This window comes from Polypterus senegalus, chromosome 16, assembly GCF_016835505.1.
Source record: "Polypterus senegalus isolate Bchr_013 chromosome 16, ASM1683550v1, whole genome shotgun sequence".
NCBI classification, from domain to species: Eukaryota; Metazoa; Chordata; class Cladistia; order Polypteriformes; family Polypteridae; genus Polypterus; species Polypterus senegalus.
Genome location: NC_053169.1, coordinates 87,952,504 through 88,024,592, shown reverse-complemented (window position 1 = coordinate 88,024,592; position 72,089 = coordinate 87,952,504). Strand labels below are relative to the sequence as shown.

At 40.9% G+C, this 72,089-nt stretch overlaps 1 protein-coding gene and 1 long non-coding RNA gene across 4 annotated transcripts; one reads left to right on the top strand and one right to left on the bottom strand.

The window, feature by feature from the left end:
- Positions 1-14,193: 14,193 nt before the first annotated feature.
- six2a (SIX homeobox 2a) lies at positions 14,194-18,162 on the bottom strand. 2 transcript variants are annotated; one of them, XM_039738524.1, is made up of 2 exons: positions 17,144-18,162; positions 14,194-14,832 (listed from the first exon to the last, which is right to left on the bottom strand). In XM_039738524.1, the coding sequence occupies exons 1-2, from the start codon at positions 17,707-17,709 to the stop codon at positions 14,529-14,531; spliced, it is 870 nt and encodes a 289-aa protein (XP_039594458.1). In that variant the 5' UTR covers positions 17,710-18,162; the 3' UTR covers positions 14,194-14,528. The 2 variants fall into 2 exon arrangements, with proteins under 2 accessions (XP_039594458.1, XP_039594459.1); XM_039738525.1 differs by having other exon boundaries at positions 17,150-18,162.
- Positions 15,064-41,843, top strand: LOC120516673. Of its 2 annotated transcripts, none has more exons than XR_005630885.1 (3): positions 15,064-15,393; positions 20,019-20,121; positions 41,074-41,843. It is a non-coding gene; the product is annotated as an uncharacterized LOC120516673 (long non-coding RNA). The 2 variants fall into 2 exon arrangements; XR_005630884.1 differs by lacking the exon at positions 15,064-15,393 and adding an exon at positions 18,260-18,974.
- The last annotated feature ends 30,246 nt before the right edge of the window (positions 41,844-72,089 follow it).

Sequence of the window (72,089 nt, the reverse complement as noted above, 5' to 3'; positions counted from 1 at the left end):
TGGGCATTAAAGGGAAGCCCATTCCTCAACTTTGGAGAAAGATCTGAAAAACAGCAAGCATTCTGAGCTCACCTGGAGAGAGGAAAAGATTTGAGAAGGCAGGCCACACACACCCACACACACACATTAGGGACAATTTAGAATCGCCAACCCACCTAACCTGCATGTCTTTGGGCTGAGAGAGGAAACCCACGCAGACACGGGGAGAACATGCAGACTCCACGCAGGGAGGATCCGGGAAGTGAACCTTACTGTGAGGCAGCAGCGCTACCCACTGCGCCACCGTGCCGCCCCCATTAACAAACTTTTGTTCTGCACTTGTAAAGTATCACCGAACAGTTCTTAATATTTTAGAATGTGCTATAAGAAGTAAAATGATGGTAACAGATTGGTGAAATACCAATAAATCAGGAGTTTAAAAGGGTTCTTCCTGCAGGCACAAAGTCCAAGTTTTCTTAATCTGCTAGGATGCCATACATTAAAAACTTCAGGTTTTTCTTTTTTCTACATATTGGGAAGTTTTACAAAGCTCTTCATATGCAATAAATGAAAATGGTGCTTGGTCAGGCTAATGGTTCAGCGAGGAACCACACGACCCAATAAAGAACCATGAAGTGCCGTTAAAGAGCCAGCACTTTTAAGACTGTGCAGGGTCATTCACGGATAGTGATGGGCGCTCAAACCTAATAAATTAAAATTGACTTTATTACATTCTTTACCAGAGTAAAACGTTCCTTCCTTAGAATCAGAATGTTTTAGCGGTTTTATAATCCTGACAAAAATCTTCTTTAAATGCTGACATAGCACTGCATGCTGTGAAAATGATAAAAAGTGCTATGGCATATGAAGCAGGGCATCACACTAATAAATACATTAATAGCTGAAATTCATTCATTAGTTAATCGGTTGGTTAAGCAATTCAATAATAGCCTGTCAACTATCATAAAAGTTCTAGTTGTTTTCAGGTTGCAGGTGGTCGAAAAGGCAGCAGGCATCGTGATGAACAAGCAAAGAAAATACACTGAAAAATGCTACTGTGCTACTTCAGCATGGCCCTCAACGCAAATGCAAGCGTTAATTAGAAAAGTCCACTGGCAAAGGCTCCTTTTCTTAGAGCTTTGTCCCTGCTGTGTACTTAGTGATTGTCTAATGTGATCCTCCAGGATGGGCCTTTTTATCTTTCTCAGTGATTTGCTAAAGAGCAGTATAACTATTACAAAAAAACATCAATTAGACGTGGGTGAAAGTCGTCAAGTCATCTGCCGCGTAAGTGATACAGGTTTTACAAGCAACCTTTCCTTCCTGATATCATATTCCTCCCAAATGTTAACAATAGTATCGGTACATTATGTACACAAAGATAAAATGCTCATTACGGCTACGAGTATCAACTGCTATGGCCTCTGGTGCCGCAGATTGAATTCCCAGCTCAGCTCGGTGTGCCCACACCTTTAATGGAACAAACGCAGAAGCAAGTAGAGCATTGTGTGGAAGCGGAATAGCAAAAAAGCGAAAGGTTTGCCCCAGACAAGTAAAAGCATTTCGGAGTCACTGCAGCCTGAATTCATGTTTAAATCTAAATGCTTAAAAATAGGCGAGTGAAATGAAAATAAAGAAAAGGAAAAGCAACAGCGGGGTGAACTTGACAGACAACAGGCCCTGTGTGTCCTCCATGAGGCCGTGAGATCATGTCACTGAGCTGGGGGCTTTGTCGACTTCACTGAAAAAAGTATAACATTGGTGTTGTTCATTCAACGTAAATTTTCTCTTTCGAGCAACTTAAGATTAGTCATTTAGTGTTGTAACTTGAAATATTTAATTTCAGATCTCAATCAAAGTAAAAAAAAAATGTTTGTGCCAAAGTAAGTTATGGCGGAGGGAATAAACGTAAAAATCCTATTTCAGTTAACTTAATATTTGAGGTTGCTCGTGTGCTGTGTTTGAGGGGCCGTTTGTATATCCTTCCGGTCGAACTTTCCAGCGTGATGGCTTTCCAACTGCCAAAAAAGAAGAACAACTTAAAAAATATCAGCATAAATCAAGTGAATTGCACCCAATCACTCTAAATATTTGTAAAAAGTGTGGGATCAATAAGCTAAAAAGAATTATATTGGTTCAGATTGAAAATATTAAGTGTGAGTCATTACCAAACTTTTTTCAGTGAATCCCAGGCCCCGTTATTATCACTGTGGAGTTTGAATGTCCTCCCAAGTCCCCACATGTCCTCATCCCCAAAGACGTGTGTGTGTGTGTTGAGTTAGTTGGCAGCTCCAGACGGACCCCACGTGAATGCAGCTGTGTGTGAGTAGGCCTTGCGATGGACTGCTTGGAGCTCTTAGGTCCTGATGACCATGACCTTGACTAATCTGGCCCGAGAATTCAAACTCACGTTGCAGAATTTCGACAGTCCTGTCATGACTGGAATGGACACCTCCTTGACACGTTTGCTCTCCGAGCGCTCCTCCGTCTCGACTGAGCAGATAATCGCTCCACTCGCGATCGGTTTCATGGTGAATTGGTGAACGTCTGAAGGGCCGTCTCCCTTACACTTTTGTCTTGGGAGTGCTTCTTGTCTCGTCAATCCGCATATCGTGCGCAGCATTTAATTATATCGGCGGCAACCTCATTCTTGTTTCATTTCTTTTAGAGCAGGGGTTCGTAACCTGAGGACCGCGGAACCCTAGGAGGTCCGTGGATGGGTTTCAGGGGGTCTGTGAGGGTGAGATAACAATTAACATTTATATTCGCTACACAGCCCGGTGCTGTTGATTTAGAGTAGATGTACTGTAGTCTTCTGCGGTGGGCTGGCACCTTGCCCAGGATTGGTTCCTGCCTTGTGCCCTGTGTTGGCTGGGATTGGCTCCAGCAGACCCCCGTGACCCTGTGTTTGGATTCAGCGGGTTGGGAAATGGATGGATGGATGGATGGTACTGTAGTCTTAGTAATGGTAGTAGAAGACGTAGTAGTAGTGGTAGATCTGTTTAAATTTGCACAAGAGGATTGTATTTCATAATTATAATGAGTGGCCATTACTTTTTGCTTTGTTTTTAGATTCCTTACTTTAAAGTTTAATAATACTTTGAGCATGTCATATATGTATGAGACAATCAAATCTCGATAAATAAACTACATTATATTCATTGCATGCAAAGTTGTGCTTATGTGAATATTTCTGGGGAAGGGGGTCCATAGCTTTCATCGGATTCTTAAGCTTTAGAGGGTAAAAGAGGTTTAAGCTTGGAAAAGCCTTTCCCTCAAAAACACCACCTCTGCTTCATTACTCAAACAACAATTCATTCCTATTATGATTATATTATTTTATTTCTACAACTATCACTGAAAAAAAAAATGTGAATGATTCACACTTAATATTTTCAATCTGAACCAATATAATTCTTTTTAGCTTATTGATCCCACATTTTTTAAGTTGAGGCAAATCATTTTAGAGTCATTGGGTGCAATTCACTTGTTTTACGCTGAAGTTAATCTATTTTTGAAGTTGTTCTTCTTTTTTGGCAGTTGGAAAGCCATCACGCTGGAAAGTTCGACCGGAAGGATATACAAACGGCCCCTCAAACACAGCACACGAACAACCTCAAATATTAAGTTAACTGAAATAGGATTTTTACGTTTATTCCCCCCACCATAACTTACTTTGGTACAAACAATTTTTTTACTTACCAAATATTTCAAGCTACGACACTAAATGACTAATCTTAAGTTGCTTGAAAGAGAAAATTCACGTTGAATGAACTTTTTTCCGTGTATATAACGTGAGTTTGAATTCTCGACCCGGATTAGTCAAGGTCATGGTCATCAGGACCTAAGAGCTCCAAGCACTCCATCGCAAGGCCTACTCACACACAGCTGCATTCACGTGGGGTCCGTCTGGAGCTGCCAACTAACTCAACACACACACACACACACACGTCTTTGGGGATGAGGACATGTGGGGACTTGGGAGGACATGCAAACTCCACAGGGATAATAACGGGGCCTGGGATTCATATCCTAAACATAAAGGTGCCAAAGTGCTTCTTCAGAGTGACGCCATTGGGGAACCATTTTGGTTATCAGAAGACCCATCCACATGAAGGTTCCAGAAAGAACCTTTTATTGATTTCAATCTGTGACAGACTTCATATTGTGAATAACCACAAATAGATGGTAACTGATTTGTGAAATACCAGTGGGTTCTGATTTTAGAAGGACTCTAACACCGGCTGGCACAGTTTGTCTGAGCGTCCTGCTAGGTAGCCTACCATACATTAAAGATTTCAATTTGTTTCTGCATATTCCAAGTATGAAGAACCGACTTCACATGTAAAAAGAACCCATCCCAGAATGAAATGGTACTTTTTCAAGCAATGGTTCAACAAAAAAAACCACACAACCCAGTAAAGAACCATAAAGTGCCGTTAAAGAGCTAGCACTTATAAGAGTGTGTGGGTCTAATCCGTAAAATAGCAGCACTGATCACTCATTTGCCCTGTAGCATTGTAATAATATGCACTTTAATATCCTGAATTATATTTTAAACAAGGGTGGTGCAGTGGGTAGCACTGCTGCCTCACAGTTAGGAGACCCGGGTTCACTTCCAGGGTCCTCCCTGCGTGGAGTTTGCATGTTGTCCCCCCGTGTCTGCGTGGGTTTCCTCCCACAGTCCAAAGACATGCAGGTTAGGTGCATTGGCGATCCTAAATTGGGCTGGGTGTATGCCCAGAGGTGGGCTGTTTGTGCCCGGGGTTTGTTTCTGCCTTGCACCCTGTGTTGGCTGGGATTGCCTCCAGCAGACCCCCGTGACCCTGTAGTTAGGATATAGCGGGTTGGATAATGGATGGATATTTTAAACATCAGATACAGTATATAACCATTGTATCAGAGGGCACTGAAATTCAACACGCAGCTCGCTGGCCCGGTCCTGTGTCACCATTTAGACAGAAAGGTGCTGCTGCCGTCGGCTTTATCCACAAAGACACGTCAGGTACCTTTAACTCGCTTAAAGGTAATTTGTGTGGTTTGTAGTGCAATGCCCAGAGCACCCGGAGCTTGAGTTCAATCCGCACGTCTCAAAAACCGCACATTACATTAATTGCTGACCTCATATTGGCAAAATATAAATGGGTGTAGTCGTATAAATTTAAGTGCCTCGCATCGTAGCTGATGGAGTCGACTCATACCCTACGCTTCTGCACGTCACATTCCTGTAGTAGGATCAAGTGGAGTTTATGAAATAGACAAGCGGATGAGTTATGGAACCGATGTGTGTGATCAACAGAATATTAAAATATACCAACTGCATGCCACCTAGAAAGCACCGCAGGTGAGACCCGACTCACCGGGCAGAACCAGGACACATCTACACGACGTCAGGGTGAAATACGCCACCCGCGCTCACTCTTTTTAACGTGTGACTTGTGTTTTCACGATTCTTCATATCTAAATCATTTGGTCCTCTTCACAAACAAAGAAATGGACAGTTATTAAGATGAACACCATTACTCCCTTTGCCCTGGCAATATTGTTTCAGATTAGGCAGAAAGGAAAATTCCCAATAATGTAACGCAGTGGCAATCCAGACAGTCGGCGAGGTCTGACACTGCTACCATAAGAGTCCGACACAGCAGCACTGCTCAAAGATCGTCCGGCATGTCGTTTTCACCGATTTTTAATCAGATGGCCATTAACCAAACTCTTTGCCAAATTTAATGTCTTTTTTTTTCAGAGAACAAATTGACAGAACGAAAAGTGCATTGCAGTGCGGCCTAATAAGCCAGGAGACAGCAGGCACCGCTGTTCGCACCGCTCACTCGTGGGCAGGTCACTATATCTGCATGTGTGCCAGACATCGATCTACATTACCTTTAGGAACAATTGCACTTTTGTTCTGTACTTGTAAAGTATCACCCAACAGTTCTTAATATTTTTGAAGCTGCCAACCACCATACAGGCCTGTCTAGGGTGGTCCTTTGTGCTGAGAGCGGCTCCGGCCCGTCAACCCGGAAACGGATTAAGCAAATTTCAGAATGTGGCGTATGTGTGTAAGGCGGAAGGGGTCCTGTTTGTGCCTGTGACTTGAGCGCACGTTTTTCATAAGCATTTTGTTTTTTGTTTCTTTTTGGCTCATTTAAGCTTCATCTTTATTTATTTAATGAATGCCCATATTTTATGTGTTTCCTTAATTTACGTGTCTTATGTCAGTGCCTGATTCCTCCTCTTTATAAAGCAGTAGACATGACTGCAAATAAAAAGGCATGGAACTTCAGTTCATTTCAGGTTATTTCAATATTTCTGACCCTCCAGGAGAACACATTTTAATAAAATTTCTAATGAGATGAATTACAAACAGAGGAAGTTCAAATATGAAAACACCTGCTTTCTCTTTTTCATTTTTCAAACAGACACCTCTAAATTTGCCGGTTCTTTATCGGCACTTCATGCTTCTTCACTCGGCTCTGTGGTTCCTCGTTGAACTATTGCTTTTCATTCTGGAACGGGTTATTTGCAGATGAAGTAAGTTCTTTGTGCTTTGAAAAACTTCCTAATATTAGAAAAAATAAATTTAAATCTTGAATGTACGGTGGGCTACTGAGCAGGACACTAAGAGATTACAAAAACCTGGAGTTGGCCTGAGTGACTGTGAGCAGTGAGAGTCCTTTAAAAGTCACGACCCATTGGCATGTCACAAATCTGTTACCACCTAGATGTGGCTATTTACTGTATGGTACCTGTTATAGATCTAAATACATAGAAGTTCTTTCTGGAACCTTCATGTAGATGGCTCTTTTGGGAACCAAAAATGGTTCCCCTATGGTATTGCTCTGAAGAACGGCAGTGAAGAAAGCAGTAGTACTGGTAATGTCATCCATACAATGAAATTGTTACTTGCATGTAACCAACACATAACACGTGGCCTGCCACCAATGCCATGGCAAACAAGAATGCATCCATCCATCCATTATCCAACCCACAATATCCTACCTACAGGGTCACGGGGGTCTGCTGGAGCCAATCCCAGCCAACACATGGCGCAAGGCAGGAAACAAACCCTGGGCAGAGCGCCAGCCCACCGCAGGACACACACACACACTAGGCACACACTAAGAAAAATTTAGAATCGCCAATGCACCTAACCTGCATGTCTTTGGACGGTGGGAGGAAACCCACGCAGACACGGGGAGAACATGCAAACTCCACAAAGGGAGAACCTGGGTCTCCTAACTGCGAGGTAGCAGCGCTACCCACTGTGCCACCGAGCTGCCCACAAGAATATATTAAACACATAATTTCATTTGATCCTTTTGACTGGACAGACTATGCGACAGACTATTTATCTAATTAAAAATCCCAAATAAATGCAGAAATAGCAATCTGACTACCAAATCGACCAGTTCCAGGGTTAAAAAGCATTGAATAATAACTGAGTGCATGCTGTGACCTTCTGGATAAAGCTGATTACATAAAGACTTATATTTATGTGCAAATGGCAACACAGTCAATCGTCACATTGGTTACGGCCTGGAGCACACTAACATAACATAACATAACATAACATCCCATTCTCACACTCGTTTAGTCCAATTCACACTCATGGATGTTGAGTCTCTCCTGGCAGCATTGGGCGTAAAGGCAGGAAGCAGCCCTGGCTGGGCCGCTGGTCCACCATAAGTGCCCCTCATGCCACACCAACCTTCACTTATGTCTTCAGCTAACATGAACATCTTGGCACGTGGATAGAAAAGCTAAATGCCCACTAGAATGGCCACCTACATTCTTAAAAATGCTGGTTCTAAAATGGCACTTTACTGGGTTGTGTGGTTCTTCATATTCATTCAGATCTATTTTGTGTTGTTAAAGGCTTTTTTTGTTTGCATATGAAATTTGCACTTTGGGCTTTGAAATTTTTCCTAATATGTGGACGAGACAGGAATCTGTATCTAGCAGGATACAAACAGGTCAAGAAAGCCTAATTCATTATTGCAGGCAGCAAGAGTCTTCTTCAAATTAGGAACCCCGGTGGTTTTTCACAAATCTGTTATCTACTGTACTCCTAGTTATCCATGAAGTCTGTTACAGATCGAAATAAACGTTCTGTCTAGGGCCTTCATGTGGATGTGTCTTTTGAGAACCAAAAATGGTACCCCTACATTGCTCTGAAGAACCACCTCCTTGGCACCTTTATATTTTAGGGTATATACTGATTTACTTAATGGCATGAAGATTATTCAATTCCTAACGCCTTTGATGAAAGCCACACTTTCTTTAGACATATAAAGACCTCCAACTGAACGCGATTCTGTAGGATAGCCGCTTTGTGTCTAAGCAAACTGCAGACAACTCCAGAATGTATACCCCATGACAACGGCACAGACTTTCAGTTTGTTAAGCTTTTCTAGCGTCGCCACCCTGAGTTAAAACTTCGACTCTGATGCAACAAGAGGGACTCGATCCTTGATTACGGAATTTAATTACATTTGTTGTTGATACCTGCTAACTCGTTTTAGTCAGTTAGACGAAGTTACAAATATGCTTATTCTTGTTTACTCCCTAAATGGTTTGTTCCTTTGGTAAAACGTGCCGAGAGACTACCGTCCCAAGTGAAGCGAGCGGCTAAGCCGAGTCCCAACGCAGCGCGTGTCTGAATAGAAGCGGCGCCGCGCTCAGGCGGGCCGAAGTCGAAGCCCGCGTCCGTGTGCTCGTCCCTGTGCTCATCTCCCGTATTATCGCCGTCTCTTTCAAACAAAAGTATATGCGATCACGCGCTCAAAGGTTAACTGTGAACCCGTATAGGCCTACTAATGCGACCGATTGAACTCCGGTGGCATCAAATGAAATTAGAAAGCCTCACATCACTAGGATGGCTGCATTATTACCCGTCCTGAGCCTCTGAGTTCACTTGATCGTTTTTAAAGGGTTACTATTACCGTCGTGCGTGTTTCATTTTTTTTTTTTTCATTGGAGCTATTGGTACTCGGAACTAATAGCTTTTGAGAGAAGATTCACCAATAATTGGATTGAGGGGATTTAAAATGGATGGGTGGTTAGTTTATTCCTAGTCAATTTACGATCGCGCCTTTTGACATAAGGCCACTAAAACAATAAAGCATAGCATAACTTCCATGTGTAGATTGCACACAACGCACAGCACAATAGAGAGTGTTAAACAAACACTCAGTGAAGAAGAACCCTTACTTACGTGGAACGAGTATTTTTATACATATAAGTACAATAACGCAATTGTCGTTTATAAATGTTACAAATATTAAATGTGCATCATCAGTGCATTTTCTCACCAATTGTAAAAGATGAGCTTTGACTTTATATAACATGTCCTTCCATTTTACGTTACTTTCAGAGTTTTTATTTTTGGGTAAGGATTTCTGAGGGCTCGTTGATGCTTAAATCTTTTCTCACCATGTTTACAGTTTCTCTCAACCCTTTCAATACGTTGCAGAAATGTTATTTATTTCTTTATTCTCAGACTATTAGGCATTTTGCGGCAAGTACACAGGACTTTAAACATGATGACTTACCCATAGTGTGTGAAATGCCCGTTATATTTTCTACCAGGTGCCTCATATTTAGCCCTCTTTGAAATTTCCACCCCGGCCCGTGGAGTTCGCGTGGGATTTTTCTCTCACAGCTCGCTTTTCCACCCACGTCCGCAACAAGGAAGCGTTGCGATAATTGAAACTCTAAGCTGGCGCAAAGTGGGCATTTGCGTGGGTATGGAGTCGGCGTTCATGTGGAACTTCGCCCCACCGGGGTCTGATCCTTCAGTTCTGCGCAACTGCATTGGATGAACCGTTAAATGCGGAGAACGTTCAGTACCCACACATAAAAAAGTTCATTGTAGAATTAGACAAAAATGACCTCTAATTTATCATTTAATGCGCTAATAATAAAATATGGAGAGTACTAGAACATGTGATCCAGGTGAAAAGCAAGACAGTTGTCTAAATGAACTTATAATTCACGTTTAACCGTCAATCACGTCAGTTTTTTAAAATGTCGATGGCCTGAAACTGAAAACCACAAGGCTGCAGGTCCAGTGCTCATCTTGTGACCCTGATCTACCTGCCCGATTCCAAAATTAAATGAAATATTGTAAAGCGCCTTGATGGTGTCTGTTATAAAAGGCGCCGCATAACGTGTGTTTCACATTTAAAAACGTTTCTTGTGCACTCGACAACAAGCTAAAACGGCATCAGCATGCGGGACCACCGCCTCACGGCTGGGTCATTCGATACGACCCCCTTCTGAATGAATATACTACGACCTGATAACGAATCACTGAGTAGGCTGATTAGAGTCAGATGGAGGCGAGTCGTTGGAAGACCCCAGAGATCGCCGACTGCATCCGCCTCGATTCAGACACCACCCGTTGCCCCCAAGGTTTAAAGACATACGTGCGGCCCTTTACTCGATGCTACGCTTTAACAACCGCACATCTGTACGAGGAGACCACGAAGTGTCGGGCAAAACGAAATGGCGTTCCGATTGACACCTGATTTAATAATGTTACAACGCATGCGTACTTACATTCAAAAAGTAGACAAGCGTTGGAGCTAAGAAGCGTTATTCTCATTTTTAATAAAAGAAAGTTTGTTTTGATTCTAAAAAAAAGCAAACTATTCTGTTGATTGTTTAATACGCTGAATGACGCCCTAAAGTTTTTGGATGCGTATCTGGTGCTGGTGAAGTTTAACAAAATCAATGAATGTCACAATATTGGTAATAGTGTATTTGATTAAGGTCATCGCATTTAGCCTTTATTATTTATGCCAGTGTCCGCATTATTGCTGTCAGAATGTCCAGGACCGACATTCTATTAGAAATGTTTGTTTTTCACATTCAAAGCTCGCGCTTCTCAGCATAACGAATAATGAATGTGTGTGTGCACACGAAATGTAACGTAAGGTTAATTAATGATGGATGAACGGTCAGTAAAGTGTATATTCATTGTTTTCCAAACATGTTTTTATCATAATTTCATTTTTAGCCCCGTGTTGAACAATAAAGAGTCACGATTACTGTTGACATTCCTTTACCCATCATTTTTACTGATTTCCGGGCAAACTTTCCAAATACAATATTACAGTTCACTTTTAAGTATAACGGTACAAGTAAAGGAAAAACGAAGTATTACAACGTGGCTCTTGATGAAAAAAAATTAAAAATACAGTATAATTGTAAGAGAAATTTTACACAACTATACGTAACGGCACGACAGGACGTGGTGGTGTGTGAAACACTTGAATGAGCAGCCGCGGACTTTTTATTACTTTTGTAAATTTCCGAACCTTAAACTGCTGCAAGACATTATTTCCCCTAAACAGTTAATAGTTTACATTTTTGCCGTATCACCATTAGTTGCCCGGAATCTGGTGTGGTGTACCTCATAAAAATAAAACATCAGTACAGATGTATAACATGAACAGAGCACTAAGCTTCATTCTCCTGTGAAATCTGATTGATGGCAGAGCCATTTCTGTAAACGGCGCTACATGAAGTAAACACTGTCCGGTTGATTCAGACTGGAACTTAGCGTTAATAAATCAACATCTTGTTTGCATATAATTAACATTTTCCCTGATCCGTTATTATTACCATGCAGCGATAATAATGAAGGGCGAATGACTGCATTGTAACATCTAGTACAGAACACCCAGTGGCTTCTCAGTCTATTCAATATAAAATATGAACAGCCACAATCATCCACTGAAAATAACAGCCTGTTATTTTCAAGAAGCTCTTACCTTCTCACGACTTAAAGAATTAATAATAATCCATGGAATTTGGGAGTGAATTGCATGTTTTTACAGCCTATGGCAAATCACTCTAAAAAGAAAAGGATTGGCATCGACATCAGTAAAGCACAGTAGTCACCCTGTGGATATATTATAGTGTGTTTGATCCTAATTCATTAAAAATGATAGTTTCAAAAGACACCTTAGCCTGATTGTGCCAGCATTTTATTCTAAACTATCAAAAGTGTACATCAAGTAACTCTTCATTTACTCCTGTAAAACAGTCGGAAGTCTGTGCCGCCGTTAATCTTCAGCACTCTTTTGGCTCTCCCACGATCTACCGATTTCTGTGGCTGACGTTTAATTACATTATAATAATAACAACAACAATAATAATAATAATAATAAACGATATTTAGGATGCTATCAGGGATTAACTTTTCTTCTTCTAGCAGTTTTTAAAAGTGCTAATACAATGATAATTATAGCAGCAAGTCAAAGTCCGTGTGCGGTGTCCGCTGTTGCATTCTGAACGGACATTATGAATTTAACGGTGGATTAAAACATGTATGGTAAAACGCTTGAAAAATGATGTGACAAAGTACAAAAATACAAATAAACTGGAATAACCCCGTTAATGTTAGTTTGTCAACAGCCTTAAACGTTGTCCCAGAGGGCATCCACAGCACAATTAGATGCTGACAGCCGGTTGTATAAAGATAACAGTACAGGTGTTGGCATTTGTAAAGTTAGACGGGTCCGTAAAAGTGCCCTGTGACGTTTGCGTGTATTAAAGACCCCGCACGACGACGTGCTAACCGTTCAGTTTTAATGTGTGTGCGTGTGTGTTTGCAATAATTGGCCTCGTTTATCTATGGCTGGCTGAACTGCTGTTTCAACGGCACCTTTTGTAAGCACATCGGGAAAGTCTGAACAAAAGTAAGTTGAGTGTGCAGGCTGAAGTGTCAGGAACATTAAACCAAAAAAAAAAAATGGGAGAGCACACTCGCTTGCCCAGAGCCCCGAACAGCACAGGCCGAGCGGCCGTGGCTGTCCATGCATCATTAATGACTTCCGATTAAGCGCGGCAATCACGCGATATCTTAAACAAATCAATGCTTGCTGGCTTCAGTGTCAAAGGGGCAGAGAAGCGCGGCTTTCATCAATTATTTAGTATTTGTAAGGTGAGATATATTTTATTAATTTATTTTAACCATAATCATTTGGATTGCCTTGTGTTATCGACTATAATAACGTCTGTACAAAACGAAAGGCGTCACATAAAACAAAGAAGGCACTTCGTCTATAGATTCACGTCTGGAATTCATACGGGGTGCTGGCAGAATCTGTGCAGTTTTGGGTAACTTTAAAGCGGCTTCTGTAGCTCAGGCTGTTGAGTTAAGTGATCACGATCATCGTTTTAGATGGATTAATACAGGCGGCTTCTTTTCACAATCGTTTACTATTTGGGAAAATGGAAAAGGCCTGCCACTTGAAGGAACATCTAAAGACAAGAAACAGCAATAATGAAGCAAGAAAATAAAGACTCGTCAAGAACATGAAGTCAATTATGATAACACCATATAGTAAGGGTTTACAATTTAACATTTAAGAGGGCTTGATTTCAATAATCTGGTATTTTATTTTTTTGTTAATGGACCTACAGGCTTATATTAAGGTTATGTCACTATTGTAAAATCATGTGCATATGTATTATAGTTTTCCTTATTTTAGGCAATTAAAAATATTTTAGCGTTATCTAGGAACAACGCAAATATCGAGTGCATAATAGCAACTGAGCATACAAAACAAGCTGATTACTCCAACAGGCCACAATGGCATTATTTTGGTTTCTAAAATAACAAGATTAGCCTCTATTTTAAATCTGCCTGGTGTACATACTAATATACATGTATTTTGCATCTAAATAAACTTCAGATTGTACGTATGTTGTTCATTTAAAGTCTTCAGATAAAATAACAATTACAGCAGCAAAGTGTCCCAGTGATTACGCGGTGGATCGCCGAGTCTGCAAGTTTTCCCGTCTTGATGCGATAGGAATCGGAGTGGCTGTGAATTAAGACTTTCGGACTGATTCGCTTCATATTGTCAGGTGTCCTAGGCACACTTTATTTTATTCAATTCTACATACTACTGACTTTATTGAAATTTGATAGTGCAGATCTGAATAATTACAGGCACCTCCTCATGTGAGGAGTGCGGCCCAGAAAACAGGAATTGATTCAAAATGTTGGGCGACTGTAAGAACAAATTTGGTCAACAAAGTCGAATTCCATTTGATAAATGTTTATTTTCAGTATTGTTCTATTTTGTTAAAATGTGGTATAGTAAGCTTTTTTTTTTTTTTTTTTTTTGCTCACGTGTTTACACAACAAATAAAAATACAACGAAAAGTGCCTTCGTCTCAAGGCGGTGCATTTCAACAACATTGTATTTAATGTTAACATGTAACAGAACAGAACTCGTTATGGCCTTTTATATCCAGCATGTAAACATATTAAAGGGAGAGAGTGCGCTACATGAAAACTGATCTGCCTCAGTCCGAGCTATTAATAAAACGTTAAGACTTATAGTTTACATCATACCTTCTCGCGGTTATTCTCAGTCTATACGGTACCTTTCAAACCAGCTATCCATCACGCTTGTCCATTGGTTGACAAATATCCACTAATGATTTTGTACATCACATACTTGTCAGAAGAAAATTAAAAGTTGCCTTTCTGGAACTGTTCCTGAAAGAAGTACAGGCGTCTCATTTTAGGAGCCCAAGTCGACTAAGTTGGACGACATCGGGTTAAGGATGGCCTCGTGCAAAGTGTGGGGGTGCATGGGATCTGAGGTGGGAACCGGGATGGCACTAGGACCTTGGGGGGGCGCTAGGCCGTGCAGAGTCTGTAGTCCAGAGTTCGTCGTCAGGAGCAAAGCCGGACTTGGCGAGGTGTGATCCGGAGTTCCCGAAGGAGTCTTCTCGTCGTCCGAGCTCCCCAAAACAGTTTTATTTCCATTCATGGAAGAAGTCAATGGGTTGTGACTGTTGGAGTTTGAGTTCTCGTTATTTTCCCTTAGGGGTGGAAAAGAGAGAGAGAGAAAGAAAGAAAAAAGAAATGAGAATCGTATAACTTAACTTTGACCTGCAAGGTTTTAAATTACAAATAACCCGACTGAAGAGAACTGCTGATTGACTGTCACGCTGGCTATGATTTGTGCGGGAAATCAATGTGGCAGGAAAAAGCAGCGCCATATGCACCCATGCAAAGAGCCTCGTCACAGTCACTTTAATAGTACGTGCATTTATCACTGGCAAAAATGGATTAGCGAGGTAGTGTAATGCACAATTACTAACTAGCACATCGTCGTACTTGTGTGCAGTTTATTTAAAGTCATTGTTATCAAAACTCATAGCGACCTGTATATACATTAGAACGTGTGTGTATGTAAATGAAAATTAGAATTAATTCGACATTTTGACGATCTGTCAGTAACCTACTCAATATTCATCTATACAGTAACCAACCCACTTTGTCAATTGACTTAAGTACTCAGCAGCCTTTGAGGTGGGCTAGTGTCCTGTTCAGTGGTACAGACAGCAGCCCCTCCCCACAGCTTTGAATTGGATCAGCAGGTAAGAAACTCGGTGGGCAGATAACGCACCTGTGCCTTATTAAAACGGACGGACTGACGTTATGTTCTTTTTTGTAACGTATGCTAGAACTGACAGAGGAAAACGCGCGAGAGTGTGTGTGTGCGTGTGTGTGTGTGTGTGTCTGTTTAAATCTGACCCTGAAATTACAAGTGACTACTGGCAACCCGGATATTCATTCATAGTTTCAGCTATGACCAAAGATAGTTAATAGATCCCTCACTAATAATTGTTAAGAAATATTTAAGTGGTTTAGGCAATGTTAATGAAACCATCGTTACTTGAGCCTTAAACGTTTTCTTATTTAACCCGTAGAATTCCCAGGTGAATGGTAAAAGTCGTTGCTTTATTGCAGAGCACACACGGATTAGTTATAAACGGTATTTAGTAAAATGGTAAAATCCAGAATAAACCACTGCACGTAAATATCTTTCTATCTATCTATCTATAATATATAAAATATATCATAGATATAAACACAAAAAACTCACACTATGTATATATAGACACATATATTTATATTAAATATATATAATATATAAATATTATATATATATAAAAACACAAAAACTCACACTGTATATATATATATATACACACACATATTATATTAAATATATAATATAAATATATTATATATATAAAAACACAAAAACTCACACTGTATATATATATATATACACACATATATTTATATTAAATATATATAATATATAAATATTATATATATAAAAACACAAACAAACTCACACTGTATATATATTATTTTTGGAGGGCCAAGAAATTGCTGCGGTATAAAAACAGAACGATAGATGCTATAATTTGCACCGTTCCGGGTTTCAGGCATGAGCTGGATGCCTTTGGCAATTTCCGCAACGTGATACCCTTAGTTTTTAAAGAGCACCTGACTGCTGCACTCTATACTTTTCATCTTTTCAATTATAATTTACAAAATGCAGCGTTTATACTTTTAAAACCACGCTTAAATACAAACTTGCGAAGAAGTATGTTTGCTTCATGTGGTGCTCAGCTCAAATCACTGCCTTTGCAGTTCAAGTTCAAGAGCGCCTATTCATTTCATAAAGTCTTTGTAGTTAAACTCAAGAGAGAAAAAAAAATACGGAGTCCCCCCAGCCACCCCCCACCACCATCCAGCCATTACACGGACTCACACACAAAGGGCCCATGTGTCAAAATATAACTGTGCAGCGCTGACCTTAATATAAGAGAATACTTTTAGCTAGATGACCGCACTCGTGATGAATCTCAACTATTTCAAGAGAGAAACAGAATGCGTTGCACTTGTTGACAACACAAAAGAATTACAAAGTGGTCCCTCAAGTTTGCAAGATTCTGAAAAACGCATTTGCAAATTCCCAATTAATACAAGTCTGTAAAGTCAATACAGATCGTGTTAAGTTTTACATTTTCTACAATGTTTTGGATCTTCTTCCCCGATGTCTCTGGCTCCTGGTTTTCAGTTCAGGGCTGCCTTTTGGGCAAATGCTGGCACACGGCACGTAAAACGAAACTGGATGGAGGTCCATATCACTGTTATTCTATTTTTAGACCCAAATGGACAATCAATTTAAGTATATATATATATATATATATATATATATATATATATATATATATATATATATATCACCCCACCACCACCGCCAGTAGACCTAAGATAAGAGCAGCTCGGCGAAATTCGGGATGCTGAGTTTGAAAAGATTTTACTTACTCGTACCTTTCCTTGGCTTCGGCTGCCCGGTCTCTCTGCCGCCTGTTCTTGAACCAGTTGCTGACCTGGGTGGTGGTGAGGCCAGTGGCCTCGGCTAGCTCTCTTTTCTCGCGCGGGGACGGATAGGGGTTATGGGTGTACCATTCTCTCAGGACGCTGCGGCTTTTCTCCTTAAAACAGTAGCTGGTCTCCTCGCCGTCCCATATGGACCGGGGTAAAGGGAACTTTCTTCGCACCCTGTACTTGCCTACAGCCCCCAAAGGGCGACCGCGTAGTTTCTCTGCTTCGATGTAATGTGCCTTTAACCACAGTTGCTGAAGCTTTGGGTGATTGTGCGGGGAGAACTGGTGGCTTTCCAGTATCTTGTACAACTCGCGGAAATTGCCTCTGTGAAAGGCTACTACTGCTTTTGCTTTAAGGACACTCTCGTTTTTGTGAAGATGTTCGCAAGCAGGCAGTGACCAAAGGAAACGGCCGAGACGTTCAATGTTCCCCCCTTGCTGTAGTACCTCACAGACGCAAGCAACTTGCTCCTGCGTAAAGCCAAACGTAGGAAGCATAGACATGATCACCTTTCTTCTGACTTCTTACAAACTAAGTCATCCACCCGTCAGTGAAAAAGGACCGAATCTTCCTCGGACGTCTGCTTTGCCTGGAGACAACGAAAGTAAAGCTCGTTTTAGACCCCGACTAAGTCCACGGGAGACGCTTCAGACTTTCGAAATGTCCTCTTGGAAACGACTTTGCAGATAAGTCACTCCCTTCTCGTTGTTTCGGGACTAACTTCTCAAATAAATCTTCGCTTGCGGCGAACTCCTTTTTCTTAGCAGATTCAACATAACTTACTCTCCTTACACTAGTCCCTCGCTTGTTTTAATAATATTATTCTAAGCTGGCAAGAAAGCGATCGTGCGGGCTGTGATTGGTTGGTTATCTGACCCAGGGATGGTGAGGATAAGACAATAGTTTTAGTCAAATTATTTGCCATGGTTACGCTGTCATTCAAAGTAACCCGATACGCTTTGAGGTGGCTCCCTGGCAGAGCTGACAGATTGCTCTCCTCCACTAAGAAAACGCCTACCGCTTGAAATATCACTGGGAGAAATGTGCAGCTTAATCGCCGCCCAGAATATCCACAGAGGGCGGTGATGCTGTTTGGGGGTCTTTCCACTTCGGGTAGAGTGGCGCTACATCTCAGATCGCTGCAATGTTGCTATTCAAACCAGTACGGTGTAAAAACAGCAGGGCGAAACTTTGAAAAACACATACTACGCTGTCACGTGTTGTTGATCTAACACAAAAATGCCATCAGAATAAAACTTAAAAGAATGAAATATTGGTTGCAGTAAATTGCAAGTACCAAAATGGCCGCTTCGGATTGGCCAGACTATTCATCACACATCTTTTTGCTATGTATATCAGTTTATGGCGGGGCGATTTGGTGTGATATCACGTAACTGTGACATGGGACATGTCATCAACTGGTTCAATATTTACATTTTCTTATCTATAGCAATAAGAGAGTGAAATGCGATAATTAAATCCACAATCATATTTCGGAACTTTGCCGTTTCGCTCCTGTTACACCTAACCAACCCAAACTTTTAAAACGTATTGCAGACCCCTTTAATAAGCGTGACATGAGCAAAGAACGGCCATAACTCAAAGTTCCAGGTCAGTTCCTTCGTTCATCCACCCAATTTATGAGCCATCTTTTTTCAATACGGTTTCGTCGGCGCTCTACGCCAATCCTGACAGCATCGATCGTATGGCAGGAACTCGTCCTGGATGGGACGCCGCCATTCATAACAAGACATAATGACAACGAAAGGTAAATTTCAAGCGAAGATTCTCATTTTGTGCATGCCATTGTTGTACTCGGCATTCAAAATACACAGACACGAACACGGAGATACATTATTATAAGCAGTAATATTTCAATTGACCGTTAGTGAATAATTACTTAATGCAGCTGGAGAGCCAGAAGTGCAGTTGAACACACGGGGCTTATGTGAAGAACGCGCAGAGTAGGTGCGTTGAACCCTTTCTTTCTTTCTTTCTTTCTTTGATATATAAGAATTTTAAACTATGGTTTCCGTCCTCAGCAGCAACTGATATTAACGTTATCCTCTCTCACCTTCCGAAGGCACGTACTGTAGATTTGCATTCGTATACATGACGCTGGGCGTGCACACGCTTGTGCTTGTCCTAGGACTGGCTTCCCGTGCAGGTTCGGTTTCTCCCCTCAGTCCAATATGCTTCTTCTGCCTTGTTATTTGTAATGTAAAACAGGCCGAGTGAGGAGCATTTAGGATTGTATTCCTTGAGATATCGTATATGCTAATGAACCCACCATAATTTATTGCCTCTTGTTCAGATATTAATCGCCTTTGTGAAACAAGATATTTTTTTCCATCATTTGAAACATCTTGATTGGAATTACTGACGAAAGTTCTAAATGTCTGTACTTAATGTTATGCGATATAGTTTATGGCACTGAAACAGAAAGAACAGAATATGTGTGCAAACTGAGAAAGCATAAACACTCATTCTGGAATACAACATCAGCTTGAAATGTCTCTGACTTTCTTTGCCTTTCATGGACAATTTGTGTCTTACTTTGTTTCGTGTGATCCTTACAGCGCAGCGTAATTATACCTGATTATAGACTTTCATCTTCCTTTGGCACTTCAGATCTCGAGCTTAATGACACTGTAGCACACCGCACAAAAAGATTAACAGTGTTGTGGGTAAAGGGAAGTTTAGAAATGCTTGCATCTCTTTAAAACGAAGACGTCAGGCGGCGACGAGAGATAAAAAGGTGTCTGCGTTCTTGATCTTTTGGAGTCACTGTCTCCTCTTCTGATTTCTGCAGCATCCTCGAAGAAATGCGTGACTTTTGGAAGCGGGGGAATTCGTTCAGGGCAACGTCGGATCTGAAATCTCTGGGCATCGACATATGGCAGGTTCAGCTATAGGTAAGTAGATATTTAATATTTTTAAAAATATGTTAGACATGAGGACGCTGCCTATCTTGACAATATCGAGAACTAACTGCCTACCGATTAACCAACGGGATCACAACCTTTAATCTGTCATGTGGTCGGCGGTTTGCTGTAGCCTTAACTTCCCTTTCATCAAAAAATAAATAAAAAAGCATTCCATCGACAGACATAAATGCTGTCTTAAACTACATTTGTGATGTTCATCAAAAGTCGATTTTGTTTTGTAAAAGTACTCAAATTTATAGTGATGTTTTTCCCGCACAAGTAAACTCCCAAACATTATAATCAGATATGCGTTTATCCTTGTCGAACATCTTCACACAAATGTAACAGAATTCCACGAAATAACTTTTCATTTTCAGGTTCGTTCCCTTTAGAAGATATCTGAATAATTAAGAATGTAAACTTGAAGATTTCTATCGGCTTATTTCATTCTATGCATTCATTCTCGGGTAACAAACTTTCTGCACTTTTGTACTAAAAATGTTATTTCTTAGTGAAGTGGTGTAAATACTTTAGACTTTTAAGTTATTGATACCAGCTCCTGAATTATTTATGTACGAATGGATTTTTTTGGCTTAGTAGTCGTGTACGGAAAATTAATTATACGTGTGCAAATAGGCTTACATGAAAGGTGACATCCTCTAGGATTTACTGCGGACGTGTTCGGCCCTTGATGGCTATCAGATCATGAAATTTGGCATTAAGCTCCTCACTTTACAAACTGAATGTTAAAAAGCGGGTGCTGGGACTGATTTGGCACATTTAGGGATAGACAAAGCTTCTGTTTCTGAATGTCCCTTATTACACTGGGCACCAACGGGGCATAATTGTGCCATAATTGTCTATTTGTTTTATTATTGTATTTTCGGCAGAACATTTCAGCATTCTTAATGAACATTTACGGGCATATAAGAACCGAGTGGTTCGGTGCTGAGGTGTCACCCGTTGCACGGCTGCTCTCGGGTCCTAATCCTAATCCTGAGGTCCTGAGATGGTTCGTCGTGCATGGGTGCGGCAACGCTAGGTATCAGTGCATACCCCACCCTCCTCCTCCTTAGTAGCAGTTTAATAAAGTTAATATTCTTATTCAGCCTCTCGTAAAATTTCGAGCTAGACTATTGCAAATAACAAAAACACATTGAAAATAAAAGCACATTTTATAACCAATATGTTAGGGACAATGTGACATTTACTATAGGATAACAGAGTATGTGAGCTATTATTTTTAGTTAGGAAATCCCTGGGTCCGATTTATTTTCCAGAATAAATGAATAGAGAGCGGCGTAACACGAAACATGCGTCCATAAAGTGCTTTCTAAACGGAGCGCCACTCCCTGCTCTCATATTCGGTTATCTCCGTTCAATCTGAGGGAAAAGCAACCCAATCCAATCTGAACTGGATTCGCACCGTGCAGCTGCGCTGGGGTTATAAACCATTTCAGGAGAAACCGAAGAAAGCAGCCCGCTGAGTGCTGGCAAGTGCTGCTCTGCGCACTGGTGTGCATTACGCCAGGCTTTGCTAGGAAGGAAATACATTTTTCAATTTCTGTAACGAAACGGCACTATTTCAGACAAAATGAAGGGACAAAGTGCAAACGTCTCTGTGTCACCTGGCAGCTCAAGAGTGTCTTGTAACTTATTTAGCAGTCCTAGGATTGGATTTAACAGAGAAATCCCCCAAGTGGTAATTCCGTAACACGCTTTTATGAACTTAATGATGTATAATAAAGATAAACATCCAATCAGCGCCTCGTTCATCTGGAGCATGTAAAACTGATTAAACACGATTTTGTCTGCAATGTGCCGCAGGTGACCGTGAAGAGTTCCATCAGACTTTGAGGCCGTTTTCTGGGAGTCTCCGGAGGGACGGGATAAATGGTGATATGTGCCTCACTCTGACAGTATTTGTAAACGTCTTGTTTCCCCAAATAGCGTTGACGAGAGTTTCGCCAGGCCCGCGTAACCAGTCCGAGCGGTGATTATGGCACTTCTGATGAATGGGGATCACGTTTCTCTTAATAGCTGCCCCCTGTTTTTACAGCCTCCCACGGCCTCACCCGAGAGCTGGCCGGCTCGACCTGCACTAATTGGGCAGATTGTTCCAAGATGTCGTGGACGAAGGACTGGCAATGTCTGGGACCTCAGCCGAGTCCAAAGCGAAAGGGTCTGCCCATGAATACACCTGTTGTGTGCTATCACAAAGCCTATGTGCCTCCAGCCCGAGCTCTGCCCGCGGTGTTCATACCTGCAATGTTTTAAAGTAATATTCCCTGTGTTTCTTTTCTAATTCCCCCGTGGATATTCTAATGGGAACTAGTGACTATGGTGCAGCGCTAATTATCTAGTAGTGTCTATCAAATGTCCTCCAATCGAGCAGCATGTAATTAGTTCAGCGAACTGTTGATTTTTCATTAACTGGATGAATTACTCTGGAACTTCTTATCAAGGACGTCAGTTACAGACGTCTTTGTTGACCAGTTGAATATCTAAACGACCACATTATGGAATTAGACGCCGTGAAAAAAATAAGTTTGAGGAGACCGTGACGAGTCTTTGGAGAATATTAACCCTTCATCCTAATATAATATTTGCTTGATTCAGATATGACGTGAGAACCGACAGTCTAGCAAAGGACAGGCAGGGGAAACCCCGGACGGGATGTCAGTCCACCACAGGACATGGTTTCCTGCACATGCGCACTCTGTAGCGCAGCTAAAAATTAAGCTGTCAAAGCGGCTCATCAGTGAGATGCCATAGGGAAACCTTTTTTTTTTTGTAGTTGTTCCCACAAGAACCGCCCACTTGGAGGTTCAGGAAAGAACCCAGATTCATTTAGATCCATAAATATCCGCGAATTGATTACCAGTTTGTGAGATTCCAATGGAATCCTGATTCCATAAGAATTCTTGCTGCATTCGGTAACTCAGGCTGAGTTCAGGCGTTCTTGTTCCGACAGCGCCCTATTGTATACATTCAGGATTTTGGTTTTTAATCGGTTTGTCCGTGGCACAGTGGTACACTCCACTAATGAGACCAGAGTTCATGGCCCAGGTCCTCCCTGCGTGAAATTTGCACGTTCTCCTTACGTCAAAGTGGGGTTCATTCCCAAGATCTGAAAGTTAAGTGCGCTGGCGATGCCGAACTGGCCCGAGTGCATCCGCCGTGTCCTGGCCATTGTCCCTGCCTTTTGTCCTATGTTTGCTGGGATGGGTCCAATCCCCCAGCGATTCTGCTCTGGATCAAGTGACCTTAGAAAATGGTATGGGCATATTATTAACCTTTTTCAAAAGCCGAGGAACCAATTTTATATGAAAGGAACCCTGCCCAGAATTATTTATCACCCATTTCTTCTACGGCGATGTCCTTAAAGTTCCATTTTGGAACCAGTGTTCTTTAAGAGTGTGGGTCAATGTAGTACGACTTTGAGCTGAAAGGCTACTATCTACCCTGGAACACATCCCATAATTAATTAACGCGCTCCTGTGCAGAACTGGTGTCCGCCTTGCACCCACTACTTCTCAGAATAGCCCAACATTCCCGTCGATCCAGACCTGGTAGGGAATACAATGAGAGGAAGGGCTAATTATATTAGATATGTGAGTCGCTGTTCTTTGAAATGGTGGGATTGCGGGATCTGACGCTGAATTTAATTTCTATAACTAAATCCTTCATTTCTCCTTTCCGAGGAAAACCTCCACTCAAAGAATGATCTGTTAATTCAATCATGGAGAGCGGTTCCACGCAATTAGTTTGAGTAATTTTAAAATGAAACATTCTTTTTAAGTTGATGCATTCGCCTCATTTTCGGAAAACATAATTTAGTTAAGGTAAATCAAATAAATGTCTTTTTGCAGTATTAGAGTAATTGAATCCCTTTCATTAAACCTAAATTGGATATGTTTATTAAATATTTCTGTAGCTGATTATGTATATTTTTCTTAAGTCAATCCAACTAAACCTTATGTGAATGAAAATTGTGGACAATGTTGCGACTTAATCCAAGCACAGGACACAAAAAGTCGGTTGGGCACGTAGTCGTTCATTTATTACAGCAGAAGGCAAACAAGTTCTGCTTTGGTCGAATTCATTTTTCGTGTAAGTATTGGAAACAAAGAAAACGATGCCGTTCTGATGTGTGCAACGTGTATCAAAAAAGTGTCATAAGTTGACTTCCATAACCCCGCAAAACCCATGGCATTTGGGGAAAAAACATTAATTTGCTAAAAGTTTGTAACGTTGTTTCAAAGTATTCATTTAGAACGAAAAGGGACAGTTCTTAATGCAAATTATCATACTTTGTGCTAATCTGGGATAGTTCTATACATAAAACGTTATTATATGAAGTTAAATCAACTTAGATTAACTGTGTAGAGGAAAAAATGGAATGCCACGTTTAGAGGATTGGAAAATTGTTAATTTTGAGAAAGATTAACATCAAATAAGTGAGTAATGACAACGGTCCTTGTGACAGATTATGCTTCTATTGAAAGAAAATATTCTGATGAATTGTTTAAACCTAAATTAGTTCTTTAGCGTGACATGTACTAAATGTAAGTCAAAACAAAGTTATGTAATGACAGTAAACTATTTTAAATTAATCTGAATTAAATACATACATTGAACATCCTCAATAATGGGTTTTTTGAGTGTACAGAAAGATGTTTGTGTGCAGACCGCAGGTCCTCCAATGTTTTCATGAGATTACTTTTGAATCAATTCTGTCGTCCGACATTACTTTACAGTCTACGGGAAGGCAGCCCTTGTGCCGCAGGGTGCAGATACGAGTTCGTACAGAGACGGGCGCGCACTTGTGAATGTGTTCGGGGGGCGTCACGGCCACCTACACGAGTTTGTCATGGACTGGGAGGCTTTAATCACAACGATGTTATTGCTGACAATATTTCTTAGCAGCCGATGTTTATTTCGCTCCTTCCTCACAGAGTCCAACATTTTGAAGGATGTTTTAAGAACAAATGAATTCAATTATTAACAGGGAAAGGCTTCTTGAAAGTATTAAAAAATCAAATGATCGACTTCTACTAACCCGTCTAAATTAACAGATCCAGTGCCATGCAGCCTATAGCCGAGTCCCACATCTTTATCAAGTTCCTTCGTGCTCTCCGAGTGACGGTTTTTCATTACTCCCAACCAGACGGGCAGGCTACTCTCTTAAAAATAAAAGTGACAGGGCGAGGCCATAGGGGCTCTATTTTGAGTTCCACAAGAACCATCCACATAAACTATCCAGGAAGAATCTTTGATTTAGATCCATTAAAGGTTCCATAAATAGCCATGAATAAATAACGGATTTGTCAAACACTAATGGATTCCTGTTTTTAAAAGGAATTTTATTTCATATTATAACACATAAATTCAGATTTTCTAGAACTATCATCATCCAACTATACTTTAAAGATATCTGTTTTATCAGCGTTTCCTCCTACAATCCAAAGACATGCAGGTTAGGTGGATTGGCGATTCTAAATTGGCACTAGTGTGTGCTTGGTGTGTGCTTGGTGTGTTTGTGTGTGTCCAGCGGTGGGTTGGCACCCTGCCCAGGATTGGTTCCTGCCTTGTGCCCTGTGTTGGCTGGGATTGGCTCCAGCAGACCCCGTGACCCTGTATTCGGATTCAGCGGGTTAGACAATGGATGGATAGATGGATGTTTTATCAGCATATTAGGAACCTTTCTAAAAGCTAAAGAAACAATTTCATATGTAAAGAGCAGTTCACAGAATGACGTGGTTATCTGGCCAACAATGGCTTTAAGATGAGCCAGCAAAGTGTCATTAAAGAGCCGTTTTTTTACGATTTTCTTAAGAGAGCAATTTAAGTGAGCGTCGGTGTGTGTGCGCGCGCATGACTGAGTGCGTGTGCGTGAGTGAATGCGTGTGCATGTGTGTGTGCTCGTGTGAGTAAATGCATGTGCGTGTGCATGTTCGTGTGTGCGTGAGTGTGCGCGCGTAAGTGTACGTAAGTGTGTGTGCTTTGGAAGGGCGGGTGTGCGTGTGTTCTCTGACCGACTGCAATTAACTCCGATTTGGCATCTGCTTTCCCGACAGCTCCAAATAAGAGGTGGAGGAATGGATCTCCGTGAAAAAGCGCGAGTGTTGTTTAAATAAATCCTTTATTCTTTAAATAGGTCACCTCTCCTAATACATATTAACTTACCTTCTGTGAACGCCTGAGGCTGTCCCGAATGAGATATACGTTCTTATAATGAAATGACGGATGAATATTTATGAAGTATTATAAAATTTCCCCTTGTGCCAATGGCTCCATTATCACTTTTCTTTTGCAAAGCAGCGATTTTCAATGACAAGATGGGGTGATGTGGAATACAATCGATGTCAGCGAGACTAAGGTTGTCTAATGCTACAATGTTATGGGAAGATTTGCTCAGATTTACCGTCATTTTCGCACATCTTCCCTCCAACATCCGTCTCACGATAAAAGATACTCGCTTTTCACTTTGATTCCATTGACAAATAAAACACCTTCGGCTTCCGGACTGCGCACCGCCCCAGTGACCTCCATATTAACACTGTCGTATATGCAGTCTGGGCAGTAAGCATCTGAATCTCGGGAACCACAAAAAGACAAAGTAATGTGACAGCTGTATGTGGTGTAAGGGATGGCACACCTTTCTTATTATGTTAGGCAAATAGACGTGGCTACAATTGTGATTTGCCACCTGCCGGGTTCAGCATTGTTCAGGTGAAGCTTGTGTGGCTGTCAGAAGAGGCTCACCGTCTCTTAATAAGTGTTGTTTCGCTAAAAGCCATTCATTTATTTAATTTCTGATCACTCCTATTTTTTCAGCGAGCCCGTGGAGGTGGAACTGTGTTAAGAATTTGTGAATTTTCCCTTGGGATTAATAAAGTATCTATCTATCTATCTATCTATCTATCTATCTATCTATCTATCTAAGAGATCTGGGTTGCATGGCAGGAGGTGTTCTTGGGATTAATCCCTTCCAAGTCAAACGTGCGCAAGCTCGCTGACACTTCGCCGGTTCTGATTTGCCGACGTGGAGAGATGTCGGTGGAATGCCGACTACCCCGAGAAAGCCCACGCGACAGGTGAAGAACATATAAAGCCCACCTATGGAAGCAGACACTCAAACGCGCTACCTACTGCACCACCATGTTCAGTAGAAATATTTATCATTTTAAGACTAAATAGTTCTAAGACTCACTAGTGTTCTATATAACAACACATTTCACTAAATCCAATTATTTAAATTGTTAAAGTATATATCCATCCATATCCTAAGGGTCACGGGGGTCTGCTGGAGCCAGTCCCAACCTACACAGGGCGCTAGGGAGGAAACAAACCCCGGGCAGGCGCCAGCCCATCGCAGGACGCGCACACACTTGGGACAATTTAGAATTGCCTAACCTTTAGACTGTGGGAGGAAGCCGGAGTACCCGGAGGAAACCCATGCAGACACGGGGAGAACATGCAAACTCCACGCAGGGAGGACCCGGGAAGCGAACCCAGGTCTCCTAACCGCGCAGCAGCAACACTACCCACTGAGCCACCGTAAAGGATATAATTTATTCTAAATATATTGACCTACTTAATTATAATTTTCTATCTTGCTTCGGTTACCAACGTTTAAAATAGCTCATGACCCTCTACACCAGCGGGGGCTTTATGAAAACTTTCTGTAACATTGTGCTTGCCTGGGCCACTCGTATGTTCACCCCGTTCATATTGGTGTTCTATAGGTTGCGCCCTGTTTCCCCACCTCATCTCAAAGATTGGCGGCATTAGTGTGTGCTTGCGCCGTTCCCGCTTAGTTGTTGTATTGCGCCCAGTGTTACTAAATGAAGATTGCAGTTGTATACACTGAGAAGGACATTTAATGGATGGCCGTTTTTTTTCTGATCATCTGGAGGCTGTGCTTGAAGCACTGATATCTGATGGCCCCGAAAGCATATTTGGATTTTGACCCAGTTGCTGATCTCTTGGAGTTCGAAGTCCTTATGGCCAGGTTTTCTCCTGCCAGTTTCCTGTGGCCACTCCAAAAGACTTGAGAGCAGAGCTGATTGGTGGTTCCATATTGGTGGATGACTAGTGGTTATGAGTGTGCTGTATGATGGGCTGTCCAGGGGTGGTCTGTGCCTACAGTACCAGTGCTCAGGCATGATTACTTGGTCAATTTACATCACCTCCATAGCCAGGATGGCACAGCAATGTCTCCATGGGTGGTTGAAGATTACAAGCCAACCTCCCACCATTTTCACCACATAGGGGCACCATTGAGAGCATTCTGACCAGGTCTATCACCCTCTGGTTTGGAAACTGCAGTGTGCTTGACCGTAAAGTCCTACAATGGATAGTGCACACAGGGACCTCTCTGCCTTCCATGAAATACATCTTTATAAAACATTGCATCTGCAAAGACTATAGCATTGTGAAAGATCACTTCCACCCATCCTGTATGGTCTTTTTTCCCACTTCCTTGTGACTTTAAGTTTTGTAGTATCTGAGCAAGTTTTGACAGGTTCTGCAACAGCTTCTACCCCATGGCTGTCCAGACTCTGAACTTTGTGCTGCTCCCCCACCCTCAGATCTGCTCCAACACTCTTCAAAATAAAGGTGGGATTTTTAAGTTTATGATGCGCCATCTGTTGGAATGAAAAATGCAATGCGTTTTATTACAAAAAAATGTTTGTGATGCACCATCTTTCGGAATGACAGAGACATAGCAACCAGACAGACACAGATACACAAACACATCCTTTTAGATATATAGATAGATAAAATTATTATTAGATAGATAGATAGATAGATAGATAGATAGATAGATTATTATTGCTATGATTAGACAGATAGATAGATGGATAGATTAGATTATTATTAATATTATTAGATAGATAGATAGATTATTATTGCTATTATTAGATAGATAGATAGATAAATAGATAGATAGATTAGACTATTATTACTCTTATTAGATAGATAGATAGATAGATAGATTATTATTGCTATTATTAGATAGATAGAAAGATAGATAGATAGATAGATTATTATTGCTATTATTAGATAGATAGATAGATAGATAGATAGATAGATAGATAGATAGATAGATAGATAGATAGATACTTTATTAATCCCAAGGGGAAATTCACATACTCCAGCAGCAGCATACTGATAGAAAAACAATAATAAATTAAAGAGTGATAAAAATGCAGGTAAAACATTTTATTAAGGTTGATAGCTCTTGACCTGCACCTTGCACTTCTGTGTTTTTGGATTTGTTGCGCCACAGTCCTGGGGGATCGTTACCTCGTGCCACTGTGCTGCAAAGCTGCGTATGAATTGGCGTGACAATAAGCCTCTTGACTTGATTAAGTAAGTGAGCGGGTTAATTATGCTAAGTATTTAAAACGATCTGTTCCATCTTTGTGATCGAAGCCTTTCTACGTGTCTGTAAAGCATCACTATAACTGGCAGACTCGAGACGTTCTGCGAGGAGACTGTGATAAGCAGTCCGACGTTTACTGCACTCCTCACAAAACTGAAGAGCGCTTACAAAAGTATCGCATGTCCGACATACAATAAAAGCTCCTAAGACCTGCATGGGCATTTGAAGGTTATTCTCGAATGAATCATTTAAAGATTTATAAAAAGTGAGGCAAGGGAAAGTTTTAGACGATGAAATCAAGCGCTTTTACTACAACACCACATGGTGCTTTAAATACACGGCGTCCTTTATATAACGCATGAGAGAGGGCTGACCGCGCACCCAGTCTTCCCAATCCACGCTCGCTCGATTTTCCGCTAGTGTTTTCGGAGATTTTCCTCCCACACCCAGAAAACTGTATGTGGACGGTGATTTTGAAATGGCCTTCTGAGTGTGACGCCCCGGTGTCCTCTGATGCCAGCCGGGATAGGCGCTGGGCCACCGCGTTCGAGAATGTGACATTCGTGCAAGAAATCCCGGACAACTAACGCATTAAGGCCGACCAGCTCTGTGTCATCATCAAAATTTGTTTATCTCAAAAATGTCTTATTTTCAAAGAAAAAAATGAACAGTGTTATTGGACATTATATACAATAGAGACACCAAATTCCATATTAAAACACGGCCTTTGTTATTCTTAAACATTCATATTATATGGCACACTGCAACACATAATTATCTGTGTTTAGAAAACTGATGGATTTAATAAACTGGTTAGATATCACTAGGATTAAATAATACAACTCGAAGACACTGTTAAACAGAAGTGCAATAATAATAATTCTTTACATTTATATAGCGCTTTTCTCACTGCTCAATATGTGAGGTAAAGCAATGAAAACAAATATGTATGACTGTTTGGTTTGAAAATTGAACAAAACCAGTCCAACAGGATTAACGATAACCGATAATATGAATTACGATTTATTATTTTTTTTTAATATCGAAGAAAAAGTAATGTGAGGTGGGAGTCTGAAAAGGCAATCGACTGGGCCCTGTCCTAATAATTAGCCTGCATTTGCTTCCATTACTCCCGTATCTGATTGCTCTGTTATACATCAGAATACAATGTGATGTTTATTAAAGATCTTCCACTCTGATGTGTTATTTTAAAGTGTGAGAAACGCCGAAAAAGCACCAAATCGCGAACTCTTTATTGAATGCAAAGGTCCGTCCATCGAGGCAGCCATCAACCTGGACGCCTCTCTCTGCCTCCTCTGCTCTTAACTTGGCAGACCATCTCACGGGCTGCCGTATCGCAAGTCAGTGGGCTTTCAGACGTCACAACAGCCCGGCACGACTGCGTGTAGCGGAGAGGTCAGTCGTTTGGAGGTGCAGGAGTGAATTTTGGGCGAACACTTGCGCGGGCCTTGTAAGCAGCGAGTAGGCTGAAAATCGTCCCTTTGCATTTCCTTAGAGTAAGCGGTGGTAGGCCGTTGTACCGTGTTAGCCATTATGGAGGCAATGAGAAGTCAAACAGAAGTACACTATTTATTGGCTAACTAAAAAGATTACAATATTCAGGTTTTCAAGGCCTCTCAGACTACTCTTCGGGTAAGATGTAATCAAGATGTACAACTTGCCTGAAGAAGGGTGCCTGAGTTGTCTTGAAAACTTGCATATTGAAATCTTTTAATTAGCCAATAAAAGGTGTCATTTTGCTTGACGTCTTAGAGTAAGTATAAAAAAAAAAAGAAACATGCAAGCCATTACCCACTCTTAAAAATGCTGGTTGTTTAATGACATTTTAGGGTTTTTTACTGGGGTGTGTGGCCATTGCTTGACAATTTTCATTCTGGAAAGAGTTCCTTGCATAAGAAGTTGGTTCTTTGTGTTTTGAAAAAACGTCCTAATATGTTGAAAAAAAAAAATATATGGTAGGCTACATATAGACATCAACAGATAAAGAAGAGCTGCTTGTGTTAGTGTATGCGGCAAAAGACCTTCTAAAATCAGGACCCGTTGGCATTTCACAAATCTGCTACCATCTAGGAGTCTATTACAGAATTAATTCATTAAAGAAACAAACAATAAATAAATAAATAAATAAATGTATGTTCCCCATGGAATCACTCTGAAGAGGCACCCTTGCACTTCAATGTTGCAGGAACCCAAAAGCATAAAAAAATGAACAAGATTGTTTAACATGGTTTCTGATTGGCTGTTGTTAATGTTATAAAATAAAATCTAAATATTTAAAGAAATATTTAATTCCACAAATTATTGTGAACTTACTTTTAGGAAAAGAAGAAAGTAACAGAATAATTAAAGAAGCCATCATTCTTGTAAACTGAACTCCTGTTGAATGCACACAGGCTACAAATTTCTTGAAAATGCCACCACCGGCAGTGTGCGCACCATCCGTAGAATTAGGAACTGTAGTTTGGTGTTTCTTTTAGTGAATGCAACTGATAGGACGAGTTTCACTTTTCCAAGTAAACATGAGATTAATAAAGTGAACTTGTTAAATCTCTTACTCCGTTATCCGAGCTGACTGACAGGCGACTACTGCAGCCATCGTTCCCCGTGGATTACCGTCGATTGCTGCGTTGATTCCAGCACAGAAGAGCTCACTAACTGTTTGGGAATCTTGTTAGGAGTTTTGTGATTCCTGTATTTAGCTTCCTGGAAGAAAAAGAACAAGATGTAAATGTGATCTAAAGGTGACTGCAGGCAATGTTGTGAAAATTAAAGAGCCTCAAGGGCATGGAGCGTTTGCGATTTTTTTTAATGTCACAGTTTGGTAATCTTCTCCAAATCTACACTTTAACTGGCAAAATCCGAATACAGAATCAGAGACAAAAACTATCTAAGACCAGACTAAAGTTCAATCAAAAGTTCAAAAGTTATATATTTTATGTCGCATTTGTAAGCAGGTAAATAACAGATTTTATCGGTTCGACCGAGAAGGAGAACACGCGCACACAAACACGCGCGCATGCGCCCTCCTTCGATTTGTTTTAAAGATTTATTGGTTATGATAATGGACTGATAATTGATATTGCGAGTACCAAACGAAAAGTATTACTTTACCTTTATATTACATTACTTTATTTACATTAAAGTTTGATGATCTTCGAGAAGCACAACCATTAAAAGAAGTTCATAAAGTTTAACAACTATGTATAGAGATTTTGTTCGTTAATGAACAAGTGGTGATTTTCTGTTAATGGTTTTATAGGAAACGTGCAATGTTCTGTACCAGTCCATAATACAGTACAGTATTACAGTAATAATAATAATATAGTACATTAATGGTACACTGTGCAATAATACATCGACTCGAAAGAAAGTGACATGTGACAGTCCCGAACGACTGGGACACATTTCACTCTGCATGTAAAGTCGTATTGAAGCATTGAAGCACTTAAACTATGATGTTTATGTAATGGAGCTCCTCTTTAGAACAGACGTGGGATTGATTATGAAGCGATCAGCACTCATAACATACCATAACATAACATAACATAACAGCAGAACAGGACAGAGCATGCACGGCGTAGCGCATTTTAACATCACACACCGCTTAAACCCGATTAGCGAGAAGCGGACACTTCTTGTCTCAAGTATTCTGCATATTTATACATGTGGTCTTTTCGATCAAAGGTTTCATGTCTTTCAATTACTTTTTGTAATCATTCAAGCAGAGTCTTCTGTTTTTGAAGGACTCTTATGAAATGCTCATCAATTTGTGGGATGGGTTTTTAATGTAAGTTTTAACGGAACATTTACGGGTCTCTGGGCTCAGGCTCGTTTTTGCACCTGCTTTGTTATCCATGTAATTCCGATTGATAGGTTATGATTTTTTCATAGCAACACACACACACACACACACACACACACACATACGCACTCACACACAAAAGGCCCCAAGGGTCACACAAAGTTTGGGATCTGACTTGGATTAAGCCAAATGAGACAGCAGCAGACCATCACATACTAGCATCTATGTTGACCTCGTTTTTATAATGGATGTTTTCATTTTCTCTTAATTGGAATTGGTTTTAAAGAACCAAGAGATTATGATAATTAGGAAATCTACGCGTGTGTTCGAAGATCGACTTGGGTCGCCCTGCGTGGTTCTAAAATGAAGAAATGAAGAGCACCGCTCCGTGTTTTTGTGTGCATTTCATCCTGTATGGTTTATTTTAATATATGTTTTGCTATATAGAACTTGAGATGTTTCCTTCTGAAAGTGTCAAGATAGATAGATAGATAGATAGATAGATAGATAGATAGATAGATAGATATGAAAGGCACTATATGATAGATAGATAGATAGATAGATAGATAGATAGATAGATAGATAGATAGATAGATAGATACTTTATTAATCCCAAGGGAAATTCACATAATCCAGCAGCAGTATACTGATACAAAGAAACAATATTAAATTAAATAGTAATAAAAATGAATAAAAATTAAAATAAAATTAATGTTAGCATTTACTTCCCCGGGTGGAATTGAAGAGTCGCATAGTGTGGGGGAGGAACGATCTCTTTAAAATAAAGCTTTGAGATTGCCCTCATCTTTCTAAATAGATGTATCACATTTTTCCTAAGAATAAAAACTAAAAACTAAACGGGATACAAAACAGTTTTAGTCTGAGCAGTGACTGCTGCCCAAGCCTGACTTGAATCACGATGGCTTGTCTTTTTAAAAGTGCGTTAGAGTTTAAACTTTAGGCGGGTGGGAGCGAGTACAACATTAGCACATCCAAGCAGTACTTTTATCTAACGACGTTTTTATTCTGCGAGACCCTGGCCGTAAAGAGGCTATACACGTAATGGCTGAACGAATTACCCCCATCCATATTATTCATTTAACTTTCAGCGTTGTTCACTTCTTAAAGATAAGAACAAGGCTTTTAATACGCGCTCCCAATAAATGCTCTCTAAATAACGGAGGATTACTTTATCTCTGTGGGAACGACCGAGTTCAGAGAATAAGATTACGAATAGAATTTGAGAGTACGTTATTAGCACATTAACACTGAATAAGTAATTAGTTCCATATAGCCGTTACAAATGTTTTTTTTTTCTTGGTTGATATTTTTCGTTATTATGGACTGGTGTGCATTACATGATCAGGACGGTACACCTGAGGTGCGCCCACTCCTTGTTTGATGTCCCATCGATCCTTTTATTCCGCTCCGGGTTTTTCAGGCAGAGGTCGCGAAATGAAGACAACGAGCAGTTTTCAATGGTCAAGAGAAGCACACCAGAGAACTCCACAAGACTAAACTTGAGGGCTCTGGTAGGACGAAGGCTACATCTGAATGTCGCTGTCTCTTCAGAGGACCCTTCCATTAAGCCAGATACATGTTCTTTACTCTCCAATTCTTAATTTTTCAATTAATCTTCAATTCTCGCACATAACATTCTGCAACCCGCCCGATTCGCTCTGGGGTCTCGGGAGGCAGAAGCGCATCACAGCAGCATCGATCGAGGTCCATCACAGGGCCCACTCAAAACCGCTTGTCTTGGAGGGTGTGGGACGGGAGAACGTGCAGACTGCACAAGCACAACGACCGGGCGAGGGATTCGAACTCACTGCATGCACGAGGCGACCGCGCTAACCACAGCTCCCCCTCAGCGTTCGATTTAAATGCCAGTGTATCGTAAAACTTAATTATAATGCACACATGTGCAAAATCAGGAAATGGGGAAAAAGTTTACGACAACTCGGCAGTTAGGCACGAGAATACATTTCATCACATGTTGCTCTGTGTTGCACAATCGGTCAACGGTAACGGGAGCTGACAGTAAGTTGGTCCAAATGGCGCCGCTCCCACCTTCGACTCTTCAGTGACTTTTCTTCTTCATTTAGGACAACACAGATTAGGCACACCGGCGTTCTTTGGGCATTTAATTTAACCTTTCATACCACGTGGCCTCTTTTAAATCGTCTTCCCTAATCGTTTTTGTATTAAAGTACAAGTTTGCTTCTTGAGTCCATCTATGATCAAATGAAACGGCACAAAGTTATCCATAATTTATGATAATCAGTAATATCAAATGTGTCTGTTAATGGTGTAATTTGCCATTCAGATGACAATATTCGACGTCTTGCGACTTCTCAGGCATGCATTGCTGGTTACTGATTTTGTCTTATTTTATTATTTCTTCATCCGCGCTTTTCCTGAGACGATTTCTTACAACTGTCATTGCTGCCGAACTTTTCCAGCCTGACCATTCAAAGGCACGAGCAGCGTCCACTTTTACGGGGCTGCACGCTTCTTAGACGGAGTGAGAAATGTGTCTGCTGAGATTTAAAAGAAGAGAAGCGACATACAGGACTGGGGCTCTCAGGGGCAGCAGGCATTTAGACAGCCGGTCCAAAAAAAGTAGGCCCTCTTTGAACGAGGATTTAAAAAACAATAGAAAGGTGTTGTACTTGAATGTGATCGACCTTCTGTGTTTGCTGGGGAGACCGCTCACAGTTTATTTTCAAATCGTTCATTATTATCACGTGTCAGCGATGCTTTCAGGCTGTGATTTTATTAGATATAGCCAACTCTTTTCATTAAATATTTAATTATGTAATTAATTATTGAAATCAAATTTTATTTATCACATGCACATTTATATACACAATACGGTACCTATCGTGAAATACCTCGTTGCTCAACTTCAACGACTATTACGAACAGAAAGGGACAATAATATTAATGTGTGTCTTTATAAATATTCAAAATGTATAAATATGTGACAAATAGTACACAATAACTAAATGAGTTTAATAAATGAATTAACAGTGTATGAGTGAACAATCTATTACTTTAATATTTTAGCTGCTTGTTTAATTTTAAATTCATGTCCCTCCTAGAATTCATATAATAAAAAAGAAATAATAATAATAATAATAAAGCAGGGGACTTGGCAGGTAAGCAACTGAGAGACTTGAGGTCGTAAAGACGCTGCTTTGTGTCATCGGCTCACAGATTAATGACTGAAAGACTCAATGTGGTACGTGAAATGCGGACAAATTTCCTGTTATAGTGATAAACTGCTGAAATGAAATTTTCAAAGGCAAACGCAAAGCCCCTTCACAATTTTAACAGTCATTGTATCCATTTGTTTTACATTAAATGAACTTTTTCAAAAATGTTTAGATGCCTTATGCTGATGCAATTTATTTTAAATAAACTGTATTTTTTGTGAACACATATGCACTCCATATTTCTAGAGACCAGTGGTCTTTATTCATTTATTCATTTTTTGAAGCAAACGTTTTATAGTAATTGCGGAATACGAATGAATGAATTAAAACGTAAAAAAAATATTCAAATTTAAACATTGTTTTTTGTAACAAAGCCAATTTGTATTATCAAATCTATATAATTTGATTCAAGGTAGTAAGGGGAGATGGAAACCACCCCAAGCCCACCATGGTGCTTGCACAGAAAAATAGGGAAACCGCTTCCAGTGCCAAAGCTATCTATCTATCTATCTATCTATCTATCTATCTATCTATCTATCTATCTATCTATCTATCTATCTATCTATCTATCTATCTATCTATCTATCTAATAACAGTAATACTTTATCTATCTATCTATCTATCTATCTATCTATCTATCTATCTATCTATCTATCTATCTATCTATCTATCTAATAACAGTAATACTTATCTATCTATCTATTAACAGTAATATCTATCTATCTATCAGATAGATAAGTATTACTATTATTAGATGGATAGATAGATAGATAGATAGATAGATAGATAGATAGATATCTATTAATAATAATTATTATCTATCTATCTATCTATCTATCTATCTATCTAATAACAGTAATACTTGTCTATCTATCTATCTATCTATCTATCTATCTATCATATAGTGCCTTACATCTATCTATCTATCTATCTATCTATCTATCTATCTATCTATCTATCTAAGTATTACTGTTATTAGATAGATAGATAGATAGATAATTATTATTATTAATAGATAGATAGATAGATAAGTATTACTGTTATCTATCTATCTATCTAATAATAGTAATAGCAGTAATAATAATAATAATATTAATAATAATACATTTTATTTATATAACTCTATTTCCATGTTCAAAGTGCATATCTATTAATTCAGTGCTTGAAGTTAAATCAATTTACTGTCCGTCCTTTATTTATGACAATACAGTTACATTCAAACCAATAACTGGGATCGTCCCCATGAAGGTTTCAGATGAGGTGCCAGTATGCCGTGGTGTGCTGGGCTGGTAATTTCACTTAAAGAGAGGACAACTGATTCAATGAGTGATTTAAAAGGGCAGGCTCAGTCAGTAGACATAATAGCAAAGGAGAGAATGTAAATAAAACGGAGTGCCATTATGAACAAAGATACACATCCTCTCCATGACACTAACACTGAGAGCCTTCAAGCAACAAATTATGCTGCAAAAGTGTGTCAAGAAACAGCACTGGGGCTCCTTTATACCAACAGTAATACATCTGCGTAATGTCTCACTGGGACTGGGACTGGGACTGCAAAGCCTAACATTTTCTTTCTTTTTCATTTTCTTCCCTGACAGTGTTAGCACTGTTGCTGTCTTTCTAAGGCAGTGTTCTTCTGCATGTATGACATTTGCATGAGGTTACGAGTTTTTCCATTTTTAATTTTAACAAGTAATTTTGCATTAACTTTAGCCTTTTCACATTTCACTTTTCCTGGAAAGATTTATCTTCATAATTGAATAAGCAAACCTGATTTTTTTAATTTAGTCATCTTCATATGGAAAAGACTTGTGGGTATATGCCGACCTGTTTTTTCCACAATGATGTTTAAGCCAATCCAGTTTATCTACACATGAATTAAATTCTTTCTGACATTTAACAAGGCGTTCTTGTCTTTTCGTGAGTACATTTTTCCTTGGAGTGCATTAATATTATATATTTGGTTAAGAAGAGGTCAGAGGTTGGACAGCGAGGTCAGACACTAACACAAAGCAGAGAATACTGCTGGTGAAAGACTTCTGCTGCAGCATTCCTTGCCTGTGTATCAACTTTCCTTTAATTTTGCCTGAATTGTTCATTTTGCGCTTTTTATATACTGTGTTTGTTGAGTATATTACCTGATTACCAGGAAATAAGCCCAAAATGGGATACTGGAGACATAAGTTAAAAAAAAAAAACTTTTGATAAAGATGTCCTGCATAATGTAATCTGTCCAAAACCTAAATCAGCAGCTCAGCACTTTCAGATGAAGCAGAGGGAATCCATGCAGTGGACCTGAACACCAGTCGAGTCATGATTTAGATTTAGATTTAGATTTTTATATTTAGTCGAGTGTTTAAGGGTAACGGGGTGCCCTGCCTTGCTGTCCCAGTCACTTTTAAAATGATAAGGCTGGCTGTCTGCTTGCTGTTGTTTCCCCACCTGATTGCTCAGCAACGTCCCTCTTAGAAATGACAGAGTAGTTGGCTCAATGAATTGATCCTCCGGCATCAACGAGTAGCTGAAAGCGACTGACCTCTTGTCCCCTAATGGCATGTCAACACAGAATAACCATTTCCATTAAAAGTCTAACCTGACCCACCTCTCTACGCTGACAGCCCACTTCCACTCGGGTGCTTGCAGCTGCTCAGAGGTTAATAAGGTTTGACTGCCCTAGTGAGTGGCTTCCACCAAACCTCACCAGACTTCAGTATCCAAGACATTTTCCTGTAATGGCTTCCTATTGCTGCTCCGTTTCGATTTAAAGTTGTTTTTCTTCCCAACATGTCTCCTCTCTGGTCTATCCATTTGTTCCCGAGGAGGTCTATGTTCTGGTTTGGCCTGCCTTCTCAATTCTTTTCTTCTCTCCAGGTGACCTCAGAATGCTTGCTGTTTTTCAGATCTTTCTCCACAGTTGAGGAATGGGCTTCCCTTTAATGCCCAAAGTTACACTTAGTCTTCAGATATTGAAAGAACCACTTGAAGACCCTCCAACCCAGAAGCACTTGAAGGCTGTTTAGACTTTCTAAAACCTCCAGGATACCACATCACGTCTACATTTAAATGAATTATTTTATCAATATCATTTTTGCGCCCTGCGGTGGGCTGGCGCCCTGCCCGGGGTTTGTTTCCTGCCTTGCACCCTGTGTTGATTGACTCCAGCAGACCCCCGTGACCCTATAGTTAGGATATAGCGGGTTGGATAATGGATGCATGGATATCATTTTTGTGTTCTGCTCCTTCTTGGTCACTTGACCATAACGTATATTTGAAAATTGAGCATTGGCACCGTACCCATGTCAGACATTTTTATTTTTCTTTCTATTGCAATACGTCAATCGTTATTTGTAAAGCACTTTCAGCTACACTTCTGAGTTTTATATGCAGCAAATAAGTGCTGTTCTGCCCACCCCATTGTCTCCTCTGGATATTTCATGCATGTTCACATACTATCAACATGAGATTCCTAGGAATAACTGTTAACCCTAACCCTAACCCTAACCCTAATTTCTGCATTAACATAATTCCCTGTATCTTTTATTACCCAGCACTCCTACAGTATATACTGCATGTTTATTTACTTTTTACTTTCTCGTATACGAAGTATAGGGAAAGTATTATAATCGTCCAAAAAATCGATGTTGAGATTTTGATGAATCTCGACGTTTTAGACCTCCCTGACTTTCTCCTATACGAAGTGTAGGGAAAGTATTGGAATCCTCTAAAAATTATATTTCGAGATTTTGATGATTTTCTCGATGTCTTAGACCTCCCCGAATTCGAAAATACCATTTTTTGAATTTATATCCGTGTGTCTGTGTGTGTGTAAACACGATAACTTTACGCTTTCACTCAGGTCAACCAGATTTTGCATACAAGTATTAGGTACAAAACATAGATTTCTATCAACGTTTGAGCTATTTACGTTAACCGGAAGTGGTACTTTTTTATTCATGCAGCTGCTGAGTCCGATTTATTCAACTTTACTTTTATAATAATTGTTCAATATATTATTAATTTGTTTAATTTGTTGTTGATGGTTCTTTAATGTACATAATACAAAAATATAATCATTGTCTTGCAGTTTACTCCTCAAATATCTATCCCCATATCTGAGTATACGAGAAAGTTGGGGGGAGACCACTCCTGATTTTTTTTGAGTATAGACATCAGGTAAATAAAAATAATAATAATGACTACATTTGATCTGTTATCTGATGTTTAGTTTTCCATAATTTGTTCATTATGTGAGACCCAAGTTCCATTTTGAATGTCTCACTGACAACGGCCATTTCATTTGTGTGAGGAACAAAGTAACACAGAGGACAGTAATCTTCAGAGGTGGCCTCCACATTAATAGACACCTCACTGTTTGTAATTGTATTTCACTCCAAGATGTATTCATGAGTGTCAAACGTGTGAATTGAATGATTTTTAAAGACACACTGTGGATTGATTTGGAGTAATTCAGCTGCTTTTCTATTTTCTGCTTCTCTCCTCAGTGAAGAAGACCATAACCTGGAAGAAGATCCATAACTTGCCTCAGAGTCTGCATCTAGCCTGCTGCTTAAAATGGAATAAAGCGTCTCCATCACGCCATCAGTTATGATGTGACCAGTGAGGAAGATTTACTGGTGTTGGCCAGACTCCCTTATTTTTTTCCATTTTTAACTTTTCCCAATGGCTGAGGTTAGCTGAGGTTCCCCAATTTTGGCTTAAATTGTCTCTTTCTTGTTACTCAGGACATGATCTGATGTTTTCAAGTACATTCACCTGTTAGGTTTATTGGGTCATCATTGTCTTTCTTTTTTAATTTATTTTTATTGATTTTAATTAGAAACAGATAACATTCCATACAGTCAAGATAAATTTAACAAATCAAAGCGAAATTTGAAGAGTGGGGAACCACCAACCATAGCTACTCTATAAAAAGAACAAGAAAAGAAGGGTATCCTTTTCCCCGAAATGAAAACTTATTCTAAAATGTTATTGATTAGATCCTGCCATATTTTAAAAAAGTTTTGAATAGATCCTTTACGTGAGATTCTGATTTTTTTTCCAGTTTCATGTAGTATAGAACATTGGTTGCCCCCTGACTTAAGAGTGGTGGGGTGGGATTTTTCCAGTTGAGCAAGATAAGTGTAAGAGCTAGTAGTGTAGTAAAGGAAATTACAGCTACTTTTCCCTTCTCCACTTTACGTCCATCACAGCTGTTAATGGGTTAGGAGTGATTGTGACACCAAGACTGTCTGAAAGGCATGCAAAGAGTTTGGTCCAGAATGATGTCCATTTGGTGCACGCCCAAAACATGTGGCCTAGTGAGGCTGGAGCTCGATTGCAACGTTCACAGGTTGAATCTTGCCATGGAAACATTTTGGACAATTTTAATGGAGATAAATGCGCTCGATTAAAGATTTTTAGTTGAATGACTGAATGCTTTGCACATATAGAGCTTGAATGTATTCTGTGCATGGCTGCCTTCCACCCCTTTTCTGAAATATTAAGTGACAGACCTTTCTCCAATGTACTCTGGGGTCTTTGTAAGTATTTTTTATAAATTATAGAGATGCTATCTGAGTCTTCAAGGCTGATCAATAATTCTTCTGGAATAGAACAAGGTAGAATATGAGTAAAATTGAGCAAGTTCTGTTTAGCAAAGTTTCTAGCTTGAAAGTAGTGGAGGAAGTGTGCTGATGAGAAGTTGTATTTGAAGCGTAATTGTTTATAGGATGCAAATACTGTACATTATCTATGTACAAGTCTCTAAATGTTTTAATCCTGGACGTTTTCCAGACATTGAATAGAGTATATGTTTAAGAAGTTGGAAAAAGGTGAATGTTATGTAGAGGTGCAACAGATAAAAACTTCTGTGTCTTAAAATGCTTCATACATTGGTTCCATATTCTGACAGAATGAAGGGTAATTGGATTTTTAGTGTAATGACAATAGTTTGTATTAACTGGGGCACAGAGCAGGAAATATAAAGAAGTACTGAAGGATTTTATTTCTACTGCAGACCAGGCTTGTGGATATTCATCAATTTGTGTCGATGTCCACGTCTTTATAGCTTGTATATTTGCCGCCCAGTAATAAAATTGAAAGTTGGGTAGTGCCATGCCTGCTTCTGCTTTAGGTCATTGTAGAATCACCCTTTGGATTTGTGGATATATCAAATTCCAAATAAATTAAGTTATGACTGAGTCTAATTTCTTAAAAAAATGATTTGTTAATATATATGGGGGATGTGGGTCATCATTGTCACATCGACAGGGTACTGTGACATTCCGATTTGCATGTGCTAATCAACATACGTAAATGACAATAAGATGTAAGGTGATGTCTCATTCACTCTAATGTCACAAAAGCTGCATCCTGATCCAAAACTGGTCACACTCCATCAAATCCACCTAGCCCTCATCCTGAAGAAGAAGCCCCTAATGATGTGTGGGCGCACAGTGAGAGAAGTACCCCAAACCAAAGCGAGACGCGCCCTCACAATCTGCAGTCCGCAGTATGTCCCAGGTTATCTAACGAACAAGCCTTGGCACTCAACACACTCTAAATTTCTGATGACATTTCCTTCTCATTACCACATAATCAGACCATCATGGCCGCATAATGTCAAAGAAATTTTTACATGTAAGAATTCACTTTGTTGTGTCAGCATACAGCCTAAGAAAAATAATATTTACAGGATCATATGTCTTCTTTCTTTTGCAAATAGCTCACTTTTAATACTGTTTCTAATAAGTTGAGCATATAAAATATTCCAGTCTTCACTGAACCATCACTTGTATTTTAATGGCAATGGTTCATCCTGAAAACAAAAGGTATATTGTTCTCAAAAGCCGAGCAAACAACAAGTTCAGCTGCTTCCTTCCTTCCTTACTGAAAACAGTCTAAAGTCTGACTTTTCTCTGTACCCCTAATTTCTGACAAACACCCGAGTAAATGAAAGAAAAACGGTGTTCTGATACGGACCCTTGACTTCTCTGCGCTCACTACAGATGTGCTCACTTTGCGGGACGTCTGTCAGGATTTTGGGTGCTGCTGAACTTACTTCTGCACTTTCTTTCTGGCTTTTTGTGTATTTTGAAATGTTTTTGAATATTTTTGAAATGTGACGTCACCGTGGCACCATTTTGTGTTGTGCTTAGAGGTGATTCTGCCAACATCTTTGAGATTCTAACATGTGACCATCAGCCATGCCACCTTGTACTTCAGAACAGGTCATCCACCTGAAGGTAAGCTTGTTTGAATCCAGTCAGTATTGGAGAGGATGGCCATCTAGGAGGAAGTTGGGTTATTACTGTAAGAGGTGTTGGTGAGACCAGCAGGAGGCACTTACCCTGTGGTCTGTGTGTGTATCCCAATGTCCCAGTGCACTGTGCTGTAAAAATCATGCTGTCCTTCGGATGAGACATAAAACTGAGGTCCCGACACTCTGTTGGTCATAAAAGATCCCTGAGCATCTTCCAAAAAGAGCAGGGTGTTTCCTGATATCCAGGCTAAATTGCCCACCTAAGCCTTGTCCTTTCTAGGCCCCCTAATTATGCCCTGCCTCTAAATGTCTAACTATTTTACCCCTTCACTACCCGTAACTCCAGAAGTGACTCTACTCCATTGGCTCCTTGAGCGAGGCCCTTAATCTGCAATTGCTCAGTCCTGGGTATGACGTTAATCTGCATCCAGCCCTGTGAGCAGGTCCTCCAACTTGCAGGAAAAATGTGGGGAGGGTTTGGGAGGTTGGTGGTAGAATTGGCACTGTAGCCACCATGAAGAAGTTTGACTCTGTTCCAGTGTGGTGTTGAGGTGTCACCCAACTGCATTTGGGTCCCAGTCCAGGTGGTTTGTCGTGTGGTGGGTGCAGCAATGTGCTATCATCACATGCTCCCAGCTACCCAGTAGCTAATGTGTGGTGAGCGTATTGACACTAGAATGGCTGCCGTCACAGATTCAGGTGGACACTACACATTGGTGGTGGATGAAGTGGTTGAAGTGGTTTCCTAATGTCCAAGTAAAGTGCTTTGAGTAGGACAGAAATTCACTATGTAAATACAATTCATTATTATTATTATGGTAACATAATCACAATGCCTCTTTTTAAAAATGGTGGTGTGTTCATTCCTTGGTCCAGTTTTGCGTTTACAATCAGTAATTAATCACTGTCAGAAGATATGTTTTTCTTTTTTCAATCAGTTTGATAGGAAGGAATTCTTGTGTGTCTTTTCGACTTTGATTTTTAGCTTGCATTTTGGTTTAAACATTCTGGTCTTGTGAGAGTTTACAGATTTCAATTTTATTTTGTTTAAGGTTCAGATGTTGTTTCTCTCCTGGTCCTTTATATCCAACTTGTCTCTTTCCATCTTAACTTTGGCAGCGTGGAGTCTGCGTAATGTGAGCGCTCGGTTTAAAGGAGTGAGGAAGCAAGGGGGTTGTTAATGTCAAAGGGAGAGCAATTTAGAAAACAGGAGAGCAGGGAGCGGTAACGATTTGGCCTTGTTTTACACAGCTTTCTGTCTGAAAACAGGGAGTTGAACGAGGTCACGTGACGACTCATACGTGGTGTCTTAAGTTCTGTCACTTCATAACGGCTCAGTTCAGAAATAGAAGCTACCCTGAAGAATCTTGGCATTTACTGTAGTGACAGTGCAATAGGCACCTCCAGACATCTTCATTAACAACCACATGTTGTGCTATCTCCAGCAAAGAACCGGTTCTTATGAGGTGCAGCTTCCAGGCCTGGAGGACATTTATAGCACACGCAGCCTCAGGAAAGCCACCAGCACCTGCATGGATTCTACTCTTCCATGCCACAGTCTATTTGAACTTCTCCCATATGGCAAATGCTTCAGAGCTTTTCCTGCATGGACCTCAAGACTCAGAGACTCGGTAAATGCATTCAATCAGTCCATTAAGTGCTCCCAGTTGAGCACTTTGTGCTATATGTATATGTTGTGGTGGATGGCTGGGGCCCTTGCCCAGTCGGGATGCTGCCATGCTGGGAGCACCGGGGGAGCAAGTATGGCAAGAACATTACCTCCCACGGAACGTTAGATGGCAGGTCCCCTGGTTTGCAGCAGACTCCCACAGGGCTTCATAGGAGTTGGAGTTTGGTACATCCCTCTGGGGATCCGTGGGCACCGCCAGGGGGTGCTACAATTACTGCTGATCCCTGGAGAGCAGTTCTTCTGCCACAGAAATACATCATCAGACACCTGGAGCACTTCCGAGTGCCCTGTATAAGGGGCCAGCAGACACTACTCTGGGAGCCAGAATCAGGAGGAGGACAAAGCTTGGCGAGTAGGAGTGGAGGAGAAATAGGGAAGGGAGTGAGAGATAAAAGTAAAGAAGCAAGAGGCATGAGAGAACCGGAATGGAAAGTGTGTGTTTGGGCTGTTGGACACAGTAAATAAATACAATCCCGTTGGCTTTTGATATTTGTGTCTCTAGTGTCTGTCTGTATCGAGGTTGGCCTATACAATGTACATGGCACCTCTGTTTTCAGATTGTATATTTGTATTGTTCTGTTGTGCTATTTTTGTCATTTTATGGGAAGATTATTGTTTTTTGCACATTGATTCTCATTGTACAGTTTGCAATGACAATAAAGAAATTCAATTCAATTCAATAGTCTGACTTTACCACACAAATCCCGATCAAGCAGATTGGCTCAAACTTTCCCAGAGCCGCATCAACATGACATGTGTCATGTGCATGCACACAGGGGACACCTTAAGGGCTCTGATGATTTTAATTCCCCGCTGTTCCAGGTGGTTGGCACCCTGTCTTAGTGCTATTCTCATCCTCCCTCTGCAGACCGGACGATTGTCGGCCATAACAATACAATGCAATACAATACAATTTATTTTTGTATAGCCCAAAATCACACAAGAAGTGCCGCAATGGGCTTTAACGGGCCCTGCCTCTTGACAGCCCCCCAGCCTTGACTCTCTAAGAAGAAGGAAAAACTCCCAAGAAAAACCCTTGTAGGGAAAAAATGGAAGAAACCCTGGGAAAGGGACCCCTTTCCAGGTAGGTTGGGCGTGCAGTCAAAAAAAGGGGGTCAACACAATACAATACAATTCACAGAACAGAACAAATCCTCAATACAGTATAAAAATAAAAATTTTAGAAGTACGTAGCAGATCACCACTGATTGTCCACTTTCATTGTCCATCGACTTAAGACTGGAAGATCTGCCATCTTGAATCAGTTCAATTGAGAACTCATAATCTGGAAACATGTTTCTGTAATTATTCTGTGTTTTTCTTTGTTTTTTTCACCTGGTGGGTGTTGGGGCCACGGGAACAAAGCTTGGAAGCTCAACCTTGTGGGGACCCGTGACCACCGCCAGTGGGCGCCTGGATGGCTCAGAAGCCATGGCATGCAGCATTTCCACCACACCAGGAAGTGCTGCCGGACCAGGAAACAGGTACACCGGGAATGCTTCTGGGTGCCCATGCAGCACTTCCGCCACACCAGGAAGTGCTGCAGGAAGGTCATCAGGGAGCACCTGGAGAAACATCTGGGTGCATTATGAAAGGGGCCGCCTCACTCTATTCGGGGAGCCGGAGTCGTGTGGAAGAGGACGGAGCTCGCGAGGAGTGGAGTAGAGGTGGCAATAGAGAGAAGAGTAAGGACTGTGAGTTATTTGTGGTGATTTGTGCACGGTGTGTGAAGTGCAAAGGACTGTAAAGAAGAGAACTGAAAATAAAATGTGTGAACTTGTGTAAGTGTCCCTCTTGTGTTTGTCTCTACCAGGTTAAGAGCTGGTGTAGCGCCGTCTACTGTCATACTATTCTAAGACATAGTTAGTTGAAACCTAAAATCTATACTTGACTGTTACGTATTGTGATATGTTCATGAAAGAAGTTTAATACGTTTAAAGAAAAGCTTCATTGCACATAAATACAATCACGAGTAAGCATTTAGTGTTTTCTTAGTTGAAATGAGCTATCTCTCCACCACTGCCATGCTATATCTGTTTCTTCTTTCCTGTACATGTGCACAATTTGTCTTTAAACGGCACAGCTTTTGTGTAGTGCTTTGCCTGATTTTTGACCCCCTTGATGGCTTATCCTTCCTCATAAAGCCGCTTGTGAAAGAATTCCATTTTTAAATGAATTTCATCACCTTCTGTGATAATCGAACAGCTCTGTTCATCTGTTAAACAGTCCCCCTCCGCCCAGGACATGTTAGATAGGACACAGAACATCTTACATTTGGTAACCTCTAATATCTTCTAATAATTTCTTTCCATTGCTCCCAGTACAGATGCAAGCTCTGCTTCCTGACTCTCGTGGCTTTTTAGTGCATTTTTGATATGCTTTATAAAGACACAACCTCATTAGACGTGCGCTAATATTGCATCTGAGTCTAAAGCTGCACTTGGATATTTATGACATTTTGTGGTTTCACATGAAACAGAAAGTTCATGTTGTGTCAGGAGCCATATGGACAGTAAATATTTTCTAGCTCATGTCACAACTTATATTGTATATTACTGGCCATGGAGGTGCAGCCGGTCTACTGGTAAGAGCAGAACTGGAGTGGTTTGAACTGGGAATTTCAAATTTCTCCGTGGATTAACAAACATAAAGAAAGTGATGGGTCAGACATGTCAGTGTTAGTGGGGCTCATTATGAAGATCTGGAGGAGCAATCGAGGGGCTTATACTGCAGGTGATTGTGTGTGCTGAGGGCATAGGCAGTAAATATTCAACACATTTGTGCGCTCATTGCCTTGTGCCAAGTCCAATAAATGTTAGTTCCAAATGACTAAGAAGGAGAGAGTCGGCTTGGATTTGAAAAGCAGATATTTAAAATGGAGTTTAATCGAAAGTGAATGGTGAGCGCTGCAAAAATGTAAGAGCGAATGCCGCCTGTCCCATTTCCATTAAAACATTCAAATTCAAGAAGTGCCAGATGCCCACAGACTGTTTTTCTTGTGGATCTTCCAAAAAACTCTTCATGTCGTCAAGGAAACGGTGTCCTTGCTTTCATTATTGCAGCACTTTGTTGTTGAAATATACAATCTGTACCGACTTTATGAAACACAGCCGTGGAAATGTGGATTTGCTACAGCAATTGGCTAAGGCCACAAGTCTGCATTGGGAGACAGTGGCTTTATGGTGAATGACTGTGGGACACACCAAAGAGCTGCATTAGGCGCCAATCACGTGCATCCAAGCTGAAACACCTGCATTGTGGGCCAAAAAGTTGGAAAGGGACAAGGGGGCCATTAATATTGTGTCAGGCGCTCACTAGGAGATACCTTCTGATAGGGAGGCTGGTCAGGAGAGCCCAGTGGATGATCAATAAGTGATCAGAGCAAAAAGTGAGTAGAGAAACATCATAAACCGAAACAGACACAGCAGCAGAGCCACCCATCTGAGGGATTACAGCACCCACCTTCTTTTACCTTAATATTAAAACAAGGAGTTGTTGGTTACAATGGGAGCGGTGAGAGGATGAAGGCAGACAGAAAGGGAGAGAGAGAGAGAGAGAGAAAGGCCTTATTGGCTCTTGGGCAGCGCCACTAGCTCAAAGGGCCTTTCTCTAATATGGAGGGGCATTGGGGGATTACTCTAAATCAGGGGTGCCCACACTTTTTTACTGAGCTACTTTTAAAAGACCAGGTGAAATGATCTACCTACATAAAATGCTATATATATATATATATATATATATATATATATATATATATATATATATATATATATATATATATATATATATATATATATATATATATATATTGTGAAAAGATAGACAAACAAGCATAAAGGTTTGGGGTTTCCGGCCCCGTATACTGTAAAAAATAATTGCAATAATATTTTGTCAAAAATCAGTACACAATTGCACCATCCAGTTGACAGTCAAAATGGTGGAGTGGGGAATATTTATGAAGAGGGACCGGAAGTAGAGAGAGGTATGCTGGGAAGGAGCCAAGATGGATGTTGGGATTGCTGACGTCATCGGGAGTTGACAGAGGAAGGGCAGAAGTGGCGATGCGTGGTTAGTGAATCAGGCAGAGTCATGGCGGCGGTGCGTCTTTCTTTCTGCAGGAAATAAAGAGAGAAAGGTTAGTATCCCGCCATTCCCTTCTGGCATACGACTTTACACTACCGTTTAGGTCCGTAGCCGCCCCCCTACTCGCGCGTGCGTGACAATATATATATATATATATATATACTGTATGTGGTGGGTATCAGAGGTGGGTAGTAACGAGTTACATTTACTTGAGTAACTTTTTAAAAAAGTTGTACTTCTAAGAGTAGTTTTACTGCACCATACGTTTTACTTCTACTTGAGTACATTTGTGAAGAAGAAACGCTACTCTTACTCCGCTACATTGGACAACACTCAAATTGTTACTTTTTTTTCCATTAGATAAAGTCTGACAGACAATTTTCAATCTGCTCTGTGTAGCGGATGCTGTCAAGTTGCGCACACGCCTTCCATTGCGTCTCCAGCTCGGACGCGAGGTTTTGGATGTTCCCCAAATCAAGGCGCTGCAGCTTTGAGGACAGATGCTGCATTTTTCGTTTAAAAGCATTAACTGAGCTAATCATATTGACCATATTGGTTTTCTCTTTTCCTTGCAGCTGTAAATTAAGCTCATTCAACATGTTGGTCAGATAGGAAAAAAAATGGCAAGTCTGGCGGCCATTGATTGTTATTAAGTTGCTTGTATTCTGCATGTTTAATGACAAGGAGAAACTCCTTATTCTCCGGCCAGGGGTCTTGTAATCTCAGCAGGAATTTCTCCTTAGCCATCTGCCTCAACGAAGGCCTCTTTTATCATCTCTCCATCTTGGAAGGACTTCTTGTGCTTGATGATCGTGTGACTCACCTGGAACGATGCTTCAGTGTGTCTGCCTTTGCTTTTGAATTCAGACGACTGGAAAATGACGGCTGTCCAATTAACTGCGATTTTAGTTCCCTCTCCTTTCTCTTTCTCAGATCGCTTTTCGGAAGGAAGTCAGTTTTCCTAGTTTTTATGAACAGTTCCAAAGTGTCTTTCCACATTTTCCTTCTTTGGAATAGCAATGATAGATTGACAGATCAGACAAACGCACTTCGATTGTGACATTGTGAGAGAAAAAAATTCTCTTCCAATTCCACATCCAGCCTATTCCCTCCCCAAACAATTTTTTTTTAAAATCCCTTCTTTAGTCGATACAAATTGGAAGGCTAACTAGATCACAGCCGGAGTTTTGCAGTAGCTTGCGCGTTTGATCGTGCGTGTGGGATGACCAGTGTGTCAGAAGAAAAGAGATCTCAGACTGGCTGCCCTGTATGTCAATCAAGTGGCAAATGCCGTAGGGAGGATATGATAGACTAACGTTTAAAAAAAAAACTTTTTGAATGCAACGCGATCTACCTGCACTACCTTTCCGATTTACCGGTCGGACCCCTGTTCTGAATGAATTCCTAAGCAGAGGCAGTAAGTAAGGGTGCTGCTACTACACTGAAGGACACAGTTCATCTCCTACTAGCTAACTGAGTGCATGGGATACCCTCTCATCTACAACAACAACAACATTTATTTATATAGCACATTTTCATACAAACAGTAGCTCAAACTGCTTTACATAATAAAGAATAGAAAAATAAAATACACAATAAATCAACATTAATTAACATCGAATAAGAGTAAGGTCCAATGGCCAGGGGGGACAGAAAAACAAAAAAACTCCAGACGGCTGGAGAAAAAAATAAAATCTGTAGGGATTCCAGACCATGAGACTGCCCAGTCCCCTCTGGGTGGCAAAATGGTGCTGTAGTTAGTGCTTTTGCAGCACGACTCTGGAATCCAGAGGTGTTCAACTCCTGGACCACTTTTGGTTAGATTAGAGGTTAGGAGATTGTGGAAGAGAGGTGAAAAAGAGAGTGCAGGCAGGATGGAGAAGAGTGTCAGGAGTAATTTGTGACTGACGGGTATCAGCAAGAGTGAAAGGGAAGGTCTACAGGACGGTAGTGAGACCAGCTATGTTATATGGGCTGGAGACGGTGGCACTGACCAGAAAGCAAGAGACAGAACTGGAGGTGGAAGATTTGCATTGGGTGTGATGAGGATGGATAGGATTAGAAATGAGGACATTAGAGGGTCAGCTCAGGTGGGACGGTTTGGAGACAAAGGCAGAGAGGTGAGATTGCGTTGGTTTGGGCATGTGCAGAGGAGAGATGCTGGGTATATTGGGAGAAATTTGCTAAGGACAGAGCTGTCAGGGAAGAGGAACAGAGGAAGGACTAAGAGAAGGTTTATGGATGTGGTGAGATAGGACATGCAGGTGATGGGGGTAACAGAGGAAGATGATGAGGAGAGGAAGATATGGAGAAAGATGATCCTCTGTGGGAACCCCTAACAGGAGCAGCCGAAAGGAGAAGATCTCTACTGTCTGCACACAGAGAATCTCCCAAGTCTACAAGGCCAGGGATGTCATGGTCCACAGCCCGACCATTTATCCCAAAATTATCTTTGATAACACTTTTAGGAGAGACAGGAATACAAGTCCAAGCTCCACTGGATTTGAAGTCAGAACACTGTAGTTGTGAACAATACGTCTTTTTTCATCCCTAATAACAATGGAGACGCTCAGTTGGGTGTCTTGTAATACTGTGTCTATGGCATCTAGCAGAATTGTCCAATGGCTAACGTTTAGGCCTCATGGAAGGAGTAGCTGCAACTGGGTGAGTGGGTCTGAAAGATGAGGCGGACCGTAACCCCTCACACCGAATTAAACACAAAGTAGGGCTGTCCAAATGTGGGCAAGGAGCTCTGTCACTCTGTAGAAGGGTTTTGAGAACATAAAAGCAGAAATACGTCTGAAGTGTTTTAAGCACCACATATGCCCATTTACTGGCAACAGTAATGGAGGATCTGCAGTCCCACATACATAAATACGTTTGTATTTGTATAGGACACTTTTGTCCTATACAAGATAGCCAACAATGCAGTGACAGCAGATTCTCTTAGTATGATCTTCAAAGCACATCTCAGCTCAAGAAAACTCCAGCTGCACAGGCCTGCATTGCGCCTGGGGGCGACTGGGGTGAAGGCTGGCACAGATGTCTGATGATGGGTATTTCATTTAACATGTGACATGCAGGGAAGCTGATAATTCATTCATTCACGAACCACCGCTGTAGGAGTTTTCCCACAAAATTACATACTTTGGTGTTCTCATCTGCACATTTTATTATGTTGAAATGAACAGAAGTCGTGGGCTGCGCTCACTGTGATGAACGTCTATGTAATTTTTGCCGTGTCTGTCTATCTAAAATGTGATGAAGGGTTTAATTTTTAGATGTTTTATTGTAAATTGTGTTTATAAGAAAGGCTTTGAAATCACTTCAGTTTTTTTGTTTTTGTCTCCTAACTCACCGGTAGGAGAAACCCCCCACATTTGTATACCGTTCAACTTGCCTTGATCTGTAGTTATGCAAGACGTTGTGCGTTCAGGGGTTCCCTTCCACTTCTGACCCTCTAGACCCGGAAAACAGTCATTTTTAGGCTATTTGTAACCCACGTGTCTTCAGCAAAAATAATCACATGGACTTGAAGTTGTACATACCAAATCAACTGACCCCAGAGGTTCATCCCAATGGGGTACGAGGGGTCAAAGTTGCTCCTTTTCACGAAAGTTGGAAAAATTGGGAATCAGAAATACTGTCTAGACACATGGTCTGTCATTTTCTGCTATTTTAAGGTTGCTGATCATGAATATGATAGTATGTTTTGATATCTGATTCTTGACTGGTGGTCCTAGCCCTATAAGAGCAACTCCCATTTTCAAACATAAGCATGTGGCAAGAGCGGCATTTGGGGGTGGCAAGTGGGGAGACCGCCACAGGCCCCGCGCCTAAGGGAGCCCCACTTTTGGGGTCCGTGTATCCCGTTCAAGCCAAGTTATATTCTCCATTATATTTATATAAGTTTGAGATGCTTCTAAGAGGAACCCTTATTGTATATCGAGACTCAGAGTATACTTGCAGTTTGTGTCCTTTTCTAGAAGAGGCCCTGCTAATTTCTGCAGGACACCGCATCGCATTTCACACTGTAGTGGTATTGTCATGAATTATGAATTGCACTTTTTTAATAGATTATAGCATTATATTTCGATAAAGTCCATGTGTTATCTTGCACAAATTTAGCAGAATACTGTAATGAGAAAATTTGGTGTATCTGAACATTATTTTTATTAAATTCGCACGCAAGTTTATACAGTCCACACATACCAGTAACAGCGTTTGACGAAACCTGGTCAGCTCGAGGGCCCGCACACCTCTAAGGCCGCCTGTGGCATGTGGGGTAAAGTTTTAGACTATTTCAAGGTTGGTGATTACAAATATGATGTTATTTTTGGATTTTTGATCCTTTACTAGTGATCTAGCCCTCTATTGACCTCTGTCAGAAAATTACATATTTCTATAACAACAGAGATTATTTAGATGTTGAAAATTCACATGGAAGCACCTATTTTAATATTTCAAATATCTGACACACCTATTCATGCTTATTATGTACCTCAGCCTCATGAAGTAAATCATTATATTTCTTTTGAAAGCCTCAAAATTGGTCAGCTTACGCTAATTCAGATTTTTTATTATCTCTCTATTATAAAAAAAATCTTGCGACGAGATCTTTGGAAAAGAGACAGAGAGACACTTTCACGTCCCACGAGATGGGCAAGTCACGTCATACTTACAACCTTTGGAAGCAAGTCCTGTGATACACATGCAGAGCAGGTTAGAGATAATGGAAGTAGGAAAACTCGAAAGTCTCAAAAAAAATGAGAGCAAAGATCACATTGGCACAAACAAATGGAAAATATTACTCAGTGAAATAACGGAACAGCGAAAAGAGATCGAATAGTGTGCAAGGATGTCTGGGGGAGAAGAGAGACAAGACAATGACTTTAAAACATTTGGAGCGCCGCATGAAATGCAGATCATGCAGCATGGGAGCAGCAGCAAGCCAGCAGATGATCGAGCAAAGAGGAGGTAAAAAAAAAAACAACTGTTATTTGTTTCCCATTGTATCACCGTTTAAGAGGGGTTTCAGAGGAGTGGCCACGTCTCCTTGGGGTTTATTCAGACCACCTCTTCACAACGGCACATAGTGTTTTTAAAATTTTTGTGCGTGTATTAGAAGACACTTTCCTGCATTATCCTACCGGAAGACAGTTACTATGCAATGACATTTTCTGTACAATTAACAATAACAAGTGTTCTTCTCATTTATTCTGCAAAACACAAGGCCATAATTTTTTTATATCTGGAGCCAAATAAATCTGGTCCTGGGGATGTCATGATATCAGACAAGTAAGCACTTTAAGGGTCCACTGCAGGACAGTGACACACTCACTAATAGTTAAAGGTTGAACTGGCATTTGTGTTAACATGCAAGTTGGTATCAGGCTTTAGAGTGCAGATTAATGATCATCTTTAAGGAAATTGTTTCTCCTGAGGCTTTTATTTCATTTTTATTTGTGTTCAAGTTAAAGGGCAATATTCAAATTTACTCTTAACGTTTATATGTGGACCTGCCAAGGTCATGCGTAGACCTTTTCCTAACAAAACAAAGCATGAGGTGATTATTGATGTAGAGTAAAAGATGTTTAAAGGAAAAGCCGAGTGGTTAGTACTTCTTCTCCACAGCTCCAGATTCCTGAGTTCAAATTGTGTGGCGTTAGTGTGGGCCTTGGTCTGGGTTCTCCAGTTTTATTGTCTCATTCCAAAGACACGTACGTGTGTTACGTTACCTGGGGGCTCTGAATGAGTGTACTGTATGTTCCTGCTTTTTGCTCAGTGCGAATATATATATATATATATATATATATATATATATAGTCACACACATGTGATTAGGAGGCAGTCAAAAAGCTCAAAGGTGAGTGAAATATTACGAGAGGAAGGATTGTCACGTGGTGCTTACCTGAACCTCTTCTCTTCACAGAAGAACCAAAGAAAAATAATTGTGGCTATTTCCGGGCTTCAAAGTGTGCAGTTAGCTCACAATTGTGGGCAGCACGCTGTTTAGGTCTTGCCCTTCTGCCATCTCCGTGAGCAAAAAATCCTTCCGACTACGCCAATTGTGGAAGAAATACCACAAACGAAAAGGAATCTTTACAAGATAAATGTTTTCGGGACCGTCCCCGTATATTGTCCTGTGGAGAAATGAAAGCAAAAGGTGCAAAAGGTTGATCAAAAGTACATGTAATTGTAACAGATGACAATGTGGCATTGACAAAATGGCGTTTTTATAGAATGGTGAACGATGGGAACAGGAAATGGTTGGCCGGAAATGGCTGCCGGGAAATGATGTCATTGAGGAGGGACCGAAAGTGATGCCATATGGAGTCGCCGGAAGTGGCGTCATGGTGGCCATTTTGAAGCCCGGAAATAACCGCAATTATTTTTCTTTGGTTCTCCTGTGAAGAGAAGAGGCTCAGGTAAGCACCATGTGACAATCTTTCCTCTCGCAATATTTTACTCACCTTTGAGCTTTTTGATTGCCTCCTAATCGCATGTGTGTGACAATATATATATATATATATATATATATATATATATATATATATATATATAAGAGCTAGCTTTAGACCCCAAATTAGGTCATCTCCTCCGGGTGCTACAGTTAGGGTTTTTCAGAAGTGCCTGCTACCACTGCAGCCTGCTGTGGCATTAACCTTGTTTAGTGTTTGTCTGCTGCCCTTTACTTAATGCTTTGTTCTGTCTCTGACCTCTTTTTTCTTAATAATTCTGTTTTTGTCATTTTGTTTCGTTAGTGGGAGCTAAAAAACGTTCCATGAAGACGTTAGTGTCTGCACTTCTTGCTTTGTCTCTTTCCACTATGATTCCATGAAGTTTGAGTTACTGACTTTGGTGATAATCTTACGGCCTCACTTCTCTGTCTGTTTCCTGACTGCCACTGTTTTCATCCTCCGGTTGGGCCAGCTCTGTGTTATACCGTGTGATCCCTGATACCTGTTATTATGGTCATAACACCCCTGTGGTTGGCTGCATTATTGACTATAGATACTATAACAGTATGCTCTCATCAAATTATCGTGCCATCCATTACCTAACATATTGACTCTCACTGTCTGGAGTGTTGACCCTGTAGACCCTCCTGTGACCCTAGAATGGGGAATTTAGGAACAGAATGGCTGGATTTGCTTAGAATTTGCATTTCAATGTTTGGCCAAGGTTATAGTTGGGCTTAGGTAGATATTAAGTCACTGATTCAGATATCAGTGCCTGACCAATGGAGGGCAACTGGAGGAAATAACACTTCTCAGTGGTCAGGCTGGTCCATTCAGCTGTAATGTCAATTACAGGTCCACTTTAGGTACACGACTAAGCTGGAATTAGTGACATCTGATGGCTCCACTTCACCCTCTGTCCTGCTCAGCGATTTAAACAAGTTTGAACCCACGATTGACTTTTCATTGTTTTTCAATGGAGAAGCAGAGCAGTTTAGCAATGGACATGAGGCACAGCAGCTCCTCTGAGAAATGCTGCCATTCTACAAGCCAAACCAACAGCATAGCATTAAAAATCAATTTCTGCTTCTCTGTCAAGGCAGCTTACAGCCCAGCAAGTTTTCCATCTCTGAATTCCTTCTCAGAGGAGCACATCCTGCTTTTAGAGCACAAAGGCTCTACTGATGAAAACCACCCCTTGTGAAAAAGGCCATGTACAGTAAAAAGAGCCTACTGAACGCCAATTGTGCAGTATACAAACACGCGTACACGCTCGACTGCCAGCATTGTGCTTGTCAGCAATAACTGACCACTATACTAAAAGGATCTAAGTAGAAGTATTTGGTTATTAACAAAACATTTTATAATGTTATGGGATAAAGTAAGTGTAGCAAGAGAATTATATCGTTTCAAGACTATTTCCAGTACATTTGTGACAGGCAAAAACTGCTAAAACTGGCAAAAGAGTTTCAGATATTGGCCATCAGGTCAAAACCCGCCCTCATGTTGGTGAACGGGTCTCATGTAAATCACTGGCGTCCAGTCCAGGGTTGTTTCCTATTTTACATTCCCAACTCCTGGCACTCCTGATCAGGTTAACAGTGTACAGACAATGGGTGGATCGGTACCCGCTACTATATAGCATATATTCTATTATTATTTACCGTGCTGCACACTAACAGCATGTACGCAATTTCTGAAAAGTCTTATCGACTGACCATTTCTGTCTTGGAAGGAATAACTTCATTTTGTGCTACATAAAAAAAAAATCTCATTGACTGCGCTGTCGTATTCTGGATGGTGCTCCAAAATAAGGAGTCTCACCATTTTCAGCTGCTTATTCTGGGTGCTGTTTGCTTCCATTGCATATGCCAACATGTGGGGCCTAGAGCTGCAATAAATACAACTTAATATCATTGTTATTATTGACTGTACAGGAAACACTGGGCAGGTCTTAGTCTGTGGATAGACACACAAATTACAACAAACCACATCTTATGCCAATGAGTAATGCTTCACACAGCTAGTCTTTATAAAAAGAGCTGGCATCATGTAGTCCTAAATTACATCCAAGTAGATTTGATTGAGTGGATCATAAGTTAACAGGCCAGAGAGTCTAAAATCTTACACAACATTTGTTTATGCTTATTCACTTTTTCTCAATAAAAATATGAGAAAGGTGCCCATGAGAACATGTCATTGGGCCCAGTACAGTTCATCAATTCCAATTCATAGCCATATAACTCGAAACAAATCCAGTTCTGGGCTGCAGGAGACCCTGTACAGGATGCCAACCCACTCCCAATTGGAACAGATAGCCTGATCTGTATGAGTTTGGGAATGGGAACAGGAAAAAGTGGAATATCCAAAAAAAAAAAAAAAAGAACATGCATACTTCACACAGGCAAGAATCGGCCACAGAACCTGACCCCAACCCAGCATTATGGACCCCCGGAGCAGCAGCTCTAACCGAAAACCACTGTGCTGCTGGCTTGTTTCATGTGATAGGTTTAAAAATGTTAATTGAATTGAAGGTTTCAAGGTGCTCCGTTTAATTACTGCCTGTGCTTTTATGCCATTTGGATTAAGCAGAGCTGAAAATGGATGGATAGCATGATAATAAGTGAGCATTGCCTTCCTAAACTTGCATTTACAGTGCCTTACCTCAGTTTGACCTCGACTTGTTAAGCTATCCCAACTGAACTTAAGTCAGTCCTCAGTGTCTCCCAGCTTCATCTGTTGCTAAGCAACACTAAACACGCCGCAGTCATATGATGGGTGGGGCCAGAGTAAAATGGCACACTGAAGGCGGGGCCAAAGCAGATCCTTAATACACTCTAAATGAGACAGAGGCATTGTGAACAGCGGCCTCCACCTACAACTCTGTCTGGATTCTGTCCTTGTTCAGGTTTTAGGTGATATTAATGCCAAATAGGCAAATGGCAGTAACGGAAAACTAATAAAGGCATCCAACATTAGAACACAGACACGATAAACACAGAATATTTGTCATCAAGAGTGACACTGAGATCCAGAAAGATATGAATATCAACAAAGAGGGCACACCATACTAAACGATGTTGTCTTGTTTGCAGCAAATGTAATGTATGCTTATTGAAGCCACTCACCACTTCATAAGTATGATGGCATTGCTGCTAATGTCACCACTGAAATTCATCACCAGAACTGATCTTAGTTAGCAAAGCTTCCCATCAACAGCTAATGGTGACTGGGATAAAAATAAATACCTGATCTATCAAGAACTTTGGATTGCTTAGGTTGCAGTACTGTACATTTGGGTCTATCAATATGCATGCAAAACCTTAACATGTACTGCCAAACAGAAATATATTCCATCCATCCATTCTCAAGTCTAGTTCATCCAGTTCTGGATTGTAGGGCCTATTCTGTCAGCATTAGAGGGTGAGAGTGACCAGCCTTGGACATGCAGCGTGCTCTGTCACTTAACACACGTGTGTCTTTGGCTTTAGATTTTAATAACCATCTGCTCATCTCCACATCATCTTTTCACTGACTCATTATAGAAATTCACTTTTTTTCCCATAATGCGATCTAAGCAAAGACCCTGGCCAATTTGTGTATAGCACTCTTCACTTGGTGCAGGCTCAGAGAGCTGTGACACGTTCTCACGCAAAATGCAGGTATAAAAGTTAGAAATTACTAAATACAGAATTTGTACACATGAAGACACAGATATAGAGCAGAGACTGATAATACATACAGCATATGTGCAGCAAATCTGGGATGAACAAAACTGTTAGTACATTTCATTTAACATTTCACTGGTAATATTGTGTATTTACATATATAACAGATTGAGGGATAAAGGCACTATACAACATAGATAGGGCAGCATGGTGGTACAGTGGGTAGCGCTGCTGCCTCGCTTCCCAGGTCCTCCCTGCGTGGAGTTTGCATGTTCTCCCCATTTCTGCATTGGTTTCCTCCCACAGTCCAAAGACATGCAGGTTAGGTGTATTGGCGATTCTAAATTGTCTGTTTGTGTGCTTGGTAGGTGTGTGTGTGTCCTGTGGTGGGCTGGCAACCCGGAATTTGTTCCTGTTGGCTGGGATTGGCTCCAGCAGAACCCCGTAACCCTGTGTTAGGATATAGCAGGTTGGATAATGACTGACTGACTGAAAACATAGATAGACAGATGTAAGGCACTATATGAAAGATAGATAGATAGATAGATAGATAGATAGATAGATAGATAGATAGATAGAATATATGAAAGGCACTATAAGATAGATAGATAGATAGATAGATAGATAGATAGATAGATAGATAGATAGATAGATAGATAGAGAAAGCACTATATGATAGATAGATAGATAGATAGATAGATAGATAGATAGATAGATAGATAGATAGATAGAATATATGAAAGGCACTATAAGATAGATAGATAGATAGATAGATAGATAGATAGATAGATAGATAGATAGATAGATAGAATATATGAAAGGCACTATAAGATAGATAGATAGATAGATAGATAGATAGATAGATAGATAGATAGATAGATAGATAGATAGATAGATAGAGAAAACACTATATGATAGATAGATAGATAGATAGATAGATAGATAGATAGATAGATAGATAGATAGATAGATAGATAGATAGATAGATGTAAGTTACTATATGATAGATAGATAGATAGATAGATAGATAGATAGATAGATAGATAGATAGATAGATAGATAGATAGATAGATAGATAGATAGAGGCGGCCCCTTTTATTATCACCCGGATGTGCTCCAGGTGGGTTCCAGCAATCACCTGCCGACACACCCCTGTGTGGCGGAAGTGCTGGATGCATCCCCGGAAGCACTCCGGGTGTCCCTGCTCTTCCCCCCAGGGCTCCAAAGGCATGGGGGCACCCCCTGGAGGCGACCACGGGCCCCTACAAGGTGGAGCTTCAAAGCTCTGTGCCCGTTGTCCCCAAAGGAACCAGGGCGGTCGCCCCCAGATGGTCTGGGGAAGGCACAATCCTTCCTCCGGTCCTATTGGGTATCCCGGCTGGGTCGCCACCCCAGCCACCTCTGACAATAGATAGATAGATAGATAGATGCAAGGTACTATATAATAAATAGATAGATAGATAGATAGATAGATAGATAGATAGATAGATAGATAGATAGATAGATAGATAGATAGATAGATAGATAGATAGATAGATCCCAAGGGAAATTCAAGTATGGGTAGTGAAGAATTGATTATACCAAGTTAAATACAAATATTTGAGAACACACAATGCAAATAACAAATACTATACAAATAATACAATCACAGCACACTGGGTTTGGAATCTTACAGCCCCCTTCAGGTAATGTAGATGGTGCATACAATAATGCCAGTGTGGTGAGAATTGTGTAATAGTACTGCTACAAACGTGACATGTGGCACATATATTAAGTGACAGATACTGAAGTGACTTAATGTTAAAGCAAAGTAAAATAAAGTGACATGGCTTATGTTATTAGGGTAATAACGAGCTAAAAAAGGTTACCCAGTAGTGACCAAGTAGTGCGATTCCAGATGTAGTGCAGAGCTAATACACCTAATGTAGCTTTTCGAGCAGAGAACCAGGATGCGGGATGACCAACGCGGCAGCACAAACCGCTGTACTACTCAAATTAATTTACTTCATTTATTTTATTTTTTTTTTACCTTGTAAATCAAGACCCAGGAGTGGAGAGCACGCCAGTCCAGCACAGTCTGCACTTTAAGATTCAGAAATGGAACCTTTCCAGTCCACGACGCAGGCTGTGCAAAGGTCGGGGTTTTGAACCCCTGAGTTGTGAGGCAGCAGCGTTAATTACTACACGTACTTCACATTTGTCCTCCATCCATCCATTCATCCATTCATCTTCTAACCCAGGCCTTCCTTTGTGATGGGTAAAATAAAACCGCGAACTAGTCACCAGCCCAGCACACCCACACCCACTCACACTGGCATCGCTTATTTTTTTATTTATTTGAATGACACTGATTTTTATATGGTTCTGTATTTCTGCATTATCAGTTTTATCATGGCAGAAAATCATGCCAAAAATCAGTAAACGAAACCCTTTCTGAACAAGCCCCGAATGACTGTCGCTCTTATTTACAGTACTCAGAATAACTGCATGTTTTTATAAAGAGACATTTTTCTTGCATATGCAAAATGCCAGAAATTTAAACATGACGGAAGAAAATCAGACAGTAGAAATTACTTTGGAATTTAAAGTAACAGCATTTTGATACGCTCAGTAGCTCTTAACGCAGCATGTAATCTCGACTGTGGAATGTCAGCACATTTGTGCTGCGAGTCTGGGAGCAAATTTACTGCCACAAGACGTGCGCGTTTCTTCTCAGGGTTTCACCCAAGATGGCCATCGATCGAGCTGCTTTTGGACTGGCATTCCTACCAAAGTGTTCCAACGTCGCGTTAAATGTGAGCACAGAATAAAAATGCGTACCATCTTTATTAAAAAAAATAACCCCATAACACAGGATAGATTTATTTAGAAAAATAAAAGCGAGTGTTGCTCATTCCTCAGTTCTTAGCACAGCCGTTGCCACCACCCACCCAAAACCCCCCTGACCCCCCGATGGGTGGCTTTGGTTTCCCGTGTAGCCCCCTCAGAATCTGAAGGACTTTCCCCGACTTCCAGTCCAGGTTTCCTTACTTATTCATTTATCCAACATCCAAATCTGCTTAAGGGCAAAATTATGTGCAATTCAAGAACCAACTCTGGACTGGGCAGGTTAGAGTCGCCAGTTACCAGTATGCGCTTGGCTTGAGGGGGATAAAAAAAAGTACTCTGTTATTGGAGCCATAATGAAAAAATATAAATTAAGAAAAAAAAGAACAAATTCTTAAAATGGATGAGCCAGTTAACCAGTCATAACCATCCATCCATTTTCCAGCCTGCTGAATCCGAACACAGGGTCACGGGGGTCTGCTCGAGCCAATCCCAGCCAACACAGGAACCAATCGCGGGCAGGGTGCCAACCCACCGCAGGACACACACACAAACACAACCACACACACGAGGGCCAATTTAGAATCGCCAATCCACCTAACCAGCATGTCTTTGGACTGTGGGAGGAAACCCACGCAGACACGGGGAGAACATGCAGACCCCGCACAGGGAGGACCCGGGAAGCGAACCCGGGTCTCCTAACTGCGAGGCAGCAGTGCTACCACTGCGCCACCATGCTGCCCCGTCATAACTATTCACCTTATATTATATGCACCTTTGTAAAACGACTATTACGGTTTTATATATATTGTCCATGAATATGCCATAACAATCACTCTTTTAATCCTTTCTCTATCCCTATCCTGCAGGATGAATTTATTTCAACAAGAAATGAAAAGAGCAAGTGACTTTAACAGTGTAGGAGGAGGACGGGCATCCCAGATGAGAGCGAGAAGAAGCCATTACCAACTGCCTCTGTAGTGATTCAACAGATTCTCAATTATCTGCCAGTCCACCTAGCTTGGTATCATCTGCCAACTGGACCAGCTTGTCAATTGTATTTCTGTCCAGATCATTTGTGTACATTAAAGAGTAGAGTCCCCAGCATTGGACCATCAGGGACACCATTTTTAACATCACCTAACTGTGAAAAAGTCCCCCTCACCCTAACCCTATTCTATAGCCACCCACACACCGCACCCTGAATATCCACTTCTTCTAGTTTGATCACTATAACCTTTCATGTGGTACCTTCTGAAAAACCCTCTGAAAATCAAGATAAATAATACCATGTGCTCCTCTCTGATCGTTTGCTTTTGTTACTTCCTCATAGAATTCCAGCAGGCGGTATTAGTAAGCCAGGACATCCTCCATCTGATCCCATGTTGACAATTTGCTAACACTCCTTACTGCTCAGTCTTTGTCCTTAATGATGCCTTCCATTAGTTTACTTGTGACGCATGTCAGGCTTACTAGCCTATAGTTAACCTGGACCGGTCCAATCACCCTTTTATACAATGAGACAGTATTTTCATGCCTTCTTTTACCAATGGTTCAGTGGGGTCTAGTTTTGAAAATGTTGGTCTATAAAGCTTAACTCTGCCATACCAGAAGTGGGCAATGTCGGTCCTGGAGAGCCGCAGTGGCTACAGGTTTTCATTGCAACCCAACTGCTTAATTAGAAATGAATCCTTGCCCAGTCTCGCATCCTTATTTAATTTTATGGCTTGTTAGTCTGCAATGTGAGGTTCTTATATCGTAGATTTTTGTACTCTCCAAGGATATCTCTCTATTATAATAAAAAGTGTCTCGAAAGACACTTTGCCGTCCTGTGAGACAAGGCAGTGAGACAAAAGGACAGCTGCTGTACAGGCTTTTAAATGACCGACGCGTAGTGCGACAAGCAGAACATGCAGCTCGGCAGCAGCTGATCCATCCACAATTACTTAGTGTGCGTCCAGCCCCCCTTCACGTCGCGAGTGGCAGAGATGGTGGCTGGCACGTAGTGCACCCCCTTGAGGGGGTGGGCGAGCGAAACGAGCAGGGGGCCAAGCCCCCTAGTCATCCAAATGATTTGAAGCCTAAAACAGATTATTTTCAGTCTGTCACATTGTCTATTGCATGATTTATTAAATCAAACAGTGCATGATGAACACACACAGATGTAAATGGAAATAAACTGGATGGAGAACTGCTGGCTGCTTTGTCATTTACATTTTATTTTGTGGACGCTAGAGGCGCTGTTGCCCCTTTGAACCCACCAGACAGACATCTTTAATTCATTTCTTCAAATAAAGTGTACAAAGCACCATACACTCCACAATTCTCCAATATTCAATAACAATAATCAATAATCACACAAATAAACAATCCTCCGCTCCCAGCTGCTCCGTCACACTTCCTCCCAACTCCGGCTCAATCCGCTAGGTTTCCCACAATCCTTTTAAAGTCTGTAACCCGGAAGTATTTCTTCACCGGGTCAAACGCCTTCTTCAAAAATCTCGTCCTCATGACTCCGAATTACTTCTGGGTTAGCGTCACCGTAATAGTCCCCAGGTTCTTGGTGAGCTCCCCCTGGCAGCACCCACGGTACCCAACAGTGCTGAAGAAACAGACTCCATGTCCCATGCTGCCCTGCGGGAATCCGGGGAACCACTTCCGTCCAGGTGAGCAGCCATCTAGCGTCCCGGGGATGTAGTGCCCTGAAATGCCAGCCGTCCATCACAATTACTAATAAGGTGCCATTAAAACACTGAATGCAGCTGTTTAAGATTGAAATAAGCAATTAAGGGTGGGGGAACCTTAACAAGCGAGACCACTAAAATGAAGCATCAAAATGTCACTTGAGCAGTAAGTGCTTCTTCATCAGCAATAATTGACCTCTCATTAAGAAACTGGGTTGGAACAAAAACCTGCAGCCACTGCGGCCCTCCAGGACCGACTTTGCCCACCCGTGTGCTAGACAAATAAAAAAATAAAAATCTTTGTCTTATTAACCCAAGCACAGCACCTCAGGATACCAGCATTCTGTGGCTTAGAAGCGTGCGCTCTGAAGGGAGCTGTAAGAAGACGATAATCCTTTTCTTGACATCTGTTTACCTGATATCAATGTTATTTTCATTTTAGGCGCTTTATAAAATAAAGTTTGTTGTTTGGTTTGCATTTGTGTCAATGCACACCGCCTTAAGAGTGCAGACATCTGGCTTTGCTTCTAATTCTCATTCCACGCACTCGTCTGTCTGAATATCCCGTCCCTTACTTGTTCGCTTCTCTTCGTTCTGATCTCAAATCTTTTAAAGCGTCGCGAGTGTAGTCAAACATTTTTTTTTTATTCTCCCCTTGCACTCCAACATGTTGTGCCTTTCAACAGTTCTTGGACAAGTAAAGATTCCTAGACCTTTACTTTGTGGGAGCATGGACCCCGGCTGGGACGCTCCTTCGCTATATGGTCAGGGAGAGCAGCCATGGACTGTGCAGTTCCTCCTCCTGGACACTAGATGGCTGCCCCGCTGGGTTGGAGCAGTGCCTTCATTTCCCACAAGGCTCCATGGGAATTGGAGTTGGGTGCATCCCTGTTAGGTCCCGCAGGCACCACCAGGGGGTGCTGCAGCTGGAACTCCTGAGCCCGTATGGGCAGTGTATTCTCCACACCTAGTGGACTATGGAAGGGGCCAGCAGCCACTACTCAATGTCCAGAGTCGGGAGGAGCACGACGAAGCTTGGAGGAGGATTGGTGGTGCCAAAGGAGAGTGTTTGTACTTGTGGTTTGGGTGTTTTGTGTACTTGGGACTGTGTTGTGCCTGTGGGGGACACGGGGAAGACGTGCCCCACAGGTGAAGAAAAATAAAAGGCTTTCTTGGTTTTATACGTGCCTCTGGTGTGAGTCTGTGTTGGCTCAGGCACCTACAGAGCGCCTTTTTGTTACAACTTTTAATTGATTTATTTTATATTTTGCTTAAATTTTTTTCTTGTTGGTATCAGACATGTTCCTCCTCACTTCAAGTCCTTGGTCATTTATAGTTCTCCCTCTTGCTGTCTATTCTTGTGTTTTTACCACCTCTGATTATTTTCACTCTGTGTAAGTTTTTTCTTGCTGCTGTCTTTCACGGTTCTCTATGATCTCTCATGTTTTTAATTTAACGTCGATGCCGTTTGCCAAGTGCAGATTATTTATACGTTGCCTATTATGATAATCTACCTTTCAACTGTCTTCAAAATGTCCCTCATCATTTCTTCCATCACAGGGAGTAAAATGTCAGCCTACAAGTTGCTGTTTTGCCTCATTCCTGCCATGTCTTTTCCCCCCTTCAGTCCCAGGGCTATGACATTTTTGTTATTTGGGTCTTCCAGCAATCCAACCAGTTCTTCCGGAATTCCATAACTTACAACTCAGCTTAGTCACACACTGTCTATGGGAGTTTATGAGGTTATTAGCAAAGGTAAAACACCTTCAAGCACTTCTCTGTCAGATGCCATGTGAGGCGTGAGAAAAAGAAAAAGAAATAGGATGTTTTCTGGACCACAGTAGACTGGTTTGAGAAGCTTGTTTAGTTTTGATATTGTTAGGGTGAACTGTGAGTCTCCCACAGTCAGACTAGTTGGCCCATGCCGTAAATGGACAACCTGCTACACCATGGAGAGAACAGCGGTCTCATTAAGATAGATAGATAGATAGATAGATAGATAGATAGATAGATAGATAGATAGATAGATAGATGTAAGGCACTATATGATAGATAGATAGATAGATAGATAGATAGATAGATAGATAGATAGATAGATGTAAGGCACTATATAATAGATAGATAGATAGATAGATAGATAGATAGATAGATAGATAGATAGATAGATAGATAGATGTAAGGCACTATATGATAGATAGATAGATAGATAGATAGATAGATAGATAGATAGATAGATAGATGTAAGGCACTATATGAGAGATAGATAGATAGTGTGAAGAATGGCTGGCTATATATTCCGTACCACACCTCCAAGCCACCAGATGGAGCCCTCCCAACGGCATGGAGGTCCCCCGAATTCCAGCAGAGCCTCATGGACCTTGTAGTTTTTATAAACAGCCCTGCTGGATACCATGGGGACCACCAGGAGCCGCTATAGGGAGGCTTGGGGAGTACTACGTGCCCTATAACCCAGAAGTACGTCCTGGTCACATGAACAGTAGGAACGACGTGCTTCCAGGGGGAAGAAAAAGACTTTGTATCCGACCCAGAAGTGACAAGGAATCTCATGGACTGTAGGGTGGATTCACTTCCAGGTCAGGAGATATAAAAGGACCATGGGAAATCCCAGACGCTGAGCTGAGCTGGGAGGGAGGGTGGCTAAGTGTCTGGGAGTTGGAGGATTGATTATTTAATGAGTAGTGTGGAGTGGAGGGTGCTTGGTGCACATAATTATTATAATAAAAATAAGAATTATAAGACTTTTACCTGGTGTTTGGCGTGGTACCTGAGGGTTCAAGGGAGCTGTAGCGCCCCCTACTGCTACAATAGATAGATAGATAGATAGATAGATAGATAGATAGATAGATAGATAGATAGATACTTTATTAATCCCAAGGGGAAATTCACATACTCCAGCAGCAGCATACTGATAAAGTACAATATTAAATTAAAGAGTGATAACAATGCAGGTTCAAATTGTTCACAAAACTGTTGACGCAACATGTGGTCATTGGGTTTGAGTTCCTGCACAATCTGCAATTTGTATGGGTGGAACTTCAACTCATGCAGTATTCTTTGCACTCTTTGTCACCCCAACTGTAGTGATGATGCGTGTTGTCGAATGGATTTGCGAGGGCTCCTCATGATGGCTGCTGTTGTGTGGGCTGTTCAAACACCAAGCTGGGAAAACAACAGGGACATAGCAGCTTGCTGTTCCCATTGCATCTTTATATTTACATGGCATGTTCAATATTGGGCGGCACGGTGGTGCAGTGGGTAGCGCTGCTGCCTCGCAGTTAGGAGACCTGAATTCGCTTCCCAGGTCCTCCCTGCGTGGAGTTTGCACATTCTCTCCGTGTCTGCGTTGTTTTCCTCCCACAGTCGAAAGACATGCAGGTTAGGTGCATTGGTGATCCTAAATTGTCCCTGTGGAGGGCTGGCACCCTGCCTGGGGTTTGTTTCCTGCCTTGCGCCATGTGTTGGCTGTGATTGGCTCCAGCAGACCTCCGTGACCCTGTAGTTAGGATTTACTGGGCTGGATAATGGATGGATGGAAAGTATTGTATTCGACGAATCTTTTCACCTCCCTGAGTCTGATTTACTTTCTCGTAGGGAAAGTATTGGAATCCTCTAAAACTTCCATTTTGAGATTTTGATGAATCTCGACATTTTAGACCTCCCTGAGTCCGAAAATACCATTTTTGGAATTATGCCTTTGTGTCTGCATGTCTGTGTGTGTGTGCGTATGTAAACACAATAACTTGAGTATGCTTTCATTTTAGGCCAACCAAATTTAGCATTGAAGTATTACGTACAAAACGTAGATTCCTATCAACATTTGGGCTATTTCTGTTAACCGGAAGTGGTAGTTTACCTTTTGTTCATGCAGTTGCAGAGCCCGATTTATTCAACTTTCATCTTCTATAATGCGCTACCGTGGCTGTCCGTTTGTCTGTCCAGGATTTTAAATCACCTGAAGCTCGCAAACCGTTTGACCTGAAATTTGGTGCACACATACTACGTGACGTCTACTGTCCATTTTCGGGGTGATGATTGACCTCCAAGGTTATTCCTCTTTTTATTTTTATTTTATTTTATTGCACTATCAACTCTCGGCTGCGGGGTGACCATGCGCCACATGCATACAGGCGCCATTCTCATGCCTAGTGTGTGCTTGGTGTGCCCGCCCTGTGGTGGACTGGTGCCCTGCCCGGGGGTTTGTTTCCTGCCTTGTGCCCTGTGTTGGCTGGGATTGGCTCCAGCAGACCCCCGTGACCCTGTAGTTAGGATATAGCCGGTTGGATAATGGATGGGTGTTCAATATTTACACATTATTGTTAAACTAATGATGTATAAATTAAAATAAAATTAATAATACTTATTGAAAGAATATGCGTTATATTGAATACAGCTTTTAATATTGTATACACATTTATATTTCCATTAAACAAAAAATTTGGATGGTTTTTCAAATAAAATACAAGAGTTGAGTACTTTTTCTCAAGTTTCATATCTGTTTGCTTTTTATCATTATAAATATCTGTACAAAATTCGAATCATCTATCTGTAATTATGACCATAGTTAATTAAAAAATTCTGGAAAGTATTCAGTCAAAGTACCACTTCCGGTTGCCGAAAAGTGGCCCAAAAGTTGATAGGATTCCTTATTTTTGATATAAAGCAGGTGTACAAAATCTCACTGACCGAGGTCAGAACAATTTCAGGTTATCGTGTTTACACACAGACAGACAGACATCATTTCAAAAATGGTTTTCTCAGACTCAGGAAGGTCTAAAACGTCAAGATTCATCAAACTTTCAAGGTTGAATTTTTTCCACGATTCCTATACTTTCTCTATACAATGTATACGAAAAAGTAAAATAAAAAGACACTCTTTTCAAAAAAGGTTCAGCATACTGTATGCTAGGCACAGAAGAATTAACAATGAAATCACAGTCTCTTTAAACATGTCCAGGTTTTGATTAACTCATTCGGTGTGTCTGTTGGCTTTCTGGTGGTAACCTGAAGTCAGACGTATGAAGCAACCAAGACGCTCACAAAAAACCTCTCTGAAAATAAGAAACAAATTGTAGATCTTGATCAGAGACTATAGGTGTTGGAAAGCCATATTAAGGTACAATTCTTCTCAAGGAGATTTCAACCATATACAGACAGGCAAGATTTGTAGCCAGTAAGACGGCAACAAAATCGTCAAAATCAAAACAAAGCCCTAAGTCAGTAAAAATTCATAAACCAAGAGAGTTTTACTGTCCTGAACTAGGAGTCCCAAACTATGTAATTCCCAAAAGCACTTTCAAAAATACACACTAATGGAAGAACTCCTGAGACGCCTACAGACTGAAAAGACCTGTGGAGAGAGAACATGCACTGGACGTTATCTCCTCCAGAGCTCTAGATGGCAATTTCCCCACAAACAAGCCCCCCTGGTTGCAAAGGTGCCTTGGATTCCCACAGGGCACTCTGGGACTTGGAGTTTGGCACAACCCTGTTGGGTTCCATGAGTGCTGCAGGGGCTGCACAGCCCTACTACATTAGGCTTCCACCCCACTCGGAAGTATTTCCAGGTCATACTAATGGACCACTGGAAATGTTCCCGGGTGCAGCATAAAAGGAGCCCACCGCCATTTCTTCAGTAGCCAGAGTCAGGAGGAGGATGGCAAAGCTTGCTGGAGGAGAAGTAGAGGTGGAAGGTGGAGGTGAAAGATGGAGAGAGAGAGAGAGAAACAAAGAGAAGAAAGTGCTGAGTGCTTGTGCTTCATTATTGTGACTGTGCTTATTGCTGTGGGAAACTCTTGCTTGTGGAGTTTCCTGAATAAAAAGCCTTAGTATGTGCTGGACTTGTGCATCTGTTTGTGATGCGTTTGGGGAGCTGGTGTGCCCCCTGGTGGCCATACCTGTTAAAAACCCCAACTAGACATAAAATAAAAGATTTATTCTTAACAAACAATGTCTTCCAATCATAATGAAGTTAATTCGAGCATGATGGAAAAATGGAATAGCCTGTAACAAGAAGGCAATCCCAAGCAAACAATTCCCAACACAAATTCCTACAGTAAGGTGAAAACACAGAGCAATAGTTCTGTTGCGGAAAATACAGTAAATTAAATCAACTTTTAAATAACACTTTCTGAACATACATTAAGGTCACATCCAGAGTCCTATAGCTAAAAAGGCCCTGAACTTTGTGCAGACATTTTCAAGAAACACATCGGAAAAGGCACAAAAAGTTTGTAAAAAATTTCAAATCTTGGCCAATTGAAATACATGACACTGACCTTTATACCTTTGACAATACAATACAATACAAAAATGCAAATCACTCCTAAAAATTTAGGCAACTTTACATCCTTTGAGGCATTCATTTTAAATATTAAAACAGATTCCAACACAATTATAGTGCTAGTCTACAGACCACCAGGGCCATATTCATTGTTCATGACTGAATTTAGCAACCTTCTGTCTGATTTGGCTATAAATTATGATCACGTAGTTCTGATGGGGGATTTTAATGTACACATTGATGTGGAAACTGACACTTTTAGCAAATGTTTTACTTATTTGTTAAATTCAGTAGGATTTTGTCAGATTGTCAAAGGTCCAACTCATAATCATAACCATACATTAGATTTAATTATAACTTACAAAGTTGAAATTCAAAATTTAAATATTACTCCATTAAATGTAGTTATTTCCGATCACTTCTTAATTACGTTTGATTTAGTTCTGCCCATGCCAGCGCACTCGCAGATTAAAACAAAGACAGTGCGACATCTAGATTGTAATTCTGCTTCAAAATTTATAGATACCTTGAGTAAGTCGAGTGT

Bases quoted from the DNA above. Each gene is read 5' to 3' on its own strand.
- six2a (XM_039738524.1), bottom strand. From the start codon at position 17,709: ATGTCTATGCTTCCTACGTTTGGCTTTACGCAGGAGCAAGTTGCTTGC. The intron at 14,833-17,143 runs GTAAGTAAAATC...TCCACCCCTAAG, and splicing joins GAAGCCAAGGAAAGGTACGA to GGAAAATAACGAGAACTCAA.